This window comes from Solea senegalensis, linkage group LG4, assembly GCF_019176455.1.
Source record: "Solea senegalensis isolate Sse05_10M linkage group LG4, IFAPA_SoseM_1, whole genome shotgun sequence".
In the NCBI taxonomy this organism is placed as follows: Eukaryota; Metazoa; Chordata; class Actinopteri; order Pleuronectiformes; family Soleidae; genus Solea; species Solea senegalensis.
Genome location: NC_058024.1, coordinates 4,063,381 through 4,134,647, shown reverse-complemented (window position 1 = coordinate 4,134,647; position 71,267 = coordinate 4,063,381). Strand labels below are relative to the sequence as shown.

Sequence of the window (71,267 nt, the reverse complement as noted above, 5' to 3'; positions counted from 1 at the left end):
CCTACTCTGATGACAATTCACGCCCAGTATTTATGGAAAATATGTATTAGTACCATTTATTATTGTTTTTAGACTGTGCCCATTTGCAGGAGAAACAGGGAATGAGAGAATGCATCTGGATGTGCACTTGCATGTGTTTTAAATGGCATGTAATCATGCATTCGAGTTCTCATTTCTGTGCTCACTCGTGTACGTTGCAGGCATCATATTTGGAGTTCCAGGCAATAGCAGAATAATACAGCACAAGTGTTGGCAAGGAGAGCGTTTTGTGGTGCTGTGTGACAGTGTGCAGAGTGCTATTGTAGAAACGATTAGCCAGCTCTTTTCTCTCGCATGTGATAGGCTGGTCGGCCTGATGTGGGAGCCTCACAACCCCCCTCTCTCTTCCTTTTCCCTCCTCCTCTTCGTCCTCCCCTCCACCAACACCCCAAGCCCACAGCGCCTGAGGCTGGCTACTGAGTCAGCAGGAGGGAAAGGTGTCTGCATGGCTGTGGCATCAGAACAAGAGGGAAGCAAAAGAGCTGGAGAAGGATAAAGCCCCACAAAGAGAAGTGGTTGCAATTTTTGATTTCAAGCGCAGATGATCGCCAAAAAAGGTCACGACAAAATGATTAAATTCAGGTGAAAGAGGAAGCCGCGACATCTCCGCCCCCAATTATTTTTAAATCTCTTCTGCATTTGTCGTTTCTTTCTTTCCTTTTTTTTAACCATAAGACACTTCTACACAATAAAGTAAATAACCGGTGATAACGTAACGCAATACCACAGTCTCTGCTGAGTTCCGGCTTTTTCCACAGCCTGGTCGCGTCTCAGACAGTGGACACAGGCAGAGGAATGCTGCAGATACTCACCATTGTGTGGGGACAGGCAGAAGAATGCAGGCTGCCAGGCTACGTACAATAACACCAATGAACACAGAACGGAGGCCTCGAGCCTCAAGCCGCAGTCAAACACTGGCCACTTCCATCTGTGCTATCAAACCCATCTCCACTGGACTGTGTTGGTTTGGTCCAGCTGGATTGTGTATTATTGTTGAAACGCTCCAGACCAACTGTCACAAAGACTGTTTGAGATTAGATACAGAACAGAGCTGCCAAATGGGGATCAGCTGATCGGCTAAGTCAATATTGATCTGTTTCAAACGGACCCTGTTGCTCAACGGCTAAGTTCTACAGTCACAATAGTGATGGTCACCCGTCGTCTGTGGCTGGATGTCCACTCACTGACCAGACATCTGACCTTCTACATGGAGCTCCACTCCAGCCTCAACCAGTTCTTTCGCTGGTGTGTTGCAACAGTGTCTCAGCCTGTGTGATGGTCTATGAGAGAGGCTTCACGTGAAGTGCGGTGCAGAGATTGAGATGGTGGACAGGATGGATGAGGGGCTTCCTCTTTCACTTCCTATAATACGAGGGTCCAGTCAAGTGACTCTTTGTGAGAGTGTTAGCTGGTGTGTCACAGGAAAAGCAGCTTTGACGGCTGTGGTTTCCGCTCAGGATGTCCAGTTTTCTTTCTGCGCACAGTTGTGACACCGTGAATCACGCAGCAATCACACACGTCCACAGGCGTTTCCATGGACATGGCACACACACATAACATGCACACATTTGAAAACACAGACGTGTGCGTACAAACGCAGATCGCACATTCTTAATAAACTTGTGACAGCAGTTTCTTCTTCTCTTTTTTTTGCCCTTACCTCCTGCATTTACTAGGGTGGTCATATTCTGAAGAATGCCACAGTAATTCAGATTGTACTTCTGGTAATGACTATCATGACTATCACATGACAGTCTGCACAGCAGTCAACAGGGTAGATTAATGTGTAGCCTCTAAACTACAATAAAGTCTGTCCTAGTGTATCTTATTGGCTGTAATAAGGAATCTGGCTTCCTGGGGACGTTGTGTTCAGCATGTTTGTGCATGGACTCCCGAGGATCTGATTGGAAGGTACTATGATAAAGTGCTTGTCACGTTTCAGTTGTCACCAGTGAGAGAAGTGTGACAAAGTCCTGTTATAATACAGGCCGTGGACTTTGGTTATGGAGCAAAGGCTGAACCACTGTATGTAATTATTATACAGGCCCTTACCAGTGTGACAGAGACATAAAAGTAGCCTGAGCCTGTTAACAGAGGCCGAAAGAGGACTTTTACTGGCCTGAACAGCGAGGTAAATGAACTGTTTCCGCTGCTGTGAGAGTGTCTAATCATCTCATGTGCATTCCAGTCATCAAACCCTCAACACCTTGAAATGTCTTCCTAGAAAACAACAGGAGACGAGAAGAGAAGAGAAAAGAGCAGAGAAGAGAAAAAGAGAAGAAGAGAAGAGCTTCTCTCTCCTCTTTCCTTCTAATTCCCTGCTAGGATTTCCTGTCTTGTTTTATGGGGGTCATGCAGCTGGCAGGCGCCCTTATGTTTCTGTCCATAATGACAGGCGTCTATTAGTGCACAGTAGAAACATGAGGCACAGAGGTTAGCTCCGGCTCTTCCCCTCTTCACAGCCTTTTCCCTTTCCACAGTCCCTGAACCCCCACACAACCTATCTATAGGGCGGATCATTGTGACTCTATGTTGATTAAGAGTCACTGTGTGCTCAGGCCAACAGCATGTGCACCCTGATATGTTTACAAAACTTGGAAAGCAGTTCTAGCCTTCAGGCGCTATACTGTTTATACTCTCGTCTGGTAAAAACATCAGTGCGACGAGCACTGCAGATTAGAATATGAACAGCTCCGAATTGTCTTTTCTTCATTTAATTCATCGTTAAATACATGGTGGCTAAATCAAATCAAAACACATTTTATTTGTATAGCACCAACTCACAAGGCACTTTATATAGTAAGGCAGAGACCATCCAATAATATAGAGAGTAGAAAAACCCAACAGCTCACACAATGAGCAAGCACTAGGTATCAGTGAAGAAATCTCTGGCAGAACAACCTTAATATATATATATATATATGTATATATATATATATGTATATATATATATATATAATATATATATATATATATGTATATATATATGTGTATATATGTATATAAATATATATATGTATATATATGTATATATACAGTATATGTATATAAATATATATATATATATATATGTATATTCATATATATATATATATATACATTCATCTGGTCGAGATCAGGTTAAAGAACCTTTAAGAAAATCCAGTTTTGGAGTGAATTTTCTCGACATTGTAGGAACAGATACACATTTCTGCTTAAATAATAAGGAAAGCGGATAAGACAGTTGGTGGCGTTTGAAATGGAAACTCCAGTTGTCACTGAACATGTACCATTCAACACCCTCCTCCATAAGTGTCAGTGGGTGTCAGTGATGTGAGAATATGGCAGCAGTGTCAGACACTCTGGTGAAGTCCAGCAGGCCCCGTTGGAATTGGGTGTGTCACTCTCCCACTAATGTGTCATGTTAACGTCTCCCTTGTGTCATAACTCTTCCCGCATGTTTCTCAGAGGAACTGTGCTAAATGTAAAGCCGTATTATTTTCCCTTTCGGCTGATTTTAGTGCAGCTGCAACCGTCTCTGCCCTTTACGCAGTTTGAGGATTTGGCAGCGGAGCGTTCACACACCCATTCTTTGATTCTCGGGCCATCTTTGTCATCATGCTTGATGTTAAATCTTCGCTGAAACAACAGAGGAACAACCAAATGTGTGCTGTGGTTGCACTGTGAGGGAGGGAAGCTTGTCATTGGCCGACGCAGAGCTTATAAGGATCTATTTAAGGGAATGCGAGCCTTTATACTGCAGTGAACCCATGTACTTGTTTGCTCTTTTTGTGGTTAAGATACAGGAAGTACTTCGTCCTGGGATCTAACGACATAAAAGAAAGAAATGTTAGAGGAAAACAACGATAAGAGTTCCCACTTTAAGTTGCATTTCATTTGTAATCATTTCATTCAGCTCCATGACTCTGTCTCTTGAGACCTAATCACTGTAAACAGATGGTTTCTCAATATAAATGATGAACTCTTTCGCTCTCGGTGGGAGTGGAAACAAATCTATCAATCTAACACTTGTTTTGGATCATAACTACAATGTGTATGACCATTCAAGTTAGATTAGTAATGATAGGATAGCGCCTTACACTACTGCAGATATTTCCCCCTCCGTTTTACAAAAACATCACCGTCAAGATGACACAAAAATGGCTTCAAGCTCCCAGAGATTCAGTCCACATCAGCGATCTCTAAAAGAGCAGACAGACAGGATGACTGTGAGCAGTTAAGCCCATGGTTTACTTCAGAAATCTGTAACAGAAATGTGATTTGTTTTTGTAGACAGACAATGATGTGGAGTTGCTGCTGAGCAGACGAGAGCCCAGGAACACATGTACAGGGAGCTGATATTGAAGCCTGGACGCTGCGGTCCAAGTAAGATTGCGCCTGACAGATGCCTGTGAGTGTCAGTAATGTGGCGCAGCTAAATTTAACTGCAAAGTTGTAATTAGACCTACCAGTGCTTACCAAACATACGGAGAACTGCCATTGTTTTGTTTTTATTTATGTTTGTTTTTAAGCACACAAACATTCCACAACTGATATGATATTAAAGCGACACAATGTAGGATTTCAGCGTTCAAATAATATCTCAAGATGATCAACTTACAACAGGCTGAATGTCCTCTGAGCAGGTCAATATGGAACTAAAAATGAACTAAAACGTTGTACTTTACGATGTGTATCACAGTATACTGAGCAATGGGTTATACATTATATATATTATTGAAAGTTTACTCCAACTAAAGCACATTATTTTCATTCCTAATATCTTGAAAAATAAAAACAATGTAATCACATTTGTATAAAATTCAATAACATAGGCTACTATAGCTAGTCAGTTGTTACAAACAATACAATTTACCGCCTGTAGGGGGAGCCTGAGAGCAAATCCTACACTGTGTTACGTCATAATTTCCCAAATGACACGGATTCTTTAAATGTGCACTTTAGAAAGGTAAAAAGGTTTTGGTGACTAATTTGGTAAAATATCCACATGAGAGTGGACACACAGGAAACCAGCAGTGTAACTAAAACCTTTAAACCACCAGGTTTAAACCAGGTGTAAATCAACGTGAGGATCTAGTTAATGTTATTTGTTGAGTTTAGTGTAAAGTAATAAAGTTATACAGGTTGTTATAAAAATCCAAATAGCGGGTGCATCCACATAAGCTTTTAGTCCACTCTTGCGGAGGCGTGTTCAGTGAAAATAACATATTAATATTTGCAATCACAATAATATTGTGAATAGCAATTATTCTGGTGAGGATAATGGTGAATGGTGGATTTTCATAGACCCACTTGTAACCCAGCAGTGACCTCAGCCTGTGCAGCAGGTGTTGATGTAGGAATCTCCTGTCAGACAGGAAGCAGCAGGTGAAGCTCGGGGGACGAGGTCTCCAAACTCCAGACCATCGGCACTGGAGCTCCTCAGGGCTAACTTCTTTCTCATCTACTCTTCTCCCTCGACACCAACAGCTGCACCTCCACTCACAGCTCTGAGCTCCTGAGGTTTGCAGACACCACTCTCAGTGGACTCATCTGTGATGGGGATGAGTCCGCCTACAGGTGGGGGATTGATCACTGTCCTCCAAGCCCAAATATGACCCATAGGAGCTTCCTAAGGTGCCAACCCCCAGTGGTTAGGCAAAGGTGTTAGTGAGGTTAGGGTTAGGGCCCACAGAGGGAGTGAGGGTTAGGGTTTGTGTTAGAAAAGACTTGGCTAGGCAGTAAGTTACAGACAATGACAATAACACATACTTATCATGGCTCTAGTGTTTGATCGAATGAGCGTGATACGTGATATCAACACCTCGTTGCAGCTATTTGACATAGTTACGATTGAACTATGGGTTGTGATCCACCGCCACCACTGCAAACGATCAATAAGGTCTGGTTGAGGGTGAGGACGGGCTCCCTGGTGGACTTCAGGAAGAACCCAGACTCACTCACCCCCACAGTCGACACGTGGGTTCCGTCATTTACAAGCACAACAGAGGATGTTCTATCTTCTGCAGCGGAGTACGTTCAACCTGCCAGTGACAATAATGGTTCACACACACCATATCATCTGGTCAGTGTGGATGGTCGTTGGCTGGAATCTGCCGTTCCACCAACAACTGTACACCCCCAGGACCGTGAAGAGAGTAGTTAAGATTGGGGCAATCCCCTCCCACCCTGGACACTGACTCTTTGACCCCCACCCCTCTGGCAGGAGGCTGAGGGCCATCAGAACCTCAGCTCCTCAATCAGACCAGGATTCTTTTCTGACTGTCACCTCAGTGACTCACTTTTGCACTCCCCATTTGCACATTGCACAATTTCTACAGCTTTCTAGATTCTGTTTTGTCATATTGCATAATTTTTTTTTGACACATTGCACAATTTCCATCTTTGCAGAGTTCTGTGTTCATTTATATTCATATTTCTCTCTTGTAAATTGTCTTAATTTTTTCTTAAGGAAGTGTATTGCTGCCACATCAGCTAAATAGAAACAGTATTGTGTTTTAGCATAGTTAATTGATGGATATATGTATATTTGTATATATATATATACATACATACACGTATATAGTATATTGTGCATTTTCACTGCCATGATCTGCGACACATGAAACCTCATACAAATAAATCGGTGTCATTGCATCAGAGACAAAGAAAAACAGTGGTACATGTGAGTGTGTGAGCGTCATGTCTCCTGCACCGGCGAGGTCAGAAGGTCACGATAAGTCTGTTAGTGGTAGCAGTAATGGTGAGTGGAGCTTTATTCCAATCCCTGAGGAAAGGAGCAGCCTTGACTCGTTTGGACCACACGGAAACATTGCAACTGCTCGTCTTGTCACGTTGGCCTAAATAAAACTGCCAGCTTCCGTGTGACTTAATGGTATTTGTTGTTTTAAGACGGATTGTGTCATCTTCTACTCTGCTGAACCAGCAAACATAGTCAAAACAGCCACTTTTGGAATAAAGGGCAGCGTGAGGGAGGCAACTACATGTAAAAAAAAAGAAAAAAGAAAAAAGAAAAAAGTTTGACGATGTTCCTGTGCCTTGATAAGCAACAAAGTAGGTTACATATTATTGGCTAGTAAACATTGATTTGATTGATCCGTGTGATAAAGTGAAGCTTTTCTTTAAAGAAGTTGAGTTGCTTTGTTGTGCGCATCGATCCGGAGACGAGCTGTGTTGATCTGTTATTGGCAGCTGAGGTGTTTGTTGAAGGTTGCTCTGGTTGATTAGCAGAAGGAGAGGAAAGCAGGAGCATCGGTGTTTCCCACACAACCAGTTGGAGAAGACTTTGAAATGGGAGCCGCCTCTCGAAAGCTTTGTCAGGCCTGATCTACTGATAAATCTGTAGGACTCTGTTATGTACACAATGTCCTGGCTAAACACATCTTTGAAGGTCTAATCCTTTAATCCTAACTTATTGTTTCATCAGCCAAAGAACACTAACACTTGGTATCTTGAGCTTTTCAAGTGTCACATTAAATTTGGGGATGGATGTGGAAAAAGGGAACCAAACTGTTCTCAGACCTGCTCGGCTTCTTGGAGAAGCACATGCGTGTCTCTATCTGTGCTGCTATCTCTTCACAGTGTGCTGTATCTGTGTCAGCAGCGGGCTGAGGCAGGAGCATGAGAAATGGAGGCGAGCTTGGTCTCTAGTCCCACAGATGCGGGCTGCACACTCAGCTGTAAACAGTTGTGTGTGTGTGTGTGTGTGTGTGCGTGTGTGTGTGGTTGATGACTCTTTATTTTATCTGTTTTCATCACCTTTGTAAAAGTGGCATGACGAGTCTTCCCACAGGAGCAGTGAGGGTGTTGCTGTCCCACACCTTCCTCCTCTCACCTTACCTGATGATATGGGCTTATCACTGCTTCTGTTTGGCCAGTTAGTCTTTTCCTTTTTCTTTGAGGATTAGGGGATGCTGCTGCTGCTGCTGCTGCTGCTGCTGCTGCTGCTGCTGCTGCACCTGCTGTGAGCCTCAGAGCACTAAATTAGAAGCTGTCCAACACGGGCGGCTCGCACATCCCTTCTCTTCCTCTGTGAAAGGGCCGCGTTTAGGCTCTGTCCACACGGAAACAGAGCAAAAAAGTAAACAATGTTTTTCTTTGTCGTTTTGAAAAGGTTTTCGTTAAAAACGCCAGAAACATTTCTGGAAATGTCTTCGTCCACACCTAACCCCCCCAAAACCACTCAAAATGCTGTCGTGCATGTGCCGGGCCTGTAGCACTGCTTCACCAAAAGACGGCATAATGTGCAGTGTACAAGCCTTTTTTTGAATAAAGCTAATAAAGAATACATTACAACGTAAACAATCCCAGAAACAGAGACAGAATAAGGAAAGAAAACTAGTTATCATGAAGTGAACAGACCAAAACTAACTCAAAGCGGAGGAGGAGGAGGAGGAAGACACCGGCGGCAAAGATATAAGCAGCAGTGAATGCAATAGTGAGGTAGGATTATGACATCATCATTTCCTCCTCTGGGATCTTCAGGGCTCCCAAAACGCAGTTTCTGTGTGGATAAATACAATAATAATAAAAAACTTGTTAAATCATCATTATTGTGATGAGCCTGACACTGTGGCATGTTTACATCCACATGTGTGGATACTGTAATGAAACACATGAACACACACACAGCTTTCTAATGTGAAACAATGAATTCACGTTTACTTTAAGGACACTCACAAAAGCAATGGCAGCATCAAAGAGGTGATGCATTCACTTCACTGTGAGTCACATTACAAAGAGAGGTTGACCTTGCCTTTGGCCTCTTGGCTGTCTGACAAAGCAATCCCCATGCTCTGGTGCGGTACACGGCTGCCCTCTAAATGAAAGCAGCTGAGAGGTGAAGGGCAGCGAGGTCTATGGAATATCAATGTGCGATGCTCTCAATTAAGATTAAAGCTTAGAATTGAAGCCTCTGGAGCTGCTTCCCCAAGAAATGCTTGACATTTTACCCTTGCTGACTCTGGATTTAAAATTGTCCTGCGACACCAGAACCACCACCGTTACCACCACTGACACTAACTAGCTGCCCCTCCCCTGCAGGGCAAGGCAAGGCCTCCCGTCCTGAATTCATTTTGTAGATGTTGGCTATAATCAGACGTCTGAGAAAAAAGTGAGATGGACAAAGGATGTCTTTTTTGGGGGGAAATATGAGGCAGTTATGATAAACACTAAGACACGAGGAGAGGAGAGGAGAGGAGAGGCAGAGAAAATCTACATCTGCCCATTTTAAATGTACATACAAGAGAGAAACCTGTACATTTATAATGTGATCTAATCTCATTCAGACCAATCATGAATTTCCACATCAAACATGACATCTTTTATCATCACAAGCTACAATTTCACACTTGATTCCCTTCAATTAAAACAATATTTACGTGGATTTTATTTTTTTTAACAGTCATACGTTGTTTCTGAGTCCACGGTTTCAGTTTGACTGTAAAACACAAGTCAATATCTTCTCGGTGATTTACAGAACACGACGTCAAGGCTATGGTCTCATAGCTTAATAGAATATAATAGTGATGTGTGAGCCGAGCAGCTGCAGGTATTCATCGTTGTGTCTGCACACGCACATGTGATGGGTGTGTTTAAATCAGTAAGAAACACATAGCAGCTCATTTTGTGTAAAATAACATGGAAGCTAAGCTAAGTGTATGGGCCTGAACAGTCTATAGAGCAGGGACTGATTAGGAATAAGATGTAGGGAATAAGATAAAAATGGAGACTATCGTGTAAACTCCACCCTCAATAAACAGAATTCCACATCACGCTCCAACTCTGCAGTTAACTGAATCAATGCAATTCCACTTGTGCTGATGTTGCAGACTGAGGCCCTTCCCCCATCCTCCTCCCTCTCCCTCTCCCTCTCCCCCTCTGTCTTTCTCTGTCTTACACACACTCCTCACCCTCCCCATGCCGCTCTACCCATCGTAACACATTAGCAGCAGAAGCCATCACACAATCAAGACAAGGCAGTGTATGAGGTGTCAAGCCAATTTGTTTCCTTGGTAGAGCTACATCACATTAGCAGGGTGCCTATACCCTTGAGCTAAATCCAAGTTCACACAGAGGAACGGGTTGTCAGACGGGAGGGCAGCGGTGTCAGCACTTTTCAGATGGCTGCTGACGTGAATCCAGCAGACTGACACGTATGAAAAAAGCTTGAGATTCTGAAATGTGGTCCTTTGGATGTTCTTTTTTTTTTTTTGGTTGGTGTTGATGGAGTTCCCTGCTAGAGGCAGAGGGCACAGTCAGAAAATTAAACAAAGCAGTTCTTCGGTCAAAGGTCGGGACATCGAGTGAATCTGCCGAGTGAGTAAAAAACACTGTGCTTTTACATCCACTCTCATCAGGATCTCATGCCTCCACACAGACGTGATATGATTTCAGCCTGAGCCTGAATCACAAGACTAATAAGACACAGAGAAGCCAGTCAATAGTTTAATTATCTGACGTCCGTCTTGCTCAATTAAACATATAACTGACCATCCCAGCACTAATGATAGCCATCCCATTACCCATGAATCCAGTGGATTTGGCGTAACCACCACTTGACCTCGCTGTGGATTTCCTGGCCTTCGCTACAGGGTCAGAGTGTATCTACTGTTCACCACTGTGACACCCTGATGTCTCAGGATGTGACTCTCAGCTCTGCCAGAAACAGTCCAAGGAAAAAATGCAATTACTGCAAGATTATCATACTGCCTCTGTTGGACTTTTTTCCACTGAATTCATGAATATACAGTGTACGAATCCTTCTTGCATCTCAATCTGATGCGGCGCACATCTCGGGTTGACTGGTGGCCTTTTTTATTTGTTTGTTTTCACAGGGAGATCATTGAAGTGTCATCTTGATAAAAAAAAAAAAAACAGAAAAAATACCAATGCATGTCAAAAAAAAACATGTAAAATTAACTTCCACAGCCTTAAAGAAGTGCAGTATGAAGGATGTGCTTTTCCTAAATATAGCTGGTGTCAGGTGAAAACCTCCAAAATGTCAGATAAAGCAGATCTTTTTTTCAGCTTGATGACTGAGCATTTTTAAGTTTATCCAATTAATATTTTCAGGCCACAGAGGATTATTATTATTATGAGTTAAACATTCTAGTGCCAACAGTTACATGTGAAGATTGATAACATTCTCTTTGCTTAAAGGAGTCGAGAAATAGTTGGGTAGCACAGTATTTCCTATTCTAGTACTAATACAAAGCTAAATGCAAAGTATGAATATTATCATGGCACTATATTATCTCTATGTTTTCTTATTCTGATAAGCATGTTGCATGAACTCAATTGTTTCTTTGCTAATATGTGATACCATATTATGAACCATCATCGTAAGCAGGCTTACTTGTGGTTCCCAGAGTCTATAAGAGCAGAACGAGGGGCAGAGCCTTCAGTTAGCAGGCTCCTCTCCCGTGGAACCAGTTCCCAGCGTCGGTTCAGGAGAATTAAAACCGTCCTTTTCGATAAAGCTTATAGCTTAGGCTCAGGGAAAGCTTCTCAACAATGAACTACCCCTTAGTTTTGCTGCCATATGCCTAGACTGCTAGGGGAACTCCGGGGGTGCACTGAGCATTCACACATTATTTGTATGAATATGACTTTATGACGTCACACTAACGCTGTTGCTTCTCTCCCATAGTTTGTCTTTATTCTGCAGGTAAACTGTGACTCCACGGCTGCAGGACCCTGATTCTGATGCTATTATTATTAACATCTTTGAGTCTCCACTTACACTCAGTGCATGCTCTCCGTGTGAACGGATGGTTTTCTGCTTTACTATGTTAAGTGTGTCAAGATAATGTGGTGTAACGTTGTGTTTTGGCGATACATTTAAGAACAGCGGACAAAATGTTAGTAAACCCTATATGCCTTTGAGCGCCCTCTGCACAAGATCGACGTTAGGCCAGACCACCAGCTGATACCAGGGATACATCATCGGTCGTGTATCTCAGCGAACACGATACACTCTCTCTACACCACAGGCTGATCAGACCTGGGTCTTTCCTCCTCATGGCTGCAGCACTCAGCAGTCCCTGACCGCTCCTTCAGGTTTTCCTGTAGATCCCCAAGTCTTCAAGAGGCCGCGGCAGCCAACCTCCACTGGGCAGACTAGTGCTCTACAGCCTCGCTGTTCTGCATCTGCCTTCCTCTCAGTGGCCTCATCAGTGGCATCCTCCAGGTGCCGTCAATACTATGAAGTAGACAGTTTGCAGAGTGTGAGATCACAGTACCAGGTGGTGGCCATTTTCCTATAATAGCCAGTGTTTCCCAGTCATGTGCTCCGGTTTTTGATGTCCTTGTTCTCCTTCTCAGAGACAAACTGCACCAAATGTTATTGGGTGGCTGTTCTTTCCGCTTCAATAGCTAGAATTCAATTTGGTAAAAGTAGGTTGGAGACCCCTGCTCCCCCCTTGTTTCTGTGTGATCAGTTCACTCTGCACTCATCACTGCACGTGTGTGAATTTCACAACGTTGTGTCACCCACACACACACACACACACATGCCCCTCTCTCCCTGAATGTATCACCAACCTTTGGACTTCTCCATGACTCTCCTTAATAGTTTGCAGAGCAGGATCATTTAAGCAGACAGATGGATAATAGATTGTGTAGCATCAATGCACGGATCAATGGAAGACAATGCATCAATAAATGGACGGAGAGCTGGTGAAATAGACACCAGAGGCAATATAGAGCAGTGGAGAACATCATTCTCTGGAGCTCATGGTGGAGGAGGCTTAGAAGAGTTGGCCCCCGTTGATAAGATGTCCCTTTGAATAATGCAGACAATGGAGCTGACAAGCTAAGCTGCTATAGCATGGCTATACAGTCCCTCCCCAAACACACACACACACACACACACACACAGCTTTTCTTTCAGGGGACACTGACTTTCATTAATTTATGCAAACTTACCAAAACCTTACCCTTAACCATAACTAGTCATGTCATCTTACCTCTAACCTAAACCAGGGCCTCAGTGATCACAACCAGGCCTCAGCCCACATTAGGAATACTGGACCAAACCAGGTCTGTTTGTACCAGAAAAGCTACCAAAGAGGAAATGAAAGTGTGTGAGTGGAGAGAGAGAGAGAGAGAAGGAGCATTTCCCTGCATTTACACAGCTATAATCACATGACAGTCATAGTCATAGTGAGGCTGTGATGAAGCGGACTGTGACCTCAGTATAAAGTGTAGAGTGAGGCAGAAAACCAGCGAAGGATCAAACCTGTGTTTTTGTACTGTCTCTCTTTCATTAGGAACAGGAAGTATTGTTTTTTTTTTTTGCTGATAAACATTCTGTGGTGGTTTTATTTCACTGGAACACATGGTGCCTCACCAAAAGTGTTCAACTAATGTTGGACTCAGATGGCGTTGTGGCTGTGGACTGACTCATCACTCCAAACTTGTGCTTTTTAACGTTGTCCCGCTCTCTGATAACTACATTTATTACCGCTGTCAGCTGTTTTAAAGAGGCATCCCAGTAAATCTAATGAATATAATTCCTGATAGACCTCTGTTTGTCCTCCTTGGACGAGCAAGTGGCAAGACACTACAGCTGTTTCTCATGGGCCTGTGCCATAAATCTCTGGTGAATGGCTGGTTTAAGGCTGGGTGCTAAGGAGCAGCTGTGCCCATCTAAAAATAGCGACAAGGTTGCTGCCAGACAGCGTGTTTTTAAAGCTCAACATGCAGCTTAGCATAAAGAGCGTATCAACAATACCTTCCACCTGCATTATCCCAGCAGCAGCTCTGCATCAGCAGTACTGCTCAGGAAGTGAGTGGCTGTTGTGCAAACGGAACGTCCGCGCGTGTCATCAGTTTGTCTGACTCACTCACCCAAACAACGGTCAGTTGGTGACCACATAACTGAGACACACTTTATATTCCAATGAGGTGAACGTTCATTATCAGTGTGTCGGTCCTGAGGCGGAACGTAGCGACAAGCAGCGGCCGCCCTGATGGAAAACAAGGCTCAGATGGCACAGCAAACACAAAATCATTATGACAGGCACCGCACAACAAAGTACAAATCAGCACACGAAGCACATTTTATCAGTGTTTTCCTCAAGTCAGGATCTTTCTCCTCCAAATGAAAGAACAGACTGAAAGTCCTGCACACACACACACACACACACACACAAAAGAATGCATTTAGCTGCACGTGCCTGCCCGGGTTTAAGCTGTAACTGTAGGGTAAATGATGAATGCAAAACACAGTGATCGGCAGTGTTCGAAGGAGCCAAACTGCACCTCTGGGAGTCACAAAAGCTCACAATCTGACTAATGAAGGCCAAGTAGTCAAGCTTCAAACTCATCAACCATGTTTGCAGTAATTAAAATGTTTATGCACGGCATCAGGAGGGCCATTTACCTCGTCAGTTAGCGTCAGAAGCCATAGCTGCAGTTTGTTCCCTCCACGAGACACAACTTAAAAAAAAAAATCATAGCGTCTTACAAAAGCAATCAGCTGCAATAGTTTTTCATATATGATGATAAACTTTCATAAGAGATGTGGGGCATCTACACCCAGTGATGCACATGTAGATGTTTGTCTGCATCACCCTGATCTACTGTGTCCTGTGGGCCTCTGCAGAGCAGAGGGAGGGGCAGCCATCATGTCACACACTCTGGCCTTTGAATCTACATCTGTATCATGCACATGCAAATATGCATATGTCATGAAGACATGGAAAACATCATCTCTATCTGTTCAGTCGTACAGTCTGTCTGTGCGCTGACTGTTCGGTCGAATATTATGTTACACGTTGCTGACGGACACAAGGACTGGACCCCAGTGTGCAGCAGGACACGCTGAGCTTTGTCTGTTTAAATGAAGCTGCAGCCGCCTTCACTCCAACATCTAAATGCTACAGAGAAGCCTCCACAATGAATCTAGAACACATGCATCTACAGTATGGATGATTCAGGTGTGGTCGTTTAGGGTGGAATAGACTCATGTGATGATTATTTTAGTCCAACAAACAAAGCTTAGGTGGATCCAGACCTCCTTTTCTCTGTGAGCCTACAAAGCCAAAGGAAGTGGTGGTTGGGGGGGGGAACAGTCACTTGTTTTAGTTGAGGACCGCACGCCCTCTGGTGGCTGAGAACATGTACTTCTCATCACATCACAAGTGGGGTCCATGTAAATCTATGAAAATAGACAGAAAAATCAGTTCAAACGTGAATTGCAGACACAGTTTGTGGAATATGTGTTGAGTTGTGTATCCTCCCCCTCTGTTTCTCTGGCTACACACAGTTACAATCAAATACTACTACTCTCACACCTTTGTATTTACTTGTAGATTGATCTCCATCAGCGACGCCATTATACATAATGAGTGCAGAGGCTGAGGATGTGCTCGCACCACAGGAGGAGTGTAACATCACACTGGTAATAGCGTGGTCTCATAGAAGACATTAGGTTAGGGTTAGGCTCAGTAGTTTAGCTACTTTAAGTCATGACAATCAGTCACTCTAGAACAATTCAAGGACGTTTGAATGAATCCTCACGTGCAGTTGCAAAAACCTTCAAATGATTCCAATCACCAACCTCTTACACTGCAAATGAAGAGCACTTCAGGTTAGGTGCGTCACTGACTTCATCTCAACAGAGGCCTTCACGAGGTGGAATGGCTGAAAATATACTGAAGAAGAAGAAGTGAATTGTTTAGCCCAAGAAACAGAAGGACTAGATCTTAGATCAGTGGAAATCTCAGCTTGGGTCAGATCACTCCAAATTTGTGACACAGAAAAGGTGAGCAGATGGTTTCTACACCTCTATCTCACACCCATGGCAAAGTGTTGCTAGTTTTCAACCACTATGTTTAGGTCAATTACCAAAACCTCAGCTCACCAGGTGGAGATTTAAGTCCCTGGAATTTATTAAAAGTAAGATTCTGGATTACTGGCTGAAAGTCAGGTCGTCTCATTCAACGTTGTTCATATCTGACAAGGAAATCTGTTAAATGGCTTTATGAGCTGGAGTTGGTTATTAAAAAAAATGCACCCAAGCCGATCACTCCATTCTTCTTGAACTAAACAAATTAAAAGCAGAATATAACTCGCTAGGACTAAACAAAAACATTATGAACAAAGGGAGAGAAGAGGACGATTTCTTGCACAGAGAGCGTCCGAACGCCAAATCAATTGTATCAGGGACAACTGAAGATAGATGATACAGAGATAAATGTCTTTTCTTCTTTTTTAACTAGTGTAAAATGTCCAACCCTATTGCAAGAGGAACAGTGGACATTGGAGGAGTGGGCTCCCTTTCTTAGGTCACTTTTTAAGTTTGTGCAGGTATTCACCCAGGTCAAGTGGGTTTTCTTTAAGGATAGTACATCATCTGATCATCTCCACAGGCTGCTTCATTTTATGTGGCAAGCTGGAAATCAGACAGCTCTTTCACTGGATGCTGGGAAAGCATTTGACAGGGTGGAGTAGGAGTACTTTTTCAATCATTAGAAAGGTTTGGCCTTGGTCCCTCTTTTATTATATTACAGTCCAAAGGCATCTGCGGTAACAAATGGCAGGAAATCTCCTCTGTTTCAGCTTTACAGGAGGACGAGGCAGGGCTGCCCACTGTCCCTGTCAATATCTGCGTCGACCCATTAGCAATAGCTCTTAGCATAAACTACCCCTGTATGCAGATGATGTTTTGATACTGTCCAGACATCCAACAAGTGTACCTCACATCCTCACCTCCAGGTGTGTCCGCTTAGGTCAAAGTCTGACGCCCATGTCTGAATGTTGGGCAGGGATGGCTTTTTATCTGGGTATAAAACTTAAGTCATGGCTGGATGACATTGTGATAATTAATCTCCTCCCTCTAATTCAGGAAATAGAACCCATGCTACAACTCTGGACCAAATTAGGACGGTCCCTTCTGGGGAAAATTTATATTTTACAGACAGTCATAGTTCTTAAATTGAATTATAAAAGTAATATGTTACCATTAAGCTTAGCACACAACCGGGGCATTGCTATGAAGCTACAAAAAAACATATGTCAATCTGACAAGATGTTAAGCGGCTATAGATGAAGACCTGGATGGATGAAGGCCTGGGCCTCCACATGCAGTACCAACCAAGTTACAAACCCAGGTCTTTTTGCTGCAAAGGCAAGAGTGCTAACCACTGCAACACCGTGTGGCCTGAAGATAAAATACAAAACATATTTCAAGTAAGCAACAGAATGCACTTGGGTTTATCAGTGAAAGACAACGTTCAGTGGTTCTGTAACAGTAAGTTTGCTCTTTTCATCTTCTGACATCACAGCGACAGTTCTCTTTGATTTGTTACTCTTGCATTACAGCAAAAAGAACCGGGTTCATGACCCAGTCTGAGAGCCTCTGTACCTGTCCGGGTTCTTCTCAGTTATGAAGACTGAACCACTCAGCTGGGTTCAGAGGTCGACAGAGAGAGAGAGAGAGAGAGAAAAGACACAAAAAGCTACAATCTACCAAAAATAGGTCATTTATTAGAAAGGCACGGTGACAATAATCTGATCTCAGGAGGGATGATCAGATAAAGCTACAGCAGATCACACGACAGTAGATATGTGAGTCCTAACCATCGCAGCAGAAGGACGATTGTGCAGTTTTACAGTCATGCATTATCATTGAACCAGAAATAACACCCAGCAGGAATGACTAGCGTTGGCCACAGCAGTGAAGACAGAGTACGGCTCTACTGTATGAACCAAGAGCATTTGTATGAAACACAAGTCCCACAATAAACCCTCCAAAAGCTCATTACCAAAATCCCTGCAGACAAACTAGTGTATACATCTGGCTCTTGGCCATGTGCCTGTGCCCACACTTTCAACAACAAGTCTGGGGTCTGGCTCCTCCTCCCAGTCTTTGTGTTCCCTCCGTCTGCTGTGAGCGCCAAGCTCCCGAGTCATGTTGGTGACGTCCGCTAGCTCTCGCCTCTGGGACAGCGAAGTCACCATGTGCTCGAGCTTGGAGCGGATGGTAGAGTAATGGTGCCTGCGCTCTTCGGCCAGTTTGTGGATGCAGTCCTTCAAGGAGTCGTCCGCAGCTGCCCGAGCGGGTGAGATGTGCCTGGGTGACGTGAAGGAGGGAGAGGAGGCCTGCTTTGCTGCTGTGTCCGTCTCTGTGATGGTGTCCGGCTGCGGTGTGAGCTGGAGGTCAGTCTGGGTGTCACTGTCGCTCACTGACCTGCTGGTCTGAGTAGAGGCGTGGCAGAGGGCAGCGCTTGTTATCGCTGCTTCTTCCTCTGGCAGCTGATCTGTCGGGACAGGGCACGATGTGCCACCGGCCGGGATCTCCTTATGCATGTCATGCTGCTCCTTCCAGTCTTCACCTATGGTGGAGGAGTTTGACACTTGGCTGGTTTTAACACGAGCTGGAGAGTCCCACGTGGGTCGCTTCGCTGAGACTTGGGGTTTTTGGTTGGGAGTGCTGGTCAGACACACTGGCTCTAACGGCCTGACTCTGACCATGTGAGGGGAAAAGGTGAGTGAGGGTTTGATGAGGTGCTCGTAGGTGCCACTGTTCCGGAAACTGGGAGGCGCCTGAGTATTTATAGGTAGAGACTGAGCATAGAGGATGCGGAACTCCTCATCAAACTTCTCTGTTATCTGGCCGGAGAGTTCGATCAGATTGCTGCTGTTCAGTTTCCCGTCAGTCCAGGTGAACCTGCAGAGGAATGAAACACGTGGGACTAAAAGTGAGAGGCATTTAAGACTGAATTAGGACCGGGCAATATATCGATATTATACACTAACTCTATCGTTGAGACATGAGACAATATATGGATCATTATTAGGTATCTGTGATGACTTTACCAGGTTTTATAGGCTGTTGCATTGATAATTGTCATATTTATTATATGGAATACATTTGTGAAATGCATTAAACATCATAAATTCAATATTATGTATATACTGATTAAAATGAAATAGACATATTTATATTTTTTTGTTAAAAAAAAAAAGAAGTATATTGTGATTTTTATTTCCCCATTTCCCCCAGAACTAGAGAGAATTGCTTTTTTAAAGCTTGGTAAATTTGTGAATTTCATGCATTTCCGAGCTGCAATAACAGTCAAATAAAACAATGTGTCCACTTTGACCTCAGGTACAATCAGGCTTACAGGTTCTTACCTGTAGGAACCTGTGGCTACTCTGTTGCCATCGACCAGCATGAACTTCTCATGAACTTTCCCCGTAATCCTTGCTCCGGATCTCATGTAATAAGTCGTACCCGTTATGGTTCGCACTCTCATTTGCTGTAAGGATTAAAACAGAGAGTGAACAAGGGCGAGAGGAAAGAAAAGACCCGTCAAACCGTTTCAAAGGTGTAACATCTGCTGCAGAGCTGCTCTTACATGGGTTTACCTTTGCAAATCATAAAAGCATACTTTTAAAAAGAACTCCTCTGCACTTGACTGACTGCAGGACCCTTCAAGCACCTGCTGCTCCTGCCAATATTTCACAATGAAATCTAACTAATGGATTCAGAGAAGGTATTGTGTTTGTGCCATACTTGACAGGCTGATGGGCGGTCCACACCAGAACCAGTTTCGGTGAAGTTGATCTTATTAGCATTTTATCCACATGGAAACTTTAATGGGAAAAGCTCAGAAAGCTCAGAACACCACACTTGTGTTCTCATGTTAAACGACTAATACACTACTTTGGGATAACGATGATGTCATAGCCACGCCTCTCTCTTGCACTTGCACTTGCTTGTGTTCATGTGTCATCTTCCTCTTCTCGTGTTTGGAGATCGTTTGATCACATACACTCCAACTTTGTTTTTTAGAATACACACCACACACGCACATCTCCTCCTACTTCTGGAGCAGCACTACAGCGCCACATACAGGCCTGTCGTGTGTACTACAGTATTTATGAAGACATTCCCTGAAATGTCCATAACGTGTTTATGGAAAACCTTGGTTTTCATTTTGTTTCCGTGTGGACTGGGACATACTTTATATTCTCATTGTCTGTGTTGTTGTGAACTGTGCACAAGAAAATGGGTGAGAAGTGACATTTTCAAGAAGATGAGCGCGGCTCACGCCTTCTGTTCATGCATCCACTGTTTATCTAAGTATCATGAATATTATTATTGTTTTACACCACTTTTCTCTTGGGCAACTGAAGGAATTCTAATTCTGAGCATTTCTGCTTTTCACTAAACAAGCAGCAACTGCAAATATGTACACAAAGCCTATTAAAAGAAGTGGAAGACTTGAAGGCTCGAGAAAGACGCGGTGGGTCGATCAATCACTCATTCAGCTTTGTGTGCATAAATACAGAGCGTTGACTATTTACATATTTTAATTTGACGCCATCTGCTGTGCACACAGGGCCACTCCCAGTTTTACCGAAACAACCACATACCCGGAGGTCATCCAGGCGAACACCAACATTTGTGCACATCTTGAGAAAAGCGGGAGCACATAATTGGTCCAACAGGATGTAGACAGGTACTCCACGCTGGGAACACGCCTCCTGGAGATCTTTAAAGATATCCAGATCTGTCAGGGAGTCTGTCACTATGGCGATCACCTGCAGTGAGGAGAAGCAGAGGTAATATAAGAGAATTCTCTCCCAGATGAAGCACGTGATTGTGTTTTTCATTATTGTTCCATGCAAGGCCTCAGTGAATGTCTGTCAGACACACTCCCTGCAATGTGTGTCCTGATGAGCTCTCTATTGACTATGGTCTGTTTCCATGGCAATCAGCTTGTAACACTTGGTCAGCAAACAAATGACTTTTATGCAGGACACAAGTAGGTGCACTGTCAGGCTTGCTGCCATTTTTCTTTTTTCGACTACGATTTGTCTTTTTGTCGAGGAGGAATGGAATTTCACATGCTGTGGGGAGGATATTTTAGATGTGCTGCTTACATTGGTGTTACTATCCACATGCAGGTCTGGAGCTGCCCACCTTATTTGGATAATAGTGTCTGGGTTGTTTTCAGAAAAACATGCATAGCTGAGTTACATTTCAGAGAGAGTGAGTGCAGTCAAAAGACACAAAAGTCAAACGGCATCTTTTAGCTTTGATCCAGCGACTAAATTCATAGTTTAAATGTTTCTAATGAAAGGAAGATCCAAACTTTAACAAAGGGGAATGAAGCAAGTCAAGGCACATCTGGCACACAGGCCTCACACAGGCCTGAGGTGCTGCTGCTGCTGCTGCTGCTGCTGCTGCTGAGCCACACACTCACTCACTCACTCCCTCCTCTTCAAGCTGGAATGTTCCTTTACAAAAAGGAGAAGCTGGAGTGACAGCTCCTGCCAGAAACATCAGTGTGAACGTGAATGCTTTGTTATCTGTGGGTTTGTCTCTTTTCTCTTTAATCAAGACGTCAGAAAACTCAAACTTCTAATATTCACGTCCATCAAAAGAACTCCACAGGAACAGTCTGCAGTGGATCTTGAGGATGATACACAAATACCCAAAGTACTAATGATTAAATAAATCAAATCACATTCTAACCTAGCATCAAAGTATTTAGGCCCATTTTAAAATCAACATTAATATTCATTTTGATATTACAGTATTATTATTTATGTTGCACATAGATCATAGAGCTTACAACTGACTATTATTTACATAACCAATTAATCTGTCGATCATTTCCTCGATCAATCGAATAATCAATCGTGTTTTTGTCCACAAACCAAAATGATTCACTTTTGAATGATTTCTGTTTCATGGAGCAACGAAATTAAGAATATATTCACATTTAAGAAGCTGAAACAATCAGAAATCTTGTTTTAATCATGAAAAAAAGCTTCAAATCAATTCATATACAAAAGTACAGTAATAATACCACTTGAAACAATAAGGCAATTGAATTTGAATTCAAATTAGGGCTGATTAATAATGATAATGCTTAATAATCAACTATTTGGATAATCAACTAATTGGTTTGATTGTTTTTAATAATTAAAACAAGTTCTCTTGAGTTTTTAGCTTCGTTAATGTGAATATTGTCCTTTGCTCCATTTAAAGATAGAGAGAGAGAGCATCTGACATTTTGTGGTTCTAGATTAATCAGAAAATAATCGATAGATTAAATGATTCTAAAAATAATCATTCATTGTGGCCCTAATTAAAATATAATAATTGAACATTTAGTAGTAGCCTAGTAGTATCGTTTATATACTATATATACTATTAGTAGTATTAGGTTGTGAAGTTGTTTTTCACAGAGTTTTCATGGAAATGCAGATAAATGAAGAGTGAATAAATTCAGACCTCTCTGGCGCTGTGGATCATCTTCCTCGCCGCCTCCTTGCAGCTGTAGATGTTCTCTCCGTAGCTGGGCTGGAAGTGCGCCACGGCCCGCGTCACTCCCCGGTACGAGCCCGCGGTGAAGGCGGGCCAGCCCATCTCCAGCAGCGGCGGCTCCACGTCCGACACCTCGGGGAAATAAGTGACGGAGGAGCAGTCCATGGAGCTGCTGAGCGACTGCTCCAGCGGCTGCTCCTCGCCGGCCACGGAGACGCAGCGCGGGGGCGCGGCGATGCTCCCGATCTTCCGGATCTCATCGTCCGACAGAAAGTTCGGGATCTTCTCTCTGGACAGGAAGTTCAGAAAGCGTTCGACTCCTCCTGACAGCAGCTCCTCCAGCGCCAGCCGGTGTCTCTCGTTATAAACCTCCTTCAGGTCGTCGGTCCCGGCGCGCTTTGGTCCTGGTCTCAGCGGTGAATCTTCCCAACACTGCGACAGCGCCATGGTTGGTGCCCCGTGCTCTCCTTCTTCTGACACAGGTGCGGCAGCGGCAGCGGCAGGTAACGGCTGTGACCTCCAGGGACTCACATTCGTATCCTGTTGTTTTCCCTCCGTCCTGATCCTTCGCGCCTCCACATTGGCTGGAACACTCACGCACACACACACACACACAGCTGAACGTCGGCTCCGGAATCGCTGAGTCACGCCGTCACTCTCACGAGGGACGGCTCTCATTGGTCCGTTTGGAAGAAAACAAACCTGCAGCACGTCCTCCTGCTCTGTTTGGATCCGGTTACACACACACACACACACACACACTGTATGGTGTCTTCTGACTTCAGAGGACAGTAAACTTAATTCATTTAACCTTAACCATAACAACTGCTGTCATAACACGATCAGCTCACTTCCGCCCAACTTTCCTTCATTTATTTGTGTTTTACAGTGTGAAGTGAAAAGTGTGCACCTCAGTCTGATGTTAATATTTAATTCCACATCTATCTATCTACCTACCTATCTATCTATCTATCTATCTATCTATCTATCTATCTATCTATCTATCTATCTACCTACCTACCTACATACCTACCTACCTACCTACCTATCTATCTATCTATCTATCTATCTATCTATCTATCTATCTATCTATCTATCTATCTATCTATCTATCTATCTTTCTATCTACCTACCTATCTATCCTATCTATCTATCTATCTATCTATCTATCTATCTATCTATCTATCTATATATTCCTCACATTTTTAAAAGAACAAATAAATCTGAACAATTACTTTTTTGGATGATGGAAAATCAATGAGAACAAAAACAATGAGAAATACCATTTCATTTTTGTGTCGGTTTTGTGTTCTTCAGATCAGGTGAATAAGATGATCACATGAAATGAAATTAAAGATGAATGAATGAAGTCAAGGGCAATGTCTGACCTCTTGACCTTAATCTGATCTCTGAAAAAAAAACAAAAAACATTTGAGAACATTATTGTTTGGAGGTTTGAAAAACACTGGCCGACATGTTTCAATATTTTATGGACCAAACAATGAATGAATGTAAAAAATAATCGACAGATCAACTGGTTATGAAAATAATGTTTATAAAGAGTAGAAACATAAAATACAAACTGTCCAGGGTGTGACTCCACCTATCGCCCTATGTCAGCGTGACTCGCTGGATAAAGGATAAAGTGGTAGATGATGGATGGATGGACGGATGGTAGGGCTGCAAGTTCTGCTACTAATGATTATTTTCATAATTGATTAATCGGACGATTATTAATCGAGTACTTGTTATCATGTTCTCAAATGTCCACAAACCAGAATTACTCAGATGTAATGATTTCTTTGTTATACGGAGCAAAGAAACCAGATAATATTCACATTTAAGAGGCTTAAAAATCTGAAAACTTTAAAATGAAAAAAAAAAACTCAAACCAATTCATCGATTATCAAAATAGTGGAATTCTGTTACTTTCTACATTTCACTTTCTGTATTTTATGTTTCCATCCATTAGGAGCTGAAATAATTACTTGATGAATCGAATATGAACTATGTTGATAATTGATGAATTGGTTAGTGAGTTGGCAAACATGCCATTAATTAAATACCAAGGTAAAAAAAAAAAAAGTGAGTTAAGTTTTAATTCAATAAGCCACATTATTCCATCAGCAGCAACAGAAGCCGCTTCTAACCTGATCCCACACAGACAGGGAATTAAATGTAAGCAAATAAGAAATAATGACACGCGTAAAGACCCACATTATACGTCACAATAAGCAAACATGGATTAATTGAGACAAATATTTTGTTAAGATCGACAGTATGACATAACACCACCATCAGCACACGTTCTTACAGTTGCTTTAAGTTTGTGTTTGTACGTCCACATATTTACCTTTTAATGGCTACAACCATATTTTTAATAATAGTGCACATTACGTCACATTCCCATGGATGAAATCAACTCGATTGTGACTGTCAGGTATACCGTGTTTTACAGAAGACGCGTTTATTAACAATATGCCGCTGCCGTGACCTTAACTGACCTTTTATTTCTTTCACAAATATTCAGTATATGCTGATAAAAGCACATACATAAGCGTCTATGTTTATTCTGCAATCATCCTTTTTCCTCTCAGACCCTCATTGTGAACGTGTCTCTACACAGGCTGCATTTACACTGCAGGTTACCTGAAAATGCTAAAAAGGCCAATTCAGAAGTGAAAGTGGTGTTAAGTCTTAAAAGACAGGAAACCTCAGCACTGGTTTGAGCCTCGCCATGAGTCATGTGATCGTAGACTAGAGCGTGCGCATTCACCATCATCCTGTTTTTAACGATGCACAAGTTGCATTCACGGGAATACGCACATGTGATTTATTCCCACATGCCAACAAGGCCTGAAACCCAACTGACAACATCCAAATCCATGTGCTTCCACCGTCGCACAGTAGGTCACGTCTGGTTTGTGCCACATGGAAGAGAAAGATCAGAAGCGGGTCCCGCGGTGTCATCGCGCAGTGTACGTTCAGTCCCTGTGACCTCTGACCAACGAGGTCACAGGGATATTGACTAACACACTTTGTGTGATTCAAAGACGATGTAAGTTTATGTCGAGTCGAAATGCCCAGTTCATGGACACAGTGGCTCGTCAAGAGTTTCCTGTTTCTCTCAAAATGACATCAGTGATACTGAAAAAGACACACGTGACCTCATTAAGATGAAGCTCAGTCAAACTGCATCACTGAGCAATGACACTCATGTGCACACATGCATTTACACACATGTACACACATGTACACACTCCATGTGTTCGGGCTGCTCCACCATTGTATGTATGTATAACTATGTTTTTCCAGTGTAACAACAAACCCAAAATGTGTACTGGGTTGTACCCCGCTCCTCTTCTCCACACACACACACACACGCGCTCCCTCTCTCTCTCTCTCTCTCTCACACTCACACACACACACACACACCTCATCCCCGCCCCTCTTCAAAATTTGAGATGAAAGGGCTTTTGGATTTTGGATGACGCTCGGAATCACGTGTTCATAGGAAACACTCGCTATCATTTTTTGGAGCAGCCTCGTCCTGCGCCGCCGTCCATAGTTGTTTAGTGGCGTCCATACAGTGTGGCTGAGGCTGCAGTGAAGCTAATGTAATGTAATGTACCTTACCGTGGACAGTGACGGGTTCACGCCAGTCCACTGGGTTCACTTGAGGAGAGCTCCCACCCCCTACTCGCCTCCTCTTCTTCTCAAAGCGCAACGATCGGAGCTAATCCAATATTATTCATTTATATATTAATGTCGGATTCCATTTTTCCTCGCGACTGCTGAGGTAAGTACACATCGACTCTTCCAAAAAGGCGAACACGTCTGATTACTGGCGAGCCGCGAGCTCCAAAGTTGCTCGCTGTAATAATGTCTCGCGATTGAATATTGAATTTTTGCTGTGGTGCTGTAGTCAAGGCAGTTTATATCAAGTCGCCAATGTATAAAATGGCGACAGTAGGTGGAGGAGGGGGGTGGAGGGATTTTGGGGAATATTCATAAGGTTATATAGATAGAGTGGCAGATCGTGTGTGGTGAGTGGGCTCTGCCCCACGGCAGTGTGAATGGAGTGAAACGGGTGAACTCGTCAGTTTGTAACAGTTCGAGCGGATCCTCGACTGCCTCGCTCGCGCCGCGCTCCCCCTCGCGCTATACAATGTGGCGTATCTGCTTATTTTATTGCACAACGCGCTCGCTGTATTGCTGTTGTGCTGTGTGTGTGTGTGTGCGTGTGTGCGCGCTCATAGTTGTGTAAGACTTGCGAGCACAGAGACGGAGCAGCGCGGACTGTCATAGATGTTCAAACTGCACCACAACTATACATTTACATATATCGATCTCTCTCTCTCTCTCTCCCCTCGCTCTCTCTCTCTCTCTCTCTCCACACTCACTCTTCCTGTTGCTAGAGCGGAAAGGTAGGCCTATGTGTGTATGTGTTAATGTGCGCGGGCGTGTGTGTGTGTGTGTGCGTGCATAGGACTTTTTCTTTCATTTCCTCCTCTTCCTCCTACCAACATGTGCTGCTGCTGCTGCCCTACACACGCGCACGCACACACGCGCACAGTACAGTAAAAGGAGCTGCTCATTTCTGAAGCATGTCGATGTTCAAATATCTCTACATCAATATCCGACTGTCGACCAGTCAGTGCTGGCTCCGTGGATCACGTCCGTGGGTCCTGTGTCCCACAAGACAAGAGACAACCCCACACACACACACAAAAGCATGTCCACACTGGACAAACATGAAGCATGTGTGCAGTCTCTTGGACGCCTTGTTAGTGTTGGTCACAGAGTGCAGGTGTTTGTGTGTGTGTGTGTGTGTGTGTGTGGAGTACAGTTCAGACTCCTTCACTGCACTCATTAATTTTCAGCCATGTGTGGTGACCGCTAAGACAAAGGTAAATGAGCTCTGGCTGTGCAGCTCCAGCAGACTAGTTCAACTTGGCCCAGTGAGTTCAGAGTGTGTGTGGAGGTTTTCACTCCAGCAGGACTCTTACACTGGGTGAATGTCAATTCCCTTTGTGGATCCCTGGGAACAGTCTTCCATCTCCCTTCTCGGAACTGCTTTAATGAGGCCAGGCATATTGCCTTTCATTCCTCACTCCCTGCAATTAGGCACAGCTCACAGTTTTCGTTATGGCCACAGCAGAGTGTTTGTATACACAAGCACAATGTAGTGGGCAAAGAGTGCCCACTCGCTCTGCAGAAGTGTGTCTGTGCACATGCCACTCATCATAAAGTGGGGAACGGCGTGTTTCGGGATTGGGGCTGTGATTTTTCCAACTGCGGACGTTGAAGATGTTATGTTAATATTTCCCTCCTACAGCTCAAAATTAAAGCCTTGCCGGAGAAAAAAGTGGAGAAGGTCATATGGTCATGATTTGCAGATTTAGCTGACGTAGAGTGTATAACATTCCTTGAGTTCAGAGAGGAAAATCAACTATCTTATGCTAACCAGATCTATTTTACTGCCGTTTTTGTACAAACAAGCATTCACGATAGCAGCATTCCTCGTGATCCTCATGAGAGAATTCTCTGAAACGCGACGACGCCAATCGGCAGAAAGGACGGCGGTCTTTACAGGTTCACTCTCATTTGGGTCTTTCACCCGTTTTGGAATTGCTTTTGTCGTCGGACCAATGGCGTTACAGAGAAGCCCAGACGACTCAAAAGCCTGACTAAAGCAGCATGTTTGCACAGTTCCAACCAAAAGACACGTCTGTGCATTGACGGGAACCTTGAGGCTAGTGGGGAAAGAGCCCCTGCCACTTTCTCTGTCCCAGGCAGAAAAAGGTTTGGTCAGCAGGCGTTTGGCAGTTAGAGGAGGCTGTGGTGTCAGCCATGTTAGGTTGGACACTCCATGTGCGATACGCCGCCATCTTTCTTCCTTTTCGTATTATGTTGCTAAATGAATGCCTGTAGTCTTGGCTACAGAACTAAAGAATTTATTCATCAAAAGTCATGTAAAAGGATGCATGAGTCAGAGTTTTCTCTCTCTCTCTCTGTGCACCATGGTTTATTTGTCTGTCATTCATCTGCTTCACAGATAGAAGGCTTTTGGAGAACAATGTAAGATTTCAACAGTGAGGCGCTCGCACTCTAACACGGAACAGAACCCGCGTGCTAAAGACACCCCAACGAGCAGAGGAGCAGTAGCTGCCGATGCGCGGCGTCAGTCTGCGGGCCGCGGCGCTGACTGATCGAGACGCCGACGCCAGTGACAGGAGGTCGTTTGTAGTTGTTGTGTCGCTGCCGTCGTTGTCGTCAACACACACACACACACGGGGACAGAGGAGCATTTACAGACCTCACCCAAAGTTACCTGAATGAGGCGTAAAACATGAATGGACTCATCACAAGTGTGTGGCAGCGCATGTGGATTAAGTTTGTCCTGTGCCAGATGCTGTCCGGGCTTTTCACTGTGCATACGCATTGTGTGTGTGTGTGTGTGTGTGTTCTTGAGCTTGGTGGGTGTGGGCGAGTGTGTGTGGTGGGCAAGGGGAAGAAGGGGTTGCCATGGCAATGTTAACACATGAGTGGCACCACCGACCAGTCTCCCAGTGGACAAGGCTTCAGTGGTGGAGGTAAGGGGGGGTGTGTGCGTGTGTGTGTGTGTGAGGACGACAAGAAGGAGGCGAAGAAGGCTGACAACACCTGCGTCTCAAACACACACACACACACGCACGACACAAACAGCGTAAACACAAGCCTCCGCAGTCTGTGTGTGTGTGTGTGTGTGTGTGTGTGTGTGGATCGCTGCTGTATTAGCACCTTGCTAATGACCCTGATGACTCTCCATTGTCTTTCAGCACACGTAAAAACACTGAGCCCTGAAACGCATTCAAAGATTCAAAGGTAACACATCACATGAGTCCAGTGTGACAGCACCGACAGACATGGGAGGCATCAGTGAAGAGAACAAGCACAATTAGACAGTCAGTCGTCTAAAGTCTCGCAGCACTGGATCACGTTTCTTTTATAAATGAGGGACCATTGTTCCCAATCTCTTGTCTGTGAAAGACAGTAATTGCTTTCTGGCTTATATTTGCTCGTCCAGCTGATCCACTCACATGACGTTAATCTATTTAATGGACATTTGGCAGAAAATGTTTTCACTAAACAGATTTTCAGATTTTTATTTATTTATTTATATATTTATTATTATTTTTTTGGGTTCTTCAAATGTATCTACTGTGGAGTCCCCTCAACCCCAGCCCCCGTCAGGTCCTTGTTTTGTGCAGGTTTTTGCAGCAGACTGACAACAGCCATGAATCACTGTCACAACAAATAACAGCCAAATAAATATTGTTCTAAGTGAAAGAATTCTGTTCTGCAACTGTCACATCAAGCGACTCCTTGTCAGTAATTCAGCTCAAAGAAAGATTTCCAGAACAGTGCAGGTGCTAAATGCTGCAGAGGTGAGGAGTGTGTGTGTGTGTGTGAGGTGTCAGCAGGGAGGAATATTGAAACAGCACAGCCTGTCATCATCATTAGTCATCCTCTCACTTCATTCCCAGATGTCTGAGTTCTGTCTCTTCCTTTGTCCTTCCTCCTCCAGCCTTCACATTCTCAGTCATGTGACACGCAGCAGAAACAAAAAAACACCAATCTCTGTTTGTTAACGTCAACCATAGGTGACCCAAAAATCTGGGGCGGGGGTCTGTGGAATCAGTGGATTGTTTTCAATTAAATTTTAATGTGCAGCGGTTGCTCTCTGCAGCCTCACCTTCTGTGGCGCTGGAAGCAGCTCACTGTAGGTCGGGCACGATTTTCCTGTTGTAATATTATAATTACTGCAGCAGTTTATGAGGCGATGGAAGACGATACACACGGCCGTTTCCAGTTGTTCTGTGGAAATGGCAGACGTCCACTCGGCTGTTTGCCTTTCAAGAGTCTGGAGAATGCTGAATGCTATTAACTACACGTTAATGAGATGTAAATAGAATTGTTATGGAAATGATAACACGAGGGCACACTTCCTGTACATCCCGAGGCCCGGATTAGATCTCGGCGGAACGCATAAACCCCATCAGATTTGAAGCCCAGTCTAATCCCATTTGTTTTGAAACGCTTGTTTTTTGAGAAGTTGAAGGGCTCTAATGTGGTTTTACTCTCTGCTTATGCTCAGCATGTGTGTGTGTGTGTTCAGAAAGCATTTCCACTTTCCCTCACTTCAGATGTGACTCCCCTGGTCCGCTGAGTTGAAAAGAGTCGCCCCCGTCCCCCCCGTCCTGTGCCAGCGCGAGGACATACGACACATCGGGGACAGTGAACATCTGAGTGTTGTCTAACTCGCCGCTGAAACACAAGGCCGGGCTTTTCAGAGGGAGCATTGAATGGCTCTCTGTCTGGAAGCCCTTGTCTTGTGTCTGATCACACATCTTGCTGGCCAGATAAAGCAGCCCATTCTTTTGATAGGTGACCTGATTCTTTATGTAACCTTTCCCAACTTTTGGCTTGTCTTGGGTTTTCTCATGCAGGAAGTGGAGTGTGTGTTTTCGGGGAGGGGAGCTTTTGTACTGTGTACGGTCGCAGACTGGCGTCCCTCGAGTGCTGCTGCACAGGCTGCACAGGCTGCACAGGCCGCCGCCGCCGCCGCCGCGTCCACATTACCTTCTCCATCACTTCACTCTCTGAATCGTCCGAGCATACACTCGGCTATTTGTGGAACAAACAAAATTAACCACTTCGCTGCAGCTAAACTGAGCCTTCATTGTTTTTTTTGTTGTTTTTTTTTTAAAGCCAAAGTTGTGAAACATGGTGACGTCTCTCACACAGACACACGTCCTCTGTGCATGGAAGCTGTGACGTCTAAATCCCTCGCTCAGTGGAACGAACTCAATGAACACGGTGTCCTCAGCAGGGGTTAATTGAGTGCCGTCGGAGGATATCATGACCTCTCTGGCGGCAAAACATACAGCACATGCACACGTCTGGATGAAGTCAACCAGGATTACTGCATTCAATGCTGGTGACCTAGTTCTTGTTTTGTTTGAGTGTTTTTTGTCAGAAAGCAGCAGCTCTGTATAGAAATGAAAAAAAAGAGGCCGTTACGCGGAGGATGTCACAGTCCTGGGGGATCAGTGTGTGCTGTTTGGGCAGTCATTAGAGGGTTTTAATCCTGGAACAGGTTCATCTTTTATTTACCATGCAGCAGACTGTGGTGAACGGAAGCCACTTCAGTACCTGCTGTACATGATGTCGAGGCTTGGCGAGGAATGTTGCGGTACAGTATATGTTTGCATGAGAACGGCGGAGACGACGGGTGGAGATCGAGAAAAATAATGGTTAGTGTGTGGGCGCACTTGGACGTACATCTTTGTGAGGACTGAAAAAAAAAACATCTCAACCACAGGAAGTGGTCCACACGTGACGGTTAAGACTTGGTTTTAGGGTTAGGGTTAGGGTCATAATTAGGTTTAGGTTAGGTTTAGGTGTGCGTGCGTCTCATGAGGTGCCGTGCATTTGAAGGTATTTGTTTGACATGTTTTGTACGTTAATGCCACTATTAAAAGCAGCTGCATCAGGAGCAGAACACTGACGACTGTAGCCTTTGTCTTTGCTCACATACTTTGCTAAATATTTGCAGCTTTGTGAGGGAAAGAGAGGAATCGCTCTTTTTTTTGTGTGTGTGTATATGGAAAAGGAGACATGTGCAGACTGCAAATACAATTCATATCCACCCTTAAGACTGGAGTGTTGTTGGGGAAGGGAAAGCATTTGGATGTGGTTTGCTAATGGATTTAAGCTCGCAGTGTGTCTGTGTGTTGTGATTATGTGTACACGCGTGACGTCAGGCTGCGGGATGAGACGATACGAGTCAGCACCTTGAAGTGGCTTCAGATGTTGCTCGTAGTCAGACTCTGTGGATCACTTTCAAGTCCTAAACATTACATACAGATGTCTAAAGTCAAACATGTTGCTCTGCACTCCCATCGTCTTCCTCCCGGAGGGTCATGGGTTCCGTGCCTGCATCATGTCGTCTACATTGTGATGTGTCCCTGGGCTTTAACCGCAAATTGCTGCTGGTGGCTGTGCTGGCAGCGTGTGAATGCGATGACAGATGTGTGATGGAGAACGTGCTGCACAGACTGTACATGAACGTGTGACTGGCAAACAGACACTAAAAAGTGCTTTAGAAGTATAGAACATTTGCTAATTATCTTACCAAATGGAATTAAGCTAAGTTATTCTTATTTCTTACCGGTAGATAATATGGAAAAAAAAATTTAAATGCACCGTTGCTCCTGTAAAAACAAAACAAAATATTAACTCTCACAATGAGCTCTTTTTTTTTTTGCAGACAAACTATTGTTGCATATTTTGTGTTTGCTGTTCATATGTGAAGCAGATGGTAAGGTTATCAAGCACTGTCAATTTGGAGAGGTGAAGTACGTCCCACTCAAAATCCCAAAAGTATAGTAATGAATGGTATTTATTTATTTCCTGATCACTGCTTCCTGTGCGGAGGCAAAGTCACATTTGGCAACAAAAAAACATCCAGACCCTGATTCACTGATTCATACCCAGCACATCACATTTACTGTATATGAAAATCCTACAATTATAAAATTACGAGTTGAAGGTTAATTAATCATCGCTTTGTTGATCCTAGTACACGGTGTGTGTTTGTGTATTACTATTGAAAAATGACATTCATGACGCTTTTTTGTCAATTTTTTTTTTGTAAATCAATTAAAATCAGTTTTTCAGTTGTAGAAACACTGAATCACAACATCATTTTTTTTTTCACGGCTAATTATAATTTTATCGAGAGAAAGAGAAACTCAGCACTTCAGACAGCAAACAAACGCTTTCATCACGGCATCAGTGGACAGAACTCTCTTATAAAGATATGAATAACAATCTTTTGATGCATCTCCAGCAAGTAGCAAGATCCACCTCCTCTTTTCTCTTCTTAATTCCGATCATAAGTATATACTGTATGGCTTTTAAAGAAGAAAAGCCTTGGACTTGTGCTTTACTGCTGTAATTGCTGATAAATAACCACCTACACTAATCACAGTGTATCTCCACCTACACTTTTTACTCTGTGAGCCTCTTACTGGAATATGTCAAGTATGAATATTTAAAAGTCTGGAAAACGTGTAAAAATATGTTCCCTGTTGTACGAGGTTGAGGAAATGGGGTTAATATAATATAAATATAATCTAAAATTCACTTCAGTTAAAATAAAGCTGCACACAGGTTGGTTCTCTGGGCTCATGGAAGGTTTGTGAGTGACAAAGTAAATAAAATACAGTTATTACCCTTCATTTCACATAATACCTGCTTTATTTCTTTGGCTTTTTAGTGTTAAATGAACGATATTTACATGTGGTTAGAAACAATGAAATTGACTAAATATGGTCCAATTCTACTATAACACAAATAATTAAGCTTAATTAATTAAAACATTTTTTTTTTACATATATATATATATACACACACATATATATAATATAATAAATAATATTGATTTAAACATGCATGGAATAAACAAAATTATATTAAAAAAAGTCACTTAACACTTGACTAATTAAGCCTAATTATTTGTGTTATAGTAGAATTGGACCATATTTATAGTCATTGTCATTGTTTCTAACCACATGTAAATATCGTTCATTTAACATTAAAAAGCCAACGAAATAAAGCAGGTATTATGTGAAATGAAGGGTAATAACTGTATTTTATTTACAGTGTATTGTCACTCACAAACCTTCCGTGAGCCCAGAGATATATGAGATATATCCCAATATATCTCATATATCAGGATAAAGCCTAAAAATATTCAGGCCATATTGCCCAGTCTTACCTTTAAGCTTGATAATTATTAGATTTCTATCGTGATATAAGCGATGGTAAAAAGATATTTTGCAGGAGCTATTTCGATTTCAGCTTATGATTGTCGCACAAACAATATTTGTGTGTAATGACTAAATCAAATTTGGGCTGAAGGAGTCACTTCGCTCTGTTTTTGTACTCTCACCCCGCAGATTCCCTGGGAGCTGTTCATTTTGTCCATGTGACAGGAATCCTAAAGTGGCAGAAGGCATGAAGCAACACTGTGATCTCATAGTGGCTGGTCCATGACACTAAACTCCATTCAACCCTCTCCACTATCCACCCTCCCTCTGTTCTCATCACACTGGATAACCAATCACTCACTCTGCCATCTACACAAAGCTGCACCATGGCCAGCAAAAGGAAATCCACTGTACCCTGCATGATACCATCCAAATCCAAACATGTGCGTGAGGAAATCATCCTGGGCTCACTGCCAGAACTCCTACCAACAATCCCAGAAGATAGCATCCTCAGTATCTCTGGAGAAGAGTCTGGCCGGTTCTCTCACAGCTCCTCCAAATCTGAAAGTGGCAGCGAGATCCAACGAGGAGGTACATACAGCTGTTCGACTTGCCGTTTTGAATCCAGAGATCTAAACTACTTTCTGGATCACATGCACAACTGCCACTTAGACTTTAGGGCCCAGCCCACCTTCTACTGCCTGAACTGTGGGGTGTCGGTCGTCCGCTTCGAGGCTCTGGCTCTGCATAACGCCAAAGCCCACCCCAAAATAATGGAGGGCTTGGTCACTGCCTCCCTAACGGTCAACAAGAGGGACGGAGTAACCACTGCGGATCAAAGTCTGTTCACGGACGGTGGAGAAGACTACAGAGAGTCGGCGATCTCCCTCACCAAAACACCAATCGCAAAGATGATGAAAGCCAAGGGAGAGCACAAAAAGATTGTGGTTTCTCACACCGTGGAAGTACGCAAGATAGACACTGGAAAGGATGTAGACCCCAGCATGCTGACAAATGTGCCTGAACTCCAGAACGGGGCCCTCAGTGTTTCTGGTGCCCCAGCTATGCCGAGGACCGCTGTCACTCATGTGATTACGACAGTGTCCAACCAAGTCTTTCACCAGCACACTCCCTCCCTTTACTCCCCCCCTTCCTCCAATTCCAATAAAGACCTTCCAAAGGTGATGATCCCTCTCAGCAGCATCCCAACCTACGATGCAGCCATGGACACCAGCAGCTTTCTCAAGACATCCTTTGGCAAGTTCCCCTACCCGACCAAAGCTGAACTCTGCTACCTAACGGTGGTTTCAGAGTTCCCCGAAGAGCAGATCAAACTGTGGTTCACTGCACAAAGGCTAAAGCAAGGCATCAGCTGGTCTCCCGAAGAGATCGAAGAGGCCAGAAGGAAGATGTTTAACACCGTGTTCCAAGGTGGAGCGCCTCAGAAGCAGCCTGCTGCACAGCCGCATGCCAATCACATTGTTACCCATCACACTATCAATGCCCAGCCAGGCTCAAAGGGACCAAACTTTCAAATGGCCAAAGTCCCATTTGGCAGCATGAAAACACGGCCTATTGGAGTCATGACCACACAGGCCAACATGTCAACCAACCCCCACGTCACCAGAGTCTCATATTCTACTCCGATAGTCCCCCCAAAGTTTCCGTCCATGTTCAGGACAACACAGGTACTGTCCAAGAACGCTCAATCCTCTGTGGAGACAAACAAGAGCAACGGCATCGGCCTGGACATGGCTGGAAACAGTGGTTATGTGAGTAGCACCAGCAGCAGTCGAAGCAGCAGTAGCAGCAGTAGTAGTAGCAGCAGCATCAGCAGCTATCTGAGCAGTAGTAACGGTGGTGAGACGGTCACCAGGAAAACAGTGCACAGCAGCAGCCTGACGAGCGGCGTCAACAGCATCGCCACCTGCTCTGCCAACATTAGCAATAATGAGCAGCACTGTGGTGCCGACACCAACGGCAAACCAAATCTCAAAAGCAACAGTTCACCGGTCGGATTGGAAGGTTCCAACAGTACAGAGAGTCACATGATCATCAACAACAACAACAACAACACCAGCAACTCCAACATCAGCCGTAACAATCACAACTGCGGCGTCCTCAGCCCGCAGGAGCCGCGCCGCGCCACGAAGCACGACGACAAACACAACAACTACGTCCACAAGTCCACCACCAACAGCAGCAGTAGCCGCGAGTACCCCAGCACGACCTTCAGCGACAGCGTCTCCAACCTGAACCACGCCAGCAAATCCCCAACGGACAGCACCAGCACCACTATCATCACACAGAACAGCTCATCCATTTTAGATGAGGGTAAATGCAACAAGGACTTTCCCATAAAAGGCATGTCTATCTTAAAGCAACTCATCAAGGAAGACGACCCGTTTGCCGAGGAGAGAGCCTGTCCAGAGGTGAAAGTTCAAGACCCGATCAAGATCAACTTTAAGCGGCTGAAGATGAACGAGCCAGAAATAACGCCGGAGATTCTACATCACGAAAATAACAAGGTATCGGAGGTAGCCGAGCTTTCCGCCCCGCAGCCGCCTTTCTCTCCGCCCTGGGGCAACAAGACCCCCCAACAGCTGCACATCCTCCGACAGGTTTTCTCCAGTATCCGCTGGCCCAGTAGTCAGCAGTATGAGGATTTGAGCGTCCAGACAGGCCTTCCCAAATCAGAGGTGGTGCGCTGGTTCAGCGACAGCCGGTACAGCCACAAAAATGGGCAGCTGAAGTGGCTGGAGACCTATCAGCGGCCGCCCACAGAGTCGGAGGACGCACGGGGCCATGGAGACGCCGAGGCGGAGCCTCAGAAGGACCCTCAAGCAGCCAAAAAGAAACTTGTTGAGAAAGACACGAACAAGCAACTTGAAGGAGAAGCAGCGCTGAAAGCGGGGCAGCAGGTTGTGTGGCAGGATTCATACTCACCGCTGCTCAGCCTGATGGGAAACGCAGGGAGCAGAGAGCAAGGCCAAGCCAAGGAGTCGGCGCAGCGGGAAGTCTTACAGGTTCCCTGGTCAGAGCGAGCGGACGATCACCAGCAGCCAGTGGACAGTCAGTCAATCATGGAACAACAGTCAGATGCCAATCAGGCCAGGTACTATACTCGCGATGCTCCAGTTACAGAGTGTGATGACAGTAAGACGAGGGCTCTGTGATATTTTACAAGCCGAGTGCAGTTTATCATTCAAAGTAAGAACAAAAAACACCAGAGCAGAGTCAGGTGGAGTGATGAACGTGTGACAGGTTGTTTGTAGCAGTCGCTGCATGATGTACAGTAAGACAGACAGACGTGTGCACGCGCACTAGTGCAGACAAAGGTCTCTGTTTAAGAAGTTATTTTTAGATAAGCTGGGTGTGTTGAATTTTAGATTGAGAGTGCATGCTAATATATGTGAATAAATCATGACAACTGCCTTAGGGGAGGCACGCTAAACACACACACACGCATCGTTTTCTAATGCTTTGCTCATCATATTTAGTGTGTGTGTGTGTGTGTGTGTTTGCCTGACAGGGATCGTCTGAGGATGGAGCTGCTGGAGGTGTGATGAATCAGGCGCCTCTCAGAGGAACACGATGTGGAAAGGTTGCTTTTCTCCCCTGGCTGTGGTCTACACGAAAAAACAACAACAACAACAACAACAAAAAAAAGAGTGTTCATAATGACAGCAGATGTGATTGTAGCTGGACCGTTGGACTCTGACTGTAACTGTGAATACCCCCCCGCCCCCCTCCCCTCCCCTCCCCTCCCCTCCTCTTCCTCCTTCTCTTCCATCTGCCATCACTTCCTGCCATCGTGAAAAGAAAGAACTTCTCACCTTTGAGTTCTGTGTGATGTTTAGGACTTTCATGCTTCTTCGTGGTCGTGTGGGGAGGTTGCACAATGAGGTCAGTACGAGGGATCAAAGGAAAGAAAAAGAAAAGACGCACATTGACTTGAATGGAAAACTGACTTGAATGAGCAAAGATAGGATTAGTGTCGAACATTGTTTTCGGCTTAGAGGGAGAAAAAAAAAATAATTATATATATATGATTGAAACTGCACTATAAAAGAGGGTTTGTACTGACTGGACAAACAAAAGATCTGTCGAGGAAATGTTGTTGTTGGCTTTGTGATATTTTTTTTTTTTTTTAGCAACCAGTAAATCAGCACTGCCTTGAATTTTACTTTTTCCGTTATTTGGATTTTCAATTCTATTACTCTTCTATAGTCACTGTAAGTCCAGATGCAATCAAATATGTTTTCATTAGATCTGTGTTCATGTGGGTGTCACGTTGCAGTTCAGCTACATGCAAGAGACTCTTATACTGTACAATGCACTAATGAAGACAGCAATGCTAAAAAAAAAGAAAAAGAATCACACTGCCCCACATTAAAGGTATTGACAGCTTTGTCAAGATCAATACACTACACTGCCCTGCAAACTGAACAGAGAGAAGCCTGTCACGCTAACGTTGCCTTACTCAGCTCTGTCCGTGTGTTTCTATGACCTGTCTGTCCGTCCGTCTGTCCATCACCTTGCTTTTCAGCTACTGTGCTCTCCTGGAAAAAAAAAAGAAGAAAAAAAAACAAAAACCTGCCAGTGCATCGATGGTCACTGTTGGTCTATCTGTGAAAATCTTGTGCTGCTTTCTGTACACTTGGAGATGTTTAACTTTAAGCTGTAATTGTATCAAATATTGTTACTGGCAAATTGTTGTTTAAAGCAAAATTATCAATTTGACCCCGAGACAATGACAGAGTGAAATATTGTGCTAGCTAGAGAGCCAAATGAGGAGACCTTTGCTCTCCTCTGAATTTTCTTGTGTTTATATAAACATACAGTCACTACATGGATCCTATTAAGCTGCATCTTTGTCAAGCTGCTAATAGCTAAGAACGGTGCTATACCATCCAAAGTGAAATTGGAGGTCGATCTCCTACCAGCAGTGTATGCACTTGTGTCGAATGTTACAAATTTATTTTGGTTTAAGATAAATGGAATCTGGACTTACGGTGTTATGATCACTTTAAAAACTTTTATGAAATAGTCTGATCATAAAGCACTGTTATCATCCTTTCTACACTTCTGAATCTTTACAGAATAAACTAAATACTCACCAAGCACCAACGCCTCTTTATTCACACTGTGTTCATCCATGTAAAATAAAAAAAAAACAAATATTCAGTGTGATGACTGCGAAGAGGAAATGGGATTGAAGAAATGCCTACAGCCCCACCTGCTGGTGAGGAGCCCACAGTACAAGCAGCACTAACCTTCAAGACTGTGTATTGTATTTAATCTCACCTTTGTGTGACAATGGTGGTCAAGTCAGGTCACATTAGCAGTTTATAATCCAACATGGATGATAAACCACACGTGAGGCCTGCTTCATTCCAGACATCGTTTCTTACAATTTGTTTTTGCACCAAGTCGATCTTGAAATGGCATCAACGAGCCACGCCAACACAGATTCCAGAGAAAGATTAAGCTCTTGAGATTAAATGTTTGATGGAGCCAATACGTGGAAAACAAACAGCTATGAATTCAGTCACAATTGCATCACTGCCACTTTATCCTCCACATGAGGGCTCGTGGGGCCACTGGAGCCAATCCCAGCCGACATAGGGCGAAACCACGGCGGGGTAGACGGGGGACACCAACAACCATTCACTCAGATTCTCACCTACGCTCAACTTTAGAGTGTCCAATAAACCTCTGCATGTTACTGGACTGTGGGAGGAGACCAGGCCCACTTGCACAGAAAAGGCCCTCCATCAGACTGGGTCGCAGAACCAGGTCTTTTTTCCACTGCAGGACAACAGGGAAGAAAAGACAACGGCACCACATATTTACTTGTAGGATTTTATTCATTTATCAACCTACAATGAGCATAAAACTTAAAACATTATCAAAGGCTATGACAAAAAAGGTAAAACAGGAATAGGATGTCAACTTTACGGCTACTTATGTCAACTTTCCTATCACGAGTGGAACAGAGTGAAATAAAATGAACTGATAGTTCACATTAATGTTGCATTTGTTTATCCTCAACCTTTACACGATGGGAAAAAAAAAAAAAAACGGCCTAAAACTGTAACAGATTGGTGATGGTTTTTCTTTTTTTTTGGCAAAGTTCATGTACCTCACATACCCTTCTGGAAGAAACAAGCTTTTCAATTTAGTGACTTTTAAATACATTATCATAGCATTATCTTCAAGTAACAGATACACACGTTTTCTTTCCATGGAACAATTGTTAAATTAAGTTAAAATCAGATGCAGACCGGGCTATGTAGAGATTCAGAGGATGTTTGCAACTCAAAGAATACAAATATGATTGGTTCACATTTACACTGTAAAAGAAGTCCCTGATAGAGGATGTAAAACAAAAATATTCACATTCTGCGCACATAAGTAAATATTGACATGGTTGTGGTATTCTCTCTTTGCCTGCCCAGACATCCTCTTTCATGGCAAACATAGTCCAGTTTAAAATATTCACCCACACAGACAGCTTCCATGGTTGAGCCCCTCACTCACTCACTCACTCAGACACACACACACTTTAAAAGCCAAGCTCACATTTCCTCGAAAGGCGCGTGGGGTGCATTTAAGGAATTTGATTCAACTTTGTCTATCAAAATATAGAATTCATTAATAATACATGACGGGCTAAAATACAGAGCAAGTGAACAAAGAAAATAATGATACAAAGCATTCGTTTTCTTTTCGCTTAATACAGTAGCTATAGGACCACAGGGTTCAAATTTCAGGCATTGTCGGTTTTTGCCCCTGAGGAGGGAGAGACAAAGGTGAAGGTTTTTTTTTTTTCCAATTACAGGGACAAAGCCTATGCCTTTGCTCAGCTGTGGGTGTTCAGCCTTGTTGCCTGATCTCAGATCAGAGGTTTTAAAAGATGATTTACCCACAGTTACCCTCCTACCACTTCGTTATGGCCTCACCAACACTTGTGTTTCTGCTCTGGTTTTATAAAATTCTTTGCCATCGAGCTAAAAACATTGTATATCAGTTAAAACCACAAACTTATTAAAACTCAAAGTCTTTTTCTGCCATGTCAATGGCCCAGGCAAACTTCTCACGCTGGGTTTTGTTGTAGATTTTCTCAACGGGAATGCCAAATTTCTTGCACCTAGCAAACACAAAAAAGGTGGAAAGGTTATTTAACAAAAAGATCACGTGCAGTTAGTAATAATCACGCAACTAAACACGAAGTCCGGCTTCGTTACCAGGCCACAGAAATGCGAGGGTCCAGATAGTTGAGCTTGGACGTGCCAAGGGCGATCTGCTTGTTCTCTTCACGATCAGTTGCTTGCACTTCCAGCTTCATAAGCTGCTCCTCTATCCTCTGAACGGCCTTCTTCTTCGTCTCCACAGTCCTGCACACAGGAAGTGGAGGCAATCAGACATTACATGGCTGACCAGGGCAAAAAAAAAAGAAGTCATTTCACTCTACTCCCGAAATTCATGAATACTCACTTTTTGGATTTCTCGTCTCTCCGTACTTTGGCATCAGCCTTGGAGCTTTTCAGTTCTCTTTTAGCGTCAGAAAGCTGGTCCCTTTTAGCATCGATCTACACAAAACAATGAGTGATGAGCTTCAACTGGATTTAGGTAACAGGACATTTGTTCAACTGACATGACACTGATTTTTTTTTTCCCGTTTCTCACAGGTGTCTGAAATAATCCTTCTTTTTTTAAAAAAAAAAAAAAAACATCACTGAACTAAAAGGCTACTTTTACTTTGAAACCAGTAAAACCAAAAACTGATGTTGAAATCTCTTCCTTACCTTAGTCTGCAGGTTCTGCATAGACTTCTCAAAAGTCTTGGGTGGAGCCCTCTGGTGGTTACACAGGATGGCCACAGCCCTGTTGGCCCTGTTGTAGGACAGGATCTTGGCTGGAATGTTGTCATCCCCTAAAAACAGAGAATTAAAATCAGAAAATAGTCAAGACTCACACCAAAAGCACCAATAGCTTTCTTTCATTCTGTATTGAGATACATTCTTATTGGGAAAATGTTTAAATATGCACCATTTGTGAGCTCCTTCAGCTGCTGCTGCAGGGTGATCGAGGCATTGTAGGTACGGAAAACTTTGGCGGTCAGACCATCCATCAGCTCCTGAAGGTGCTTGTTTAGAATGGAAGTCTGGAGGGAAATGAGGAGCGTGACACATGTAACAGAGTCGTATGAAAACTCTGCAAGACATGTCTTAAAATGTGACTGAATAACTCCCGGCATCATAAAATACAAAAGATTAAGCAGCACAACATTTTATGCGCTTCAAGTTTGAAACACAAAACCATTTTATTTCAGAGTTAGTCAGTAAGATGAAGCTCTTCTTATCTTTCATATTATTATGGTGAGTCAACACAATGTACTTTAAATATACTCATGTTCAGGCCACGCCCCTCCCTTTTTTGCAGAATTTCACTAGAAACAGCTGGAGCTCCTTAGGCCTTTCTACAGGAATGTCTGACTTGGTGCACACAGACAAAGCCCTGGACAAACTCTTGTTTGGAATCTGCCAATGTGCTCTGAAGAGGCTCCTGTTAGCTCCTGTTCCCCCCCACCCGTGTTCTGTCACTAGTATTGTTACGGGTGCCAACAGAATGTATAGAAAAGCATATCACTTGACTCCTCTATAGGAGGAGCATGTTTTGAATTTCGCAATAACGCATTTAAAACTCGAGTGCATTTTTTATTGCTCGGTTCTTCGATTCCGACATTTCCACACAGCAGTAAACACATGGCCCTAGAGACATCAGTGCAGATTAGGCACAAAGGATTTCATGCTTACATTCAGGCGATCAAACAAGTCATCATCAGGCTCCTTGTTCTCCATAAACAACTGAAGATTCTTAAAAACCTGGAAGAGGCAGAAGAAATAAACAGATCCATGTTTACATATTTTATTATTTTTTATTTATTTTATTTTTTTTTAACACTGCTTCACAAGCCTTACCCTTTTCTCAACGGGGACTTTGTTGTAGTAGCGGATGGAGTCTTTACCCAGGAAGTCAAACTCCACCACAAACTCTTGACCCTCATTCTCTGGATAGAGTTTGATGTGCTCCACTCTGACGGAGCAGCAGCCCACAGTGTCTGCAGTCTCTCCTTCCTCCTTCTCATTACCTGCTCTCAAAGCCAGCTAGCACACATCAGGACAGAGCGATTAAAACCGGCTTATAAAGACATTACCCTCACTGCAGCCAGTGCTTAAGCACTCACTAAACCCCGGCTGGTAAAGTCATTGTTAAAAAGCAATTACCCACCATTAAGTACTTAAAGTTCCAATTGAGCTCACCTTGTCGATGAAGTAGAGAGCCACAGCCCTTTGTCTAATCCTCATCTCCTTGGACTTCCAGTCTTCACGGTACTGGTTCCTGATGCGGTCCACACATTTCTTTAATCTACGTGCAGTTTCATACTTCTGCCAGTCCTTTTCTCCCTGTAAACAAACGAGAGAATCCCCGGGAAGAGTCGGTGATTAAATGAGGCCATGTTAGCGTGTGTGCAAGTATGTTCAGACCAGTCATTACCATCTAATGTCACTTAAGTATGACTGTTCACGCCTGCACTTTATTCAAATACACACTGACACCCTGTCAGTTGTGTCCCATACCAGCACGGTGAAGTGTGTGTGTGCCCAGGTGACAGAAAGGGAGGGAAACCAAAGCTCTACACACTGTCCTAACGTGAAATAAGATTTTAGCCATTAGAACAAGAAAATATGCCTTGATCAGCTTTCAGGTGTGTGCTGAGGTTTGGGACTGAACAGGGTCCAAGTCAGCAACACTCTCGTTAACCATCTTTACACAAAAACACAGTGGTCATCCGTATTCACCACACGGGAGCAAATGATGCCGAGCTGAACATAAAAGCACGATTTATTTCACATCTTGTCTTAAAAATGTGAACTGTGATTCAAGAGGTTACTTCTTTACAATGCAGTTGTAACGTTCCAGTGTACACATCACTCATTTAGTTTAATAAATGATAATGGAAACTCTTGTTTCTCATTGAAATGCACGGTTGTTAAAAATAGCAGTGGGTAGGCAGTGAGTGATCACACAGTGAGACAAAGACTTTAAAAAACTGACAGAGAGAGCATCAAATAAAACATAACCAGGAGACAAAGGCTTAAGTGAGTATCAGAAATCTTAGTGCATCTCATTTAACACATCTAAACTACACATTTCTATCACAATAAAAGAAATACCACAGATTTTGACATCATCACACCCTGATGATATTACATGCAAGGGTGTCACATCTCTGCATGCATCATAAGGATGTATGTATGCACGTAATTTGTATGTTAATCCATTTCAAATCAAACCATTTTAAATTACCAATTCCCCTGGAATATTATGATATCATTTTCAGCTTAAATTCAGTAAGGTAATTTAGCTGATTTTTCACCCTGAGATCATGTCATTTTGCTCACCTTGATCCTAGAGCTGGGGTTCAGCATGATGTACTTGATGGAGCCTTGAATGTTTTCCGTCCATGACACCAGCCAAGTCACCTTGTTGTCATGACGAACCTCTTTCCACTTAGTGCCTGGCGGTGGTTCCGGGTACTTGGAGTCCCTGTGAGGAGCGCAGCAGGTTTTAGTGATCATACTCACCAACACATCAGCTGAACAGCACTGAAAAGTAACTGTTCACGCACTTGCTGCAGTTGATGATGATGTCCTGAGGCCTGATGCGACGTTTGAGCATGCCCATCTTAGGATGGTCTCCACGACCACGGAACAAGCCTGGGGGCTCAATGCGGAAGTTAGCGATGCGCTCTCGGTGGTTGTCCATGATGCAGAAGCCATATTGTTGCAAGATGCGTTCATTTTCCTCCTTTATTTTCTACATGGGATAAAGAAACAAGACGTTAAGAGATTAAAGAGTTCTACCGCAATGACAATCAGTGATGGGAATAACGGTGTAATCTAACCAATTACTGTTTCAATCGTTACAGTGCCTTTACCATTACCATAAAATGTGGCACACATAATTAAGCTCACTGAGGCCGTTTCCATCTGACCAGGATCTTAGTCGCGCAGGAGCTGCAAAGTTCTTTTCCCTTTTCTCAAACACATGCAGCGATGGCGAGTCCAGCGAGATAAAAGGCAAATGTGCGCGCATATCAAAAGTTCAAAAACATTACAAACATAGTAATGATAATATCTACAGTAATGTATTCAATTGGCATCATTAAAATAGTGTACAGTGTTTTCTGTTCATTTATTCTATCAAGTGTCCATTTCATCCTTTAACATATTTAATATTCAATTTTATTATAAATTTGAACATTTAAAAAGGGTTAGGGTAATGCAATAGTTACTTTCCCTGGTAACTAGTTACTTTTACAATGCAATGACTAACTCAGCTTCTTTCGGGAGAAGTAACTAGTAACCGTAAGTGAAGACCATTTTTAAAGTAACATGCCCACACCGATAACAGTAAAAAAAAAACAAAACAAACAAAAGGACCTAAAAAAAAAGTGTACAAACTGGCAGTACCCTGCAGGATTATGCGCACACAGTACACTGAAAATCCCAAAAACCATGTGCAAGTGTACCGAGAAGAAATTATGGCATAGGCAGTCACATCAAACGAGTTTATTTACTTGGAAATGTTCTCACTGCTTCTACAGCATGTGGTTTAACAGCGCTGCCTGAGCCGTGCATAGCCCTTGAGCCCAGAACAAGCATAAGACAGATTTAACTTGTGTCAATAGCGCTGCAACCATTTCCCTATTTCAAAATTAATTTAATTGTTAAACATTTTATAGACTGTTTTTTTTATTGATTAATCAATTTTCCTCTGTGGGATTTGAACAAAATGTTCCCCTTAGGTGGAAAGTGCAACAAAACACAAGCACATAAAGATAGCAGGCTGTACTGTTCAGGAAAACACAAGATCAAAACATGTACGGCTACACTTCTGTGTACAGACCCACTACACCGAGATCAATGTAACCTATGATAGTATTAAGTGTAGTAGCCAATAGTGCAGAAACCCCTCCCCAAGACCCTAAAAAGGATAGGTGCATTGGATGCTTGATATTAAAACTTACCAGTTTCTCCTCCTTGGTCTTGGACTTCCTGGCTTCAGACTGTGCCTTAAAGTACTCGGCCATTTCACCGAAGTTGCATTTCTTCAGGTCTGTGAGCTTTGCCTTCTCCTCTGAAGTCATTTCCTGTAGCAAAAACACACTACACTTAAAAACACAGGAAACTCCCTATAAACCAATACATGACCATTAAGCCGAGAAGTACATCATGCCCACCTTTCTCCAATCTTTAAAAAAGTTTTTGCGGAAAATGTCCTTTGTGGTGTATTCATGGTCCAGCATTTTTGCAAAGAATGTGGCCACTTCTTCTGCTTCTGGGCTGAGCTTCATAACTTTGCCTAAAATATGCAACAAGAGTTGATCAGCAACTGGCTTTTACCACTGCCATCGTGCATTTATATAGAATAGTTCTCAACAGATAGAGATCCCACCATCATAGTAAAATTTGACATGGCTGGGAAGAGGCTCATATGGTGGAGCAAACACTGGCCCTTTGTGTTCCAGAAACCTCCATTTGACACCATCTGTGTATCGCTCCTCTTCCCACCTGGAATCAAACACAATGATGATCAATTTACAGGCTGAAGTTAACATTACATAATCCAACAATAACGTGAGCCATCGCCACACCGACACCTAGCATGTAGGTATTGTGCAGCTGGATGACAAGACACGCTCACCATTTCCACTTCTCCTCTGGCTCATTCTTTATTCTCTTTTTTCCATCAGCGACTTTTTTGGTTTTTGTCTTTTTGTTGGGTTTGACGTCCTAAGAGGGGAAGAGAAACAGGGGAAGTTACATTTACACCAGGTCAACAAAATAAGACCCTAATTCTTTCATTTATTAAGTGATTTATAAAATACTTTTACTATACACAAAATCAAATCTAAAACTAAGACGCGTTTCCTTTACTTACCTCATCTGGTTTCCTTTTCTTGGGCTTCTTGTCATTTTCAGTTTTTATTTTCTTAGGCTTGAAATCAAAGCTAAAATAAAAATCAAGTCCAAGAAAAAACCATCAGGTCACACATTACACCGATACGTTGACCACACATATAGACACCTGATGGTATGAGCTGCTTACTCGTCATCGTTGTCTCGTTCTCTTTTTAAAGTCTTCTCTTGTCTAGGAGAGTGGTAAAAGTCATCTTCAGGCTCAGACTTCATATGTGGAGGGCTGCACGAGAAAAGGATATTCATATTCAGAATAGGGCTGCAACTACTTTCATCATTTAATCTGTTTTGTTTTTTTTAAATTATAACAACCTTCTGATTTTTCAGGCTTTAAATGTAAATTTTCTGGTATCGTTGTTCCATACAAAAAATAAAATTGTTAAATCTAAAATAATTATGTTTTGTGGACAAATCACTTTGAGGTTTGGGAAACACTGATCAACATTTTATGGACCAAACAACTAATCAAGAAAATGATCGATCATGAAATCAAGAATATCTTAATATGAAAACCATCTGCCATTAGGGTACATGCAGCACAAAATTGGGTGCTTAGACAAACCTTGCAAAGCCGTTCTCCTTTTCCTTTTTCACTTTACCATCAAGGGACTTCATCTGAAAGGTTTACAAAATGTAATCAATGTCAGAAAACCACCAAATCAACCATCTGGATATCAAAGTTGAATGAAAGAGATTGCAGCACATAAAGGTAGGTCAAAATGATCGTATCGGCTCAGTTTGCTTAGAACCTTGTACCAGAAAAGTACCAGGTATTATCGCTAATTGAAAAACAAGAAACGAAACGTGCCATGTCAAGCCGTGCTGCAACTATGTAGTGGAAAAGCGCCAAAAGTCTCATCAGATATTGCTTTATGAAGTTGCTCAGCAATAGTTTAATATACAATTTGCCCTCATTATCACCCTTATTTGAAGAGAGAGTTTTCGCATGTTTATATTTTAGCATAAGAGGCCGCGTTCAACTAAATTCTTAATCCAGCAAAACTACACCTTGAAGTCACCTGATGTTTAAGGAAGAAGATTTTTGGTAACCGTTTTAATAATCAAGGGCCAAGAATTACAAAGGGTATGACTTAACAGCCTGACACAGTACAACGCATAATTATGAAACATAAAATGACAACATACATGCACAGTATTGCACAATAATTCACCTTCTCATCCTTCCGCTTCTCCTTGTGCTTGTCCTTGTATTTATCTGCACTGCCATCTTTGTGCTTCACCCTCTCCTTCTCTTTGTCTCTGTGTTTTTTGTCAGAATCTTTGTGATCACTAAAATTTGGAGTAAACAAAAACATGTTAAAACAAGAAGCTTTAGCTTCCAAGGGAAGCCAACAGAGTAGTACTGTCACACACACACACCATACCTGTTCCCATGCTTGGATTTCTCTCGTTCCTTCTCCTTCTTGTGTTTGTGATCCTTCTCTTTGTACTTGTCCTTATGCTTGTAAGAGTCTGAAATGATACTACAGTTACTGTCAGAGGCAAACAAGGGATTGCCCGAACAGCTCTAACAATGGATTTAATTAAAGGTGTGCTTACTGTACACCCACTTTAGGACCAAGAACAACAGCTAAGATGAACATGGCACATAGCATCTGAATGCCATGCAGCATGTCAACAGATAATGTATGACATGGTAGCACAGCACCTCCTATGGTCTACATGAGCCCCATTGTTTGAGACAATAAAGTACAGACAGATGAGTTGAAACATGCAACTTAAAAGTAGCCTAACGGAAATGTTCTAAGGCACAGTGAAATCTTAGTTGTGGGGAAAAGCACTTATGAAAACTAAAAAGGTTAAGATGTCAATGCAGCAGTCAAACAGAAGCATAAGTTCAGTTCTAGTCTGTCAGATCAGATCCTTGGAACAAAAGGATTCATACAGTTGTAGTATGCCAGTGTGAGAGGAACATGAATGACATGCTTTCAATTCTCAAACTTATCAGGTGGCAGACAGAATACATCATTTCAAAATATGTCTCACACCCCAGACTAGTAAACAATAGTAACATGCATAATTGGGTGCACTGAATCCTGGCAGTGTTTATTTTTACTGAATCACAGGTATGATGAAAAACATTCTTGACCCACATGTTCATTTAGGTGAAAAAAGAACCCTTACTACACTCAAAGCAACATCATTCTTGTAACACAGAAAGGTGCATCACTGCTGCACAATTCAAACCAAATGAGTGGACTGGTATATAACCCTCCATGCCTGATTGACTATCTCTGAAAAAGGTTAAGATTTACAGTCTTAAGATGTTGTTTTGAGCTGTGTGACAGATAGGAATTTGAGTTACAAAACACATCTGTCTATGTGTATTCTGGCTGAATTGTATGATTTTTTTTTATTTTATTTAGGGGCTAAAACGGATATATGAAATGCACAAATCTATTAACTACTTCAAAGCGTTCAAACTGATTATTTTTTAATGATTTGATGTAGATGACTGCAATCACATGTTAAGTCAACGCAATGATTAAAAACAATGTTGTGAAAAGTTGAAGGTCACATAAAAATAATAGCTTGATCTGTACTTGAGCACTATACCCTCGCATTTCTCCTCTACTCAGCCATCTGCACTCCACACAGCCCGAGTTCAGCTTGCAGCACAGTCAGGCCGCTACACGAAAAAGAAAATGGCGCAGAGACTAAGTCCTCAACCCCCAAACCCTCACTTTCAGGTGGCAAATTTGCTAATAAAAGCTTACCAACAAGACAATCCAACACAAGAAACTCGTAAAACACCTAAATGTGTACACCAATAGTGATTCAAACAGAGGAAATAATTGACGGAAAGGCCTTAACAAGACCTCCCTTTTGAACAATAGGCGCTTGTGAGTGAGACAGAGGACTTAGTCTCTGGACGCCATTTCTGTCCTCTACTGAAAACCAACGCAACGTTACATTAGCTCACTAACAAACAGTCAAATACAGATTAAAAACACTTTGGACTTCAAAGCTAAGCCCAGTAGACTTACCATTGACTCGAGAGCCACATTCGATCTGAAAGACAAAAATACAAATGTATTTTAAATGTCGTGTTAGCTAACTAGCCGGCTAACTAACTTGGAACTTGCTGGAGTTTGCTAGCGAGCACGTTAGCCATGCTAACGTGATACGCTGACTGGAGAATGGCTTAGCAGCTAATACCGAAGCCGCTAGTGCTAATATTGGCTTCAGCCAATTTCAATACAGCGTTTTTTACAAGCTCAGTCACGTAAACCTCAACACTAGAGTCAGCACACTTCCGCGACATTATAGACAAAATCAGATTTATATTTTTAAGTCTTTGTTAACTAGAAACCAGCAGAGACTGACCACAGTTAGCAAGTTACCCTGTCAAAGTAAACACATTAAAACGATTAACCAGCAGCGATGGCATTATAACATACATTTAACATTACCTGGTCCTCGGCGTGGGCATGATCCCCACTCATTTTCTGAGCGTTGTCTGAGTGAAAAAAACACAAATGAGAAACGTGGAGGGTGACCACACACACCGGCAAGTGGGTGCAGGCAGAATGAAGAACAGATTGGACCAAGTCTCAATTCTATACTAACGCGCATGCGCTTCAATTTAAATGGTAGAGAACGGCATAGCTCCTCCCTTTGACCAAAAGGAGTTAATGCCCAGACTCCAGACTCAGAGCTGCTGAGTGAGGGAGGTGAGGTGAGGTACACACGTCTCAGCAAGAGAAGCAGACTCACTGCTTCACTTCCATATCCATGTCAGTTCTCAGCCAATCTCAGCCGAACATAGGACCAAGGGGGGTGTCACCCTGGACAGATCACCAGTCTGTCACAGGGACTCATATAGAGACAAACAACCACCCACTCTCTCAATCACACCTACAGTCAATTTAGAGTGACCAATTTACCTAATCCCCATATTGCATGTTTTTGGACTGTGGGAGGGAATCGGAGAACCCGGAGAAAACCCACGCACACACAGGGAGAACATGCAAACTCCACCAGGAAAGGCTTTATCCATATCATTCTTATGTAAAGTCTAGAATACATCCAAGGCCTTTGGCAGGTTGTTTTTTACACTCACTCATTCATTCATTCATTGTCTGCCACTTTCTCCTCCTCATGAGGGTCGAGGAGGAGCCTGGGGCCAATCCCAGCTAACATAGAGCAAAACAACCTGGACAGGTCACCGAACAACCACTCACTCTGCATTCACAGTCACAGTCGGTGTATACAGTCCAATTAACCACTGCATGTTTTTGGACTGTGAGAGGCCTTCATGCTGTGAGGTGACCCGTGTTTTGTTTTTGTGATTTAAAAATGTATGCCATGAAAATCAGGGAGGCAGATATCCGCCCTGCTCTTAACAGCGTCGAGCCAGCCTATGATGCAATTCAATGGCAAAGAGGTTCAAAACTGTAGAGCTGATTATGTGAGTCAGAGACATGTATCAGAGGGATGGGCCACACGTTAACCCACTGATAGTTATGGATCAGTTACTTATATATTTTCTACCTACCCCTTATTTATTTATTATTATTTATTTTTGTACAATTTCTTTTAATGACTACTTTATTTACATGTTATTATTAGCTTATTTGTTATTTTTTATTAAATGTATTGTACTGTTTTAATTCAGCTTGTCATTGTCTCTGAGCTTTTAGTTGAAGTAGAACTGCAAGTATTGTATTTGTTTATTTTATACTTTTATTTATTTGTATCTATCTATCTATAACTCTACCTCTGGTGCTTCCTCATTTGCAGACTGCTGCAGTTCCTCAGCTCTTTTTTACATGTATGATTGTCCTTACAAGTTATATGTGTGTGTGTGTGTGTGTGAGAGAGTGGTGGGATGTTTTTATGTTTGTATTGCATTTACAACATTTGTATGACATAAAGTGCTATATAAATTAAGATTAATGTGTACCTCCTGAAGTTACTGCGTGTGTCATATACTGAACTCCATAACAGTCAGCACTGTTCAGTCTGTGCTACTGAAAGTACTTTGCCCTGTTGCTAAAAATATAGCCTCATTAGTAGTTTTCCATGAAAATGTCTTATCCTGACTAATGTTTGTCTAAGTAAATGCTAAGAAACTCACATAAAACCCCACCTCTATGTTCATGTATATATACAGTACCGACCTTTACTCACACATGTGTATATTAGCAGGTCGTGCATTCTCCTGACCTCCAGGGTCAGCAGAGTGTTCCTTTGTTGTATGTGATTATTTTTTATGTTTGTGATCATGATTTATGGTTGTTATTTTAAAGGCCATTCTATTCTATCAGCCCACAGCCTAGTGGAAAGGAAACTTGGCATGTAAGCAAAGGGCTGCTGGTTCAAAGGCTGGGGTACCTCTGAGCAAGGTAACCAATCCCCATTGCTCCCCATTGCTTGGGTTGACTGGAAAATCTAAATGGACCCCAGCCATTGGGGGCCACATCCAAATAAATGGGGGGATGTAGGAGGAGCACCTAAAAAAGCAGGTGATTATTTAATTAATAGAAATAAATGTTTTTCATTTTCAGTTTTGTAAATACGTTTTAAATCCCTGAGTATAGCAGGTAATATATATTATATATAACAATATTGTGACATTTTATGTGTAAGTATCTAGTTTCAGCCAATATTTATGTTGATGGATAATTACACACTTGGAGAGTGACCTGGGGCCCAGCTGAAACAACCACATGCATGTGTTGAAAGATTTGCAAGTTCAGAAATAAAGTGAAATGAAAATAGTGTAGGTCGTAGTAGTCCACGCTGCAAGAATGCAATAATCAGGTAAGGAAAAGGTACATGGCCATCAGAACATTTGCTGACTCTTGATTTCTTTAATCCTTTGGGACAAGATCATGTCCTATAAAAGAAATCTCTGAAGGAAATGGTAGTCAGGCTGTGTCAGTGCACGGGGTTCATGTTTATGTATTGTTGCAAGGAATAAACTCTACTGTGCCAAACTCTGTCGGACCTCAGTGCTAATGGACAGGCATGACCACAAAGCAGCCTCAAACGCTGTGATACGTCGCATCGTTATTCATTTAGATATACACACATATACATATATACATACATATACATATGTATATATATATATACACACTGTATATATATATATATATATATATACATACATACATACATATATATACATATATATACACATATACATACACACATATATATATACACACACACAGCACATATGGGGATTAAAAATGGCTAATGAACATTCCTATAAATTGGAAATTATCATATACACTTACACACTATTTGTTTTTGCACTGAATAATAAACTGAATAATGTTCAAGGAACTCTCATTTCCATCCACAAGGGGGTGTTGTAATCTATTCTATTACATGTTAGAGTGATCGTGGTTCTAAACACACACAGTGTCATTAGAACTTGGCAGTCATGGTGCGAGAGGCTGCATACAGAATGAAGCTTTGAATTTTGTTTGCCTGGTTTTTAATAAATTAAAATTGAACATTAGGGTTAGATCACTGATTTAGTGACATTTCTTCTACTCTTATTCTGTGGATGAAAACGATTGTATTGATCCCGGAGAGTATTTAGGTCACAAATGACAATACATGATATGAATGATATGCAATATAAACATGTCACCAAGTTCCTTCAACTTTAATTTAGAAAATAAACAAATAAAGACATAAAATAACATAAATACTATCATTTCCTTACAAATACTTGGTATAAATAATATAAGTTGGAGAAAACAACAACAAGAGACCGAAGAAATAAAGTCAATAAAGCAGATTTACCATTTCAATGCACACTCTTTTCTATTTACTGACCAGCATCAGCTGATGAATCAAAGTCACATTAAGCTGCAATACTGCATTTCCTCCCAAAGGTGCAGATGTTTTCAATAATGTTATAAACATCCATTTTAGTTCCTGCTATTTGGATGTAATAACCAAGACAATGTTGCAGATTAAGTGGCGTCATAAGGTTATCAGGGCAGTGTTGTGAGGACAGAGGGCGCTCATGGGCATTTAAGGCTCCTGATGATTGGGCGTAGAAAGTGACCCAGCTGGGTTGTGGTATAAAAACATGTAGGAGTCACAAAGCAGTCTGCGCACTAGTTCAGGGGCCTGGGAGGGGCTGGTCCGAAGCAGATCCTCCTCCTGCAGGGTCAGGAAGTCACCCAGCTCAGGGCAAGCTTGGATCTTTGGAATGCTGTAACCACTTTGATTGTCGCCTGTAAAAAAAAGAGAGGCCTTAAGATTCAACATCAGCTCAGAGATAAGGAGCAGCCACAGACGTCACACTGTAACCTTATCTAAAGCTGTCAAGGCAGCGTTGTCCAAAAGTAAAGCATGTGTGACCTAACCACTTCACAGAAAGCCAAAACAAGTCTCCTTTGCACGAACGGTGGGATGATATTTAACAAAGGCCATGAAGAAGCGCCTACTGAGAAGAAACTGAATTCTATCTTACCGCATCTGTCTGCCATGCTGTCAAAGAAGAGCCAGGAGCGAGCGTCAGATCCATACTTGACAAAGGACACATAGTGGCTGGTTTGAATGCAGAGCACAGCAAAAAGCTGCAGCTTGTGTCTCGGCACAGGAGCGTCAGAGGCTACATTAGGTGGAACCTCAAAGGCTTTGGGGGAGTGACCCTGTCGTGCATGATGACTGTGCACCTGTTAAAAAGAAATGCTGTCACAATCAGTACAGTCACTTGTCAATTCAGTCGAATAAATAAAAATCAACACCTGGTTTACCTGTGCGTTGCAGGTCGTACAGTACTGTTTGATCCTTCCTGGCTGCAGTTTGCGATCTGACAGACACTGAACACACTCGTACTGAGCCACATGACCACACACAAAGCATTCTCTTGGAGCTGTTGGCGACAAGCACATGATCCATAAGAATCTTAAATCTCTAAAGCACATTGTTAAAAGGAAAATACTCCATTACATAATGTTCCTCACAGTTGTAAAGAAGATCTGTGATGTCCAGCTCCGTGGTGGGGATGATGTGGGAGAACATCTTATAAGCGTTTCCAAACCTCGGCATCTGTACAATTAGACATGATGGCACCTGAGGAAGAAACGAGGAGGAGACATAATGTGGTTACATGAATATATATAGAGTGTCATTTAAGGTGGCCAGGACAGGACAGGTATTCACCTCTTCAAACTTGAGGTCACCTGACATGCAGGAGGTGTCCAGAAGTTGTTGGACAGTGGGAATATGTCCCATCTGCTCTTTTTCTAAAAAGATCTGGAAGGTGTAGGCTCCCTGAGAGGTCTCACGCTTTGATCTGAAAAGACAGAGTTTTGCACAAACTCAATATTATTCAGCCAAACAGGACACAGCGCTTAAAGTGAGCGTTCAGGTCTCTGTGTCGCCTGAACACACAAGCACAGTTCTGTCTTACACCTGCGCAGCATTACGGTCATTGAAAGCTTTCAACAGACACCGTCCACATTTTCACAGTATTTAGGAAGCAGATGCACTTGTGCTCATCAGTGGCCACATGTCTATCTCGTCAAAAAGCCTCAATGGAACGACACTGTCGTGCATATTCTAGCAGCACATTAGTGAGTTCACAATGCACTCAACTTCAGCAGTTTCTCCTCCTGCTCTTCCCCTAACACTAACCCTAACCCTCAGCAGTCAACTGCAGTTTGAATATTGGCGAATTATCCTGTAGAGTTTAATAAAATAGTTAAAAAAGGAACGAGCCAAACAGCACACCCAACCCTCAGTGAGGGATTCCTGCTGCAGCCATAGATGATATGGTCACACCGGGCACTTGAGCGGAATCAGTTCTTCAGGTTCTTGCATTTGCCATTTAAATAGCAGTGATAGATACAGGCTCACCTGGCTTTTACATAAGGGAAATGACAGGTGAAATTCTGATTGTTTTAATTACCTACGAATGATTCAGACACTAAACACAACGCCTTTACGCCTCGCCGCTTACTTTGTCACCATTATGCCCCGTGAGTAGCAAAACTGGAGTTGGAACACACCCTCATGCACCTTAGAACACACGCTATACAGTAGACTGTTTAAATAGTCAGTGCTGACCTCGTGCAGACAGGCAGGGCTCACTCCCTATGAAAGAACAGATTTGAACACTGTAAATTGCTCATTCTCTTGCACCAAAGTCAGCATTTCAGCTGAAAGGGACACAGCCATGTTTTCTGTGAGCCTCTGCATGCACTCGGGGGAGCAGTGATTGTCAATCAGTCCCCCATTCACCCATATTAAAAAATGTAATATGGGTGAATTAATACTGAATCATTCATACCTGAGTTTGAGCAATGGCTCCATGTGAAGCACCTTTTGAAAGAGGACTGTGATGAACTCCTCTGGATCTACAGTGAGAAAACAACAACAACAACAATAACACAGTCCTGCAAATGTTGGCTTCACATTCCATTTAATCTAACGTACATTTTGTCCAAAGATACGGGTGTTTACCTTTTTCATCGGTTTGAAATGTGTCGCAGCCGAGCTGTTTGCGAAAATTCATCACACACTCAGCCGGTACAAATCCATGTCTGTAATATAACAACAACAATCATACACTAGAAATAGCTGCACACACCAAAACATAGGGTTAAGAGATTCTGAACAATGTCATCATGTTCTTGTTTTACAAACTGTCTGACAATTAAGACAAAATAAGGAAAAGCAAGTTGCCTTGAAGACAGTGTTTATACCTGCGTAAACGGTTGATTATTTTCCTCAGAGTGCATGTTATGGGTTGTTCTGTGTCAGCAGGCTTCTGGCAGATATTATCCAGGGTCACGGACGAGCTGAACAAACTGAGAAGAGAAGGAGTACATTTTTTTTTTAATCAGCCCAGTGTTTGTTTAGAAAAACAGTTCACCATAGGTGGTAATGTGAGAATAAAGTGAACCAGGTTTGTGACAATGTGCCAGTAAAGAATGAAGAATGACTGTGATGAACGGGATTTACCTGAAGAGCGTGGCATCAAGGTAACAGGAGTTGATGTGGCCCTGAATCCCCTTCATCTTTCCCACTAACAAAGACAAGGCCTCAGACTCAGGGATTGGGGGCGTGTCCTCACAGTCCTCAAAGGGGGGAACTAAACGTAGACAAACAGACGCTCTAAATCAAATCACTCTCACAAAAGCAGGCAGAAAATTCAATATTTTATATCCCAAACTGCTAAGCCTGAATGATTTAGTAAAGGGGGGAATGGCAGTAATGTGTTTCTTACAGATATGGTTTTAAAACACATTTCATTTGAAATAGTACATTTCACACGACAGTATTCACAATACAAAATGTGTATAATGAGTACATCTACGTCCGCATGCATTCATCCCACCAAACTATAGGCGTCTAACCTGGAGGCATCTCAGTTGGTTTGGGGGTTTCACTTCCTGGTGAGGAGAAGACGAACCTGCTGTCGGGGCTGCACTTGGTGACAGGCACAAACAAAGCTCTGTTCCCCTTGCAGGTGAAATATCTCTTTCCTCCAGATTTCCCATCAGAGCAACCATTTACATCATAGTCCTGAAACAATAAAGAAAAGTTTCTCAAGTGTCTAATGACCAAAATAAATGAATTTGTCTGAGGGAAAAAAAAGGAAATAAAAGAGGATTTAAACAAGTAATAAAAAAAGTGTTTCAGAAACAAATGACAGACAAAATAACATGTTATGGCCTCACCAATTCAATCCCAGCCCATTCCTCTATTTTTCCTGGGAGGACCCCCAACCACCGGATGACCCCATACACGGTGACTCCAGAGTTGGACACCACCTCCACCATAGACCCCACCTCCAGAGGCACAGGAGGCGAGCTCCCACTGTGCTGGGAGACGGCTCTCTGCTCCGTGTGGTTCCCTCTCACTCGATGTGCACGGGATCCAATGTTTGGCATGGAGTTAATGCGCGTCACCGCTTTTCTGTTTAGACCTGCACCGAGGGACGGAGGGTGTGGAGGATGATGGTTAAAAGTCATAAGACACTTCTTCTTCTTCACGTGTCACATGCTTGCTCTTCAGATTGACCTCCGGCTCACAGGTGACTGATAAGTCAGCTCTGCATTCCATAACAGAAGGACCAGTTTTTCTAGTTGCATACAGGGACAACTTTACTCTGGAGGTCAAAACTATAAAGTGGCTACAAAACAAAGGCTTTCATTATAGTTTTTCAAATCTAAATTAAATTTTGATTTTGTCATGATACGAGGACAGCGACAAAAGTAATTATGTGATTCATGTGGACGACGATGAAGTAGTCAGAGCTGTGACTTACTCCCACATTGGCCATCTCTCCAGTGCAGTCCAAGGGGGGCGGAGTAAGACGGGACCACCTGGACGATGTCTGCAGCACTGAACAAGGGCAGAGGTGCCGGTTTCTGGGATGTTAATTTGTGATCATTGTCCTGCAGGGAAGAGGAAATGTTACCCGTGTGCATTTATTATTACGTGACAGTAGCACATGTGTGTGCCAAATCCTTTGACAGATGAAAAAACCTCCAACTTTACTCACCACAAACTCCACCTCAAAGCCCAGCATGTACATGTCATCTTTGTTCTCTTTCCTCCCTATTTGCATCAGGTTTTTCACCAGACCAGGCGAATGTCCCTTCTTGTGCTTCACCACGACCAGGTCACCCTGGGTCAGCTCGCAGATGGCTGAGAACAGCTGTGGATTACACAGCAGCTCCAGGCGTTTGCTTGCAGTGGAGACGTAGAGCAGTAGCTGGGCCTGGTGACAGGTCAAAGGGTAGGTGTCCTCTCTCTGCAACACGCCTCCGCTCTTGGGGCTCACAGAGTTGCTGCCGGCAGAGTAGAGCAGCCCCATCAGCTCCCCGGGCTGGATCTCTGCCTCCACGCGGCCGATGCATCCTCGGCTGAAGCCTTTCCTCGACTTCCCACGGATGACGATGAAAAACTTGTCCTTCACGGCGCTTTTGGGCTCCATTGAGAGCGGTTATTCCTCCAGGGCAGATACTGTGTTTCCAACAGCACGTAACCTGCAGAGACATTTGCCCCGTTACAGTCTGGTTCAGGAGGTGGAATGAGTGTGAACACCCTCACATTAACATAGGGAGTAAATATCACATGAAGATTTAGGACGAGTTGCATATTTTGGTGACATTTGAGTACATTTCTGTGTGTATTTGTATCCTAATAACTCCGCCCACAAGTGGAATACGTTTCAACATGGTGGGCAGATTTATTCACAATAAATTCACATTTATTTGCTCTCTCATCATCCTTCTCTTCCTCACATATACTTCAGACACTGGTATAGTGAAATACTCTTATCATCATCATTATCATTATTATTAGTAGTAGTAGTAGTAGTAGTAGAATTTAATTTATTATAGTTGTTTTATTCAGCTTCTTAAATGATATTATTTTCTCTTATAACAGAGAAATAGAATCATGTAGGTAAAGAGATGTTTGAGGTTTTACCCACATATCTAAAAAACAAACAACCCTATGCTAATTTTTCAAGTTTTTCTAATTGGCAAAAAACATTTAAAATGCATTGCATCATATCATATACATATATATATTAATTATAGCTCATTGTCTACGTTTTCATTCTAAAATATTTCTAACGGCTACATGTTTAAACAAATATCTTTAAATTGCACAATCCGTCATATAAACCGGAATTAGACCATGTTCTGCAAAGCTTTCGACCCCAATGAGAAGAGAGGTTCTGTGGATGTTTATCAGTGACTTCACACCAATAACAACAACAACAACAACAACAACACTTCTATGGAGAAAATAAATGAGTAGAAAACACACAGTGAAACTCTAACAACATTGTTGACTCCTGTTGAAACACAGTGAGCAGCTGTGAAGTTCAGGACTTTGTTACTCACGGTTTCAGTCATTCACAGCTGAGCGCGAGCTTCCCCCACAGCGATGTCACACACGAGGACGTTGAGCGTGGATTTAAACGGTGACACCGACACCGCCCACTTGGCAGCTCACACAGGCCCCGCCCTCAAAGTCTCTCAGGGCCTTTTTTTTTTTTTTTGATTCCCCACATTTCATTTCAACTGCAGCTGATAAATCACGAGTGACGTGTGCACTGTCGTCCGTGTCAAGCACCTGTTCATCCCCGTCCCACTGTCTGTGCTGCAGTGTTTCCACGTCAAGGGCCAGAGATCAGATAACATCAAATCCAGGCTTGTAGATTAAATACAGAAACACATCAGAAATGAAAGATGTGTCACGTTAAGATAAATTAGTGAATGCAATGCATGTTTATTTTATATATTTATAAATATATTATATATTTTATATATATATAATATATATATAAAATATATGTATGTATATATATACACACACATGTTTTATATTATTTTATTCATATCCTAGTGTAGAACAATCAAATGTACTCTGATGTAATAATGACATGCACAGACACTGATCAAACCTGATGAACAACGTGGAAGGTCCAAAAGTGTGTTGTCTGTTTTAGCTTCATTTTAGGAAACGCATCAAATGGTTTCAACCATTGCCACGCAAAATGTCTCTTCATCCACAGCCAAAGAGTTCATGGAAAAAGGCAAAAACATACAGGCTTCTGTGCAAGAGAGCAACAGCAGAAAACTATTCCAAAAAGTTCACTCCCTCCTCCTAAAGCCACAGTTCTGTTTTTGCTTTTTAAGTATGGAAGTCATCTGTGTCTGCATTGTGCATGCCTGAATGAGGAAGAGACACAAGGAATAACAGACTTACGCCACTCAGCAAAAGGCTGACCTAAAGTTAAATGTTTGCATGTTTACGTCTACAAACGATAAGATAAGTGCTTATTTTCACTGTGAGCACTTTCCAATCAGAAAGTGATGCAGTCTTTTTTTGTTTTGTTCAGTAGTTAGAATTCACATTTCCAAAAACGTGAACGATCACTCACAATGTTCTCAGCACCACACAGTTTCCAGCTCATAGATCAGGGTGTCTATCGCCTGCATAGGAAAGTGCAGACTGGGATTGGCAGACGCTACAGTGCTGTTTTGAGTGACATGTTTGTGTGCAGAACAATTAACATGTGATCTGTTCCAGGCTCTGGAACACAGCTGGTATGAATGTGTGACAGTATCTTGAGTGCACATCAGGTTTAACCTGCATCACCAAACATGTGCTATTGAACATGTAGACTCGTGAAATGTCTGTCTGGAGCCCAAGGATTTCATATTTATTTTTGAATTATTATTATAATATATATTTTTTAAATTTAATTTAATTTAATTTAATTTAATTTAATTTAATTTAATTTAATTTAATTTAATTTAATTTTATTTTATTTTATTACTTTGAAGACAATTCATATGAGTAGACACATGAATGGTAATTACCGAGCAACAACATGAGTACAACCAGTTTTCTGTCACAGACGTATGGAAAACCATCAGATAGCTGGGGTATTACTGTTCTTTTTATAAAAATACATGAATGAGGGAGACGTGGGGAAACAGGAAATTACAAAAACTCCAGACATCCACTTTAAAAGTCTAAGCTTTCTAATGCGACATCATCATCAAGCTGAGTGATCATGCTGAAACTCCATTGTCCACCTGAGCGTCTCAGAGCACTTTATATATCCCACATTTATACCAGATCGTGGTCACAGCACATGTGTGCATGAGAAACGACAGAGGCCTCATCTGCTGCACCCTTGACAAGCAGACACAACTATTCCAATCACTACGTCGTTAGTGACAGTTGTCAATCATTGAGCTGATCATATTTGGAGTTACCCTCTTGTTTTATGTGGCCAGAAAAAAGTGGTAAAGAAGAACACCTGAACCTGTTATGAGTTGAATATGAGGTCAGAGAGGCAAGAGATCAGATAAAGAGGAACGTCGTGCCTGCAGCGCAGCGCACATATACAGTTTAGAGTACATATTATGTCATACTGTGAGCAGAAAAACAATCACCATGAGCTTGTCTGGTCCCACCTGTTCAGCGTGCAGCTCAGTCTGGAGGGGACAGTTGGGAAGTGGTGTGGGAGTGACAGAGACTTCATTCAGCATGACTCTGACTTTACCAAAAGCAGAGATAAAACACGACACTCCCTAAAATGACTAATGCAATTGTTGGATGTTGCACAGTCGACATGCTGAAATATATGACACTTTAACCTGTGGAAGGTGTTTTCTTCCCTGAAAGATGTTATTTTTAAACTGCATATGTACATGTGTTCCCATAAAGTGACTGAGAAATAATGATGTACTGCAGTCATTACAGCACTGATAAAACTATATATATTGAAGCTAAAACAATGAATCGTTTACTAAATTAATCGACCACTATTTTGATAATCGCTTCAAAGCTTTTTTCATGATTAAAGCGAGATTTGTGATTGTTGAAGCTTCTTAAATGTGAGTATTTTCTTCATTTCTATGCTCTGGATAACAAAGAAATCATTAAAAGTGAATCATTTTGGTTTGTGGACAAAACAAGACATTTGAGAACATCACCTTTTCCGGGTTTGACAAACACCGATCAACATTTTTTAAGATTTTTTGACATTTTATGGACCAAACGAAAATAATTGACGGATTAATCGATTATGATAATAATCGTTAGTTGTAGCTCTAATATGTATATATATATATATATATATATATATATATATATACGTATATATATATACATACATACATACATATATATTATATTTATAGATGGTAAATGGTCTGTATTTATATAGCACTTTTCTAGTCTTGACTCAAAGCTGCTTTGCACTAGTTTGCTCTTCACTCACACAATCATACGGCACATGTTTCTATCACACAGCTTTCATAATTAGTCCCACTAATTACGAGCAGTGTGGGGTTACACGTCCTGCCCAATGACACATCGGCAGAGCCAGGACCGGAACCCACAACCTTCCAGTTGACAGACATCTCAGTCTACCACAGCCACCGCCGCTGTCATCATCATGGACTAGATATAATAAATAACAGATATGCAAGTTCACACATGCAAGCAAGGGCTTTGTAAACTGACGTGTTCTATTGCTCCATCTAATAAGCAACTATTCAGCTAATAAATACAGTCACTGTTTCAAGCATTTGATCCAAAATTCCAGCACATATTAACATTCCATGCACCTGCAGTTTTGTGCCACTGTCACGGTGAAGGAATGCTGTAGCCCACAAACACACCTCTTCACCCCACTCAACATGTAATCAAGCACAGTTACCTCCCAAACACTGACATCACTGACTAGTAAACTAATAAACAAAGCTACAACAGCAAAGTCTCACTTTTTATTCCTCCATTGAAGAGTTTTAAACTAAAGTGGCTAAAATGGGTAAATGCAGGTTCATATCTCGACATCCCTGCACCACGGTCTACAGGACACAGGAGCTGCCTCATGTGCTACGTTTGTGTCACTTATAGCTAAATCCAAACGACGGAATCTAAATCTAAATCGCCGTCCATCTGCAAATGTATGTTTTTATTAATAGATGTGTGCAGGTGTAGAGTCAGTGAATGATGTACACTGAAAGATCGTCGGTTCAGTGGCTGAGGCTGCGAAGTCCTGGCTGTTGCAGGTGGAAAGAACGCTGCTGAACTCCTTGACGAACGCGGTTCTGCCGCTTCATGCTGCTGTGAGACACGTGGTGTCGGTCTACCCAGGCCGTTGCCTTCTGAATGCAGGCGGACTGTATGACCTCTGCCAGGACTTTTGGATGAGAGAGAGAGATGGTGACAGCTCCACTGGTGCTGCTACTTGGAACTGTACGCTCTGCATCTGACAAACTGGAGAGGAACACGAGCAAAGTATAAAATATAAGTATAAAAAACCTCTTGAGCAAGGTCCCCAATCCCCATTTTAAGACACACTGAGATTACAAAACATTTAGTTTATTTGATATAGTTATGGACATAATTGTAGTAAGTCAAGTCCAATGCTAATGAACTTAAATATCTTGTTTAGTTAACATGCTTTTATTGTGAAGACATGCTTTTATTGTGAAGTAGAACAGGGGAACGTTTGTGATACTGCAGGTGTGGAATAACGTCCACAATGTCTGTTTCCATACCCATGAAAACAACATTCAGTCTGTCAGGTTCTGTGTGGATTTAAAGTGCACATTGAACTCTTAAAGCACTGGGGGGTTTCAGGGCTTTTGCAGCCAACATGGTGCTGTGAGCAAACTCTGGAGCTCTATGATATGAAAACTTTTCGATGTCCTCACCTTGTGTCAGTTTCCATGTCAGCGACTGTGTCTGTACGATGAGCAGTGTCCAGTGGTCGGCTGTCACTCAGCTCTGCATCCTGGTTCTCTGCTGTTATTGTTTCTGTGGAGACACAAGCAGCCGGACGTTTGACATAGGACTGCATGTAAAGTGTCATTTTAAATGCAAACCATGTGGTTCTGGATTAGGACCAGGTCGTACAATCCCTTAGTGATTTAGAAGGGGTTTCCGGGTAGGAGTCATGGTACTGTTTATGGGACAGAAGGGTTCAGGGCCTCATTGGGGTAATCGGGTGGACACCCTCCTTCTCTGGTTGGTGTTTGGAGGACAGGCTCACGGGTCACGACACCTCTCAGCCCTCAGCTCTTAGCCCATCTCTGCCACAGATGCTATTTTGGAGCCCAGGTGGCGTCTCTCGTCCTCATCCAGAGCCATCGGCTCGCCTGGTCAGCTGCGTGTGAGAGGGCTTTGATGGCTTGGCGCTGGGATTGGCCTCGAATTCCCAAGTCCTGAAGAAGCCTGGTCGTTGTTTGCCCCACAGAGCCTCTGCAGCCGAACTCCACTGGGCAAACCTTGGTTTTCCAGCCACGTTGCTCAGCATCGGCTGCCAGCTCGGCAAACTTAAACTTAAAACTTTTGTTACGTGCCCACCAGTGACACTTGGTCCGAGGCTTGAAACTGCAGCACTAATTCAACCTTTTTTTAGACCCACTCATAGGGGGACCGGACATTTTTCCGTATGTAACAAAAAAAAGAATGAAGATATTTCTCAACTCAGGGGAAACTGAGGTTGGGAAGCACAGTTTTTCAATAATACTAACCCTATTCTAGTAATACAAAGCTAAATGCTAATGGCTGAAGTATTCCTTTAAGGCTCTTTCCTTCGTAGACCTCCTCAGTAGCATCCTCCCAGGGCATGGTCAGCTCTATTATGTCCACCTTTGTGAAGTAAGGAGGTCTGGTCTGAGGTTCGTAGTGGCGATCTGTGCACAGCCTCTGACCCAGATCCACAGATTACTGTAAACTTGAGCATTTATGGTTTTACACAAGTTGAAAACATCTGAGTCACTCAAGAGGGTGATCCGTTAAAAAGTATTTAATACTTCATGACAAACAGTGACAAACAAAGAATGATCATGTGATATTCCCAATGTAGTCACCCACGTAGCTCCTGATGGATGGAAAAAGTGCTGTATGAAAGTGTGAGTGAACGGGTGTGAATGAGTGAATGGAAAAAGTGTAGTGTACAGCAGCTTTGAGTGGTCATCGAGACGAGAAAGGTAAGTGCTCTATAAACACAAACTATTTACCATATTGATATTAAATAGCAGCTCAAGGATAGGATGGGACTGAGGAGCTGAGAGGAGATTTGAGAGTGTGGACTAATCCAGGAGGATTAAGGAATTAGGATGAGGATGAAGGAGAAGTTCAAACTGTGATAATGAGACTGAAGAAAGGAGAAGACAAGAGGATGAGAAGGACCATGATAAGGTACTTCACACTGTGTGTGTGTGTGTTAAAATGAAAGGCTTTTTCACTTATCACCTTCTTGGATCCCTTTGATGTTTGTCTGAAGTTATTGAAGATTTTCCTGCAGCTGACCAAACTGAAGAACACTTACCACATACTGACTTATTTGTCATTTATGATTTCAACTATATTTCCACACCCAACAGAGGAGCCACTGAGGCCATCCTGACTGACCTTGATGACTGACAACAAGCCAGCCTTCATCCACCACGTCTTCAGACTTGACTTCTTTAGGATTCTCCTCCTCTCCTCCAAACAACAGACGGTTGATGGTTCTGAACATTTCTCCTGCTCTTCTCTCGATGTGTGTCTGATGCTGTTTGTTTGTTTGTTACCGCTGAAAACGAGAGGAAAAGAACAAAAACCAAACACGGGCTCATGAACTCGTGCATGTTTATGCAGCAGCAGCATCATACTTTATTTAACCACGTCACCAAATACACTTATTAAACATCATGATGTTTTTAGGATTGTATATTTTTGGACAGTTTGGAAGAGTCTGAGATTCTCCATGAGTCTTTATGAGCATCCAATGAAAAGTCTTGTACAGTGGTTTGAATGAGGATTCCCACTCCCCCACAATTTCATTGTTAAGGTCCATCTGTTTCTGAATAAATGGGGGAGGGGATTTTTTAACTAAACACCGCGTCAGGGCACAGCTTGGATTTGTTTTGCATCTGATTTGACATACAACCATTTATGACCAGGGAATTCCTGCAGCACTGCATGGGCTCATTTTTACCACATCCTAGTTTACTTGTTATTTGTCATTTACTGTGATATGATTTCAACTATATACTTCCCCTCCCGACAGAGTCAGAGATTAAACACAACACGTGTGTTCACATGGAGAAAACACTGGAACTGGAAAATGTGTGTATCTAAGTTAGAATATTACAATATTTGCACTTGACACTCTGTGATTGAGCCACTGCTCTATACAGCGATCATCTCTGCAGTGCACACTTATTATTATTATTATTATTATTATTATTATTACTAGAGAAATGATGTGAGTAATAACAGGACACAGATCATCTCTCTCACCGACCTTATCTGACTTTGAATGAATATCCACAGTTTTTGAATAAACAGTGACAGCATCTGATTACTGTTGGGCTGCAGTGTGTGTGTGTGTGTGTGTGTGTGTGGTCTCACCTGTGATGAGCAGTGAATCCTCTCAATATTACGGATGAAAATACTCCAAACAACTACGGAGGCTGTTGTGTTGTTTCAAATATTCAACCGATCTCAAGGCAGCAGATTTTCCGCCCATGTCTCCGCCCACCACTGTTAATACACCAATCAGAGACTGCATAGTGAGCACGTGGTTTGGTTTGATTGTCGCCACAGACGAAGCTTCTCTTGCAGCTGCAGCCTGGAGAGCTCACGACCTCCTGAGGTTTCCTCACTCGGTGTGAGGGTCTAAGGATAGAGGGTGGCACGTGCTGTACAGACTCTTGGAGGCAGATTGTGTTTGTGATGTTACTTTATATAAATGACACCGAATATAGGGACTGTGTGAATATGGATGAATGGGTGTGAATGGCATAATCCTATAATTCTAACACTGATAATCTCACTAATACTTCGTGAGATTTGTATACCTAATGCTGTGAGATGTATTCACATTCTGAATTGTATCAGCCTAATACTCCAGACATCTTTCATATTTGACCTCCAGACTATTTTTATTCATTTTATTAAAATTTTGATCAGCATTTATACTTTGAGAACCTCTGGTGTAAAATAGTTCAGCAGTCACCAAGGCTAGAAAAGTGCTGTAGAGACACAGCGCATTTATTCCTGTCTGACACATGAGTTTGTGTTCATACTTTCAATGAGGGTGTGTCCTCTTTACACATGTGTGTGTGTGTGTGTGTGTGCCCTGATTCAGAGGAACAACAGTGACCTGTGGCGGTGACACAAGTCAAACACTGAGTCTCACTGACTGATGAGCACGTGCTTGGCAACACACCTCGTGTGCTTTGTAAATGAATGCTCTACTGTGAGTGATAAAATGATTATTCTCATGATCAGTTAGTGATGATACTCTTTTAGTTGCTTTTTGAAACGTTTATATACATTTATCCTAACCCTAAACATGCTGTCCACAAACCAAACATATTCAGTTTACTGTCTAAGGGGGAGCAAATAACAATAATAATAATAATAATAATAATGATGATGATGATAATAATGATAATAATAATAATAACAAAACATGTTCGTATTTAAAAAGCTGACCGCTTACAGTCCTGAAATAGTGACATGGTTCTTAAATGGGGAGAAAAGCTGTTGTGCTCCTGCTCTGATTTTTTGAGAACATTTGTGATATAGCGCCACCCAGTGTCTTCTTTTTGTCCAGTTTTCTTTAGCATATGGTGCAATTACTCACCTGCAGCCCCGGTTTTTTTAATACTTATATATAACATGCATCAGTAAGCTACATTCATAATCTGTCTATTGCACATTTGATTACATCTAATCTCTACATACATTTAAACATGCACATGCTCACACACACACACACATACACATTCTGCTGGTTCAGCAGTAAATTAAACATGATGGATATGCTGGCTGATTGCTGTTGCTCACCTGTGTCACAGTTCTGCTCCTGAATGATTTATTTACCTCATCTGTGGATTCATGAGCATCATCAATGATTACGTTTGCTCGAAAATGAACAGCTATGGAAAACACCCACAACAAATTAGTGTGAATAATGAATATGCTTTTTATCAACAATCTCTGCTGCTGCTTATATAAATGAAGTTGAAGTTCTATAAACATGTCTTCTCTGAGTTTAGAACTGTCCTTTCTAAACTTATAACTTGATACAATTGTTGTATCTCTTTCTTCTGTCTCTACCTCATCTCCCTCTTGTCCTTTCTCTCCCCCACCTCTCCTCTGTCCCCCATTGTTCCTTTCACCCCAGCCAGTCGAGGCAGATTTTGTTGATACTTCTACACCAGCAGAAGTATATATATAAAAAAAAAACAATAGCAAAAAAAAAATCACTTCTGTGGTACATAGTCATTTTTTTACCAGAAGATGGCGCAGTTACTCTGTAGAAGCGCAATGACTGACACAGATTCAGCGCATCATTGATATAGTTGTAATAAATAGAGCATGAACTGGTGACTGAGGCGGCACAAAATCATAGTCTCCATGTTAAAACACGGGTCAGTGCCAGAGTGGTAACTTTTATCTTTTATGTAACACTATTTATTTTGATTTAACAAAACTATAAGTCCATGTGTTTGCTTCTCCGGGTCCAGTTTGAGTGACAGGTGAGTGTCGGCATCAGGTCCACTGAAGAGAGACAGTGAGTGAGTGACTCGCAGCTTGTTTGATAAACTCTCACAGACTTTGAATGTAAACGCTGTGGCTGCGCTTCGTCTATCCAGCGCACTTGAGCAGTGTTACTGGAGGAGGTGGGGAGGAGGGCCTCAGGGGCGAGCACACCCCTACCGCCTCTGTCAGACTATAACAGAGACTAGCATTTAGTCATTCTTCACGAATGCTACACGGACACGGTTATTTATGTGCTCAAGTCCAGTGTAAGCTGCGGACCACGCGAGGATCTATTCGTCTTCTCCCACGGAGCCGAGGACCACCTTCTCATTTCTGCCGTTTGGTTTGTTGGAACATTGCGTCGTGGCCGCTGGAGACTTTTACGCACAGTTTTTAACAGTGAAAAAGGACAATGCCTCGATCTTTTCTGGTCAAAAAGTACTTCGCGAGACAAAAGCCAAACTACAGTGAACTGGAATGTCAGAATGGTGAGTCAAGAAGCTGTTATTTCCCCTAAATGGATTTTTTTTTTAAAAAAAAACAACACCACAATTTTGCATGTGCCATAAAAAGACCAATGTTGTATACGTGTTGTTTATTAACATAAACGTATGTTCAGTTACAAACCAGCCTGTTCAAATTGGGGCCCGTTAGATGCACTTTCCCCCCTCTCTGCAACCACACAGAGCACCATTCATGTTACAAGCCCCTGTGAATACGTGGGAGGAAACGGCCCATGAAAACTTCCCATGACTCCAGCTTTCGCTCAGTCCATGTTGAGAAAAACTCCATTTTCAGGAAGAGTGAATGTGTACTCGGTGAATGTAAATAGAACTCACTTCAGACAGTGGATGTGTTGTGTGCTGTCTAAAATTCATTCTAATGTGATTGTATTTTGGGTTTATTTCCAAGCACGGGCCGCTGTGTTTTAAGCATCCTCTCATGTCTCTTCTTAGACACTTCACAGGAGAGGTTTGCTCTCGCAGAGCTCTCACCAGGAGATGACACCTCAGCCACCTGTTTCACGGCAGGATTAGTGTGGGACCTCAGTGTGCTGCCCGCCCTCTACATGCCCACATCCCAAATAGAGCCCTCTGCCACACCAGGCCCTCTGGACCTCAGCTCCCCATCCAGCCTCAGTAGCAGTGCCAGCAGCAGTGGAGAAGAGGACGAAGGACGCACATCAGATCCCCCCAGCCCCGAACCTGTACACACGTATGCCCCTCGCCAGCGGATGAAATGCACAGGCGTCATGGCTCACGTCAGTCCTCCAGAGGAGGAGGACAGAGAAGCCCCCATCACAGCAGCAACAAGGCCGGTCTTCCTCTGCAAACACTGCCCCAAAGAATACACCAGCTTGGGGGCTCTGAAGATGCACATACGCTCACACACCCTGCCCTGTGTGTGCACCACATGTGGAAAGGCTTTCTCAAGGCCCTGGCTGCTGCGTGGCCACATCCGCACACACACAGGTAACATGTGTGTTCAAACACTACTAAATCTGTTTATATCTAATACATTTGATTTGCAACATCTGAACAAACTGACCTTTGTCTTTTTTTTTATTTGTTGTCTTCTAACCATGTGATGATTGTGTCACGTCTTTTTTGTTATATGCGGTTTCTGTCGTTTGCCCCAGAGGCACCGTAAAGGTCTCTGAATCACTTGATTCCTAGGTAAAGAAGTCGCAGTACAAGTGAATTTGCGTTTGAGTCGCTGTCATGTGAGTCACCAGGTCAATCCCTCGTCATTGGAACTGTGAAGTCAGAGAGAGGGTTATCAGTAGCAATCGATTTGATGAGCTTAACCCTTGATCAGCAGACCTGATTACACAGTGAAGCCCTGAGTAGACCCTCCACTCATTGATCACTCATTGTGATTAATGCACAGGCAACAATGGCTCGTCGGCCAATTATCACAGCCGAGGGGGAAGACGACAAGACGGCGGCAAATGAGTAACAAAAGAGTTGAACGGTGGCCTAAAGGCTCTCTGCTATCACACGGCACTTAGTACCTGCAGCAACTCGACAG

The 71,267-nt window shown here is 42.7% G+C and overlaps 6 protein-coding genes across 7 annotated transcripts in view; 2 read left to right on the top strand and 4 right to left on the bottom strand.

The window, feature by feature from the left end:
• si:dkeyp-97e7.9 (DEP domain-containing mTOR-interacting protein) overlaps positions 1-892 on the bottom strand; it is a 10,771-nt gene extending 9,879 nt beyond the window's left edge. The window contains exon 1 of the mRNA XM_044025129.1: positions 852-892. The gene's annotated coding sequence lies outside the window, so the exon portion shown is untranslated. The remainder of the gene's footprint in view (positions 1-851) is intronic.
• A 16,620-nt stretch (positions 893-17,512) lies between these two features.
• On the bottom strand, positions 17,513-23,290 carry fam83d (family with sequence similarity 83 member D). The gene is made up of 4 exons (XM_044024895.1): positions 22,298-23,290; positions 20,428-20,595; positions 19,183-19,307; positions 17,513-18,715 (listed from the first exon to the last, which is right to left on the bottom strand). Exons 1-4 carry the CDS (start codon positions 23,006-23,008, stop codon positions 17,830-17,832), a joined length of 1,890 nt encoding a protein of 629 aa, XP_043880830.1. The 5' UTR covers positions 23,009-23,290; the 3' UTR covers positions 17,513-17,829.
• A 2,461-nt stretch (positions 23,291-25,751) lies between these two features.
• zhx3a (zinc fingers and homeoboxes 3a) lies at positions 25,752-38,212 on the top strand. Its single transcript, XM_044023255.1, has 3 exons — positions 25,752-26,129; positions 34,339-37,264; positions 37,682-38,212. Exons 2-3 carry the CDS (start codon positions 34,536-34,538, stop codon positions 37,713-37,715), a joined length of 2,763 nt encoding a protein of 920 aa, XP_043879190.1. The 5' UTR covers positions 25,752-26,129; positions 34,339-34,535; the 3' UTR covers positions 37,716-38,212.
• Positions 38,213-40,186: 1,974 nt separating this feature from the next.
• Positions 40,187-50,788, bottom strand: top1a (DNA topoisomerase Ia). 2 transcript variants are annotated; one of them, XM_044023257.1, is made up of 21 exons: positions 50,636-50,788; positions 50,210-50,234; positions 48,587-48,674; positions 48,374-48,491; positions 47,764-47,816; positions 47,332-47,424; positions 47,164-47,233; positions 46,927-47,015; positions 46,678-46,793; positions 46,463-46,584; positions 46,250-46,372; positions 44,849-45,036; positions 44,622-44,766; positions 43,479-43,622; positions 43,137-43,322; positions 42,972-43,040; positions 42,205-42,319; positions 41,961-42,088; positions 41,650-41,744; positions 41,400-41,549; positions 40,187-41,302 (listed from the first exon to the last, which is right to left on the bottom strand). In XM_044023257.1, exons 1-21 carry the CDS (start codon positions 50,666-50,668, stop codon positions 41,200-41,202), a joined length of 2,253 nt encoding a protein of 750 aa, XP_043879192.1. In that variant the 5' UTR covers positions 50,669-50,788; the 3' UTR covers positions 40,187-41,199. The 2 variants fall into 2 exon arrangements, with proteins under 2 accessions (XP_043879192.1, XP_043879191.1); XM_044023256.1 differs by having other exon boundaries at positions 50,624-50,787.
• A 2,868-nt stretch (positions 50,789-53,656) lies between these two features.
• cyldb (cylindromatosis (turban tumor syndrome), b) lies at positions 53,657-60,139 on the bottom strand. The gene is made up of 14 exons (XM_044023249.1): positions 60,065-60,139; positions 58,711-59,197; positions 58,474-58,603; positions 57,884-58,131; positions 57,560-57,728; positions 57,165-57,294; positions 56,906-57,010; positions 56,664-56,743; positions 56,491-56,557; positions 55,362-55,494; positions 55,163-55,271; positions 54,953-55,071; positions 54,667-54,871; positions 53,657-54,427 (listed from the first exon to the last, which is right to left on the bottom strand). The coding sequence occupies exons 2-14, from the start codon at positions 59,143-59,145 to the stop codon at positions 54,222-54,224; spliced, it is 2,136 nt and encodes a 711-aa protein (XP_043879184.1). The 5' UTR covers positions 59,146-59,197; positions 60,065-60,139; the 3' UTR covers positions 53,657-54,221.
• A 9,025-nt stretch (positions 60,140-69,164) lies between these two features.
• The window catches only part of snai1a (snail family zinc finger 1a), a 3,330-nt gene continuing 1,227 nt past the window's right edge, over positions 69,165-71,267 (top strand). Inside the window, exons 1-2 of the mRNA XM_044023093.1 lie at positions 69,165-69,724; positions 70,193-70,708. Of these exons, the coding sequence (XP_043879028.1) occupies positions 69,649-69,724; positions 70,193-70,708 (592 nt within the window). The 5' untranslated portion in view covers positions 69,165-69,648. The remainder of the gene's footprint in view (positions 69,725-70,192; positions 70,709-71,267) is intronic.

Bases quoted from the DNA above. Each gene is read 5' to 3' on its own strand.
- cyldb (XM_044023249.1), bottom strand. From the start codon at position 59,145: ATGGAGCCCAAAAGCGCCGTGAAGGACAAGTTTTTCATCGTCATCCGT. The intron at 58,604-58,710 runs GTGAGTAAAGTT...TCTTCCCTGCAG, and splicing joins GCTTTGAGGTGGAGTTTGTG to GACAATGATCACAAATTAAC. The intron at 56,558-56,663 runs GTAAACACCCGT...TTCTCACTGTAG, and splicing joins ATTTCAAACCGATGAAAAAG to ATCCAGAGGAGTTCATCACA.
- fam83d (XM_044024895.1), bottom strand. From the start codon at position 23,008: ATGAGAGCCGTCCCTCGTGAGAGTGACGGCGTGACTCAGCGATTCCGG. The intron at 19,308-20,427 runs GTATGTGGTTGT...TAATCCTTACAG, and splicing joins TTCGCCTGGATGACCTCCGG to CAAATGAGAGTGCGAACCAT. The intron at 18,716-19,182 runs GTAAGAACCTGT...ATTCCTCTGCAG, and splicing joins GTAGCCACAGGTTCCTACAG to GTTCACCTGGACTGACGGGA.
- top1a (XM_044023256.1), bottom strand. From the start codon at position 50,668: ATGAGTGGGGATCATGCCCACGCCGAGGACCAGGTAATGTTAAAT. The intron at 47,817-48,373 runs GTGAATTATTGT...TAAACCTTTCAG, and splicing joins AGAAGCGGAAGGATGAGAAG to ATGAAGTCCCTTGATGGTAA. The intron at 47,016-47,163 runs GTAAGTAAAGGA...TTCCCCTCTTAG, and splicing joins AGAAAAGGAAACCAGATGAG to GACGTCAAACCCAACAAAAA.
- zhx3a (XM_044023255.1), top strand. From the start codon at position 34,536: ATGGCCAGCAAAAGGAAATCCACTGTACCCTGCATGATACCATCCAAA. The intron at 37,265-37,681 runs GTACTATACTCG...TTTGCCTGACAG, and splicing joins TCAGATGCCAATCAGGCCAG to GGATCGTCTGAGGATGGAGC.